Source organism: Primulina eburnea, chromosome 7 (genome assembly GCF_022965805.1).
Source record: "Primulina eburnea isolate SZY01 chromosome 7, ASM2296580v1, whole genome shotgun sequence".
NCBI classification, from domain to species: Eukaryota; Viridiplantae; Streptophyta; class Magnoliopsida; order Lamiales; family Gesneriaceae; genus Primulina; species Primulina eburnea.
Window position 1 is genome coordinate 20,273,010 of NC_133107.1, and position 72,089 is coordinate 20,345,098.

The 72,089-nt window shown below is 39.0% G+C and overlaps 1 protein-coding gene and 1 non-coding gene across 6 annotated transcripts; both read left to right on the forward strand.

Annotated features, from left to right (window-relative positions):
* Positions 1–5,910: 5,910 nt before the first annotated feature.
* Positions 5,911–37,044, forward strand: LOC140837296 (protein DA1-like). 5 transcript variants are annotated; one of them, XM_073203421.1, is made up of 13 exons: positions 5,911–6,671; positions 7,310–7,353; positions 7,459–7,577; positions 7,797–7,878; positions 9,423–9,594; positions 10,094–10,214; positions 22,016–22,099; positions 32,417–32,536; positions 32,647–32,859; positions 32,980–33,042; positions 33,130–33,248; positions 33,333–33,391; positions 34,177–37,044. In XM_073203421.1, exons 3-13 carry the CDS (start codon positions 7,467–7,469, stop codon positions 34,494–34,496), a joined length of 1,464 nt encoding a protein of 487 aa, XP_073059522.1. In that variant the 5' UTR covers positions 5,911–6,671; positions 7,310–7,353; positions 7,459–7,466; the 3' UTR covers positions 34,497–37,044. The 5 variants fall into 5 exon arrangements, 2 of the variants coding, with proteins under 2 accessions (XP_073059522.1, XP_073059523.1); XM_073203422.1 differs by having other exon boundaries at positions 7,313–7,353; XR_012119282.1 differs by having other exon boundaries at positions 5,912–6,671; positions 7,310–7,577; positions 34,177–36,819; positions 36,894–37,044.
* A 28,659-nt stretch (positions 37,045–65,703) lies between these two features.
* On the forward strand, positions 65,704–65,809 carry LOC140837511 (small nucleolar RNA R71). Its single transcript, XR_012119343.1, has one exon. It is a non-coding gene; the product is annotated as a small nucleolar RNA R71 (small nucleolar RNA).
* Positions 65,810–72,089: the final 6,280 nt, after the last annotated feature.

The window sequence follows — 72,089 nt, forward strand, 5'->3', positions numbered from 1 at the left end:
TGAGTTTGTTCTGTATACCGATGCTTCGAAGCTCGGTTTAGGCGCAGTTTTGATGCAGCATGGGAAAGTGATAGCATATGCTTCTCGACAGTTGAAAATCCACGAGAGGAATTACCCCACCCATGATCTAGAGTTGGCCGAAGTAGTCTTTGCCTTGAAGATTTGGAGGCATTATTTGTATAGAGAGAAATGCCAGATCTTTACCGACCACAAGAGCCTCAAGTATTTCTTTGCGTAGAAGGAGCTGAACATGCGTCAGAGGCGTTGGTTGGAGCTTGTGAAGGATTATTACTGTGACATTAGCTACCACTCGGGTAAAGCTAATGTAGTGGCGGATGCGTTGAGCAGAAAAGTCGCAGTGATGGCTCATTTGACAGTTTCGAGACCTCTTCAGCTTGAGATGCAGAGGTTTGATCTTGAGACTTATCCTGGAGGTAGAGTTCCCCGTCTATCTACCTTGACCATTCAGTCTTCCCTTCTTGACCGTATTCGCAGTGGTCCATCAGCAGATGAGCAATTGGCACAGTGGAAGAAGAGAGATGAATCCAAGAGCAGTGTCTTGTATACAGTCAGCGACGGTATTGTGAGGTACCGAGACAGGATATGGGTTCCTAGCAGCGATTCTATCCGAGCAGACATCTTATCAGAGGCCCACATGTCCTCGTACGCTATTCACCCTGAGAGTACAAAGATGTACAAAGATCTGCAGTTGTTGTATTGGTGGCCTGGTATGAAGAAAGACATCAGGCGATTCGTATCCGAGTGTCTGACTTGCCAGTTAGTGAAGGCCGAGCATCAGAGACCAGCAGGTTTGCTCAAGCCTCTTCCCATTCCCGAGTGGAAGTGGGAGAATGTTACCATGGATTTTGTGACCGGATTGCCGAGGTCGGCCAGAGGATCGAATGCCATCTGGGTGATTGTAGATCGTCTTACCAAATCAGCGCACTTCTTGCCTATTAAGACGACTTTCACCATGGCTCAGTATGCAGAGTTGTATAACCGGGAGATAGTCCTACTTCATGGTATTCCAGTTTCGATCGTATCTGACAGAGACCCTAGATTCACCTCCTCCTTTTGGAAGAGTTTGCATTCGACTATGGGTACGAAGTTGCTGTTTAGCACAGCTTTCCATCCGCAGACAGATGGACAGTCAGAGCGAGTCATTCAGATTTTTGAGGATCTTCTTCGTGCTTGCGTCATTGATTTCTCTGGGAGTTGGGAGTCGAACTTGCCATTGGTAGAGTTCACCTATAACAACAGCTTCCAGTTTTCTATTGGTATGGCACCGTATGAAGCTTTGTATGGCCGTAAGTGTAGATCTCATGTTCATTGGGATGAAGTAGGAGAGAGAGCAGAGTTGGGTCCAGAAATTGTTCAACAGGCTGCAGATGTAGTAGTCAAGATCCGTGATCGGATGAGGACTGCTCAGAGTCGACAGAAAAGCTATGCAGATCAGAGAAGGAGAGACCTAGAGTTTGCCGTTGGCGACCATGTTTTTGTGAAAGTGGCACCTATGAAGGGTGTCATGAGATTTGGGAAGAAAGGGAAGCTCAGTCCGAGATTCATTGGACACTTTGAGATCCTTGACAGAGTTGGGACGTTAGCTTATCGTGTTGGTCTTCCTCCGAATCTGGCCGGAGTACACAATGTGTTCCACGTCTCCATGCTGAGAAAGTACATGGCGAACCCTTCGCATGTGCTGAACTTTGAGCCGTTGCAACTTACTCCGAACCTGTCTTATGAGGAGAGACCAGTGCAGATCCTAGACCGACAGGAGAAGAAACTTCGGAACAAGTTGGTTAAGCGAGTTAAAGTCAAATGGCTTAACCATTCAGATGAGGAAGCTACGTGGGAGTCTGAGCCAGAGATGAGGAGTCGGTACCCCGAGTTATTCGGTGAGTTCTAATTTCGAGGACGAAATTTCTTTTAAGGGGGGAAGAGTTGTAGAACCCGTAATTAGACTACGTATAAGCCATGCATAATTCTAGTATTTTAAATTTAATTGACTTCATTGCATGAATATTTAAATGCTTTTCTTTGAAGTTAATTATTTTAGCCAGCAGTTTAATTTTATTCTTTTCAGTTAATTCAGTGAGGCCGGACCAGAGTTGGAGTATCGAGATAAAAATTTAATAATAAGAAAATGTTCCTAGACTTAATTTAAGATAAAGAATAAATTATTTTAAGGTAAAAAGATGTTTAGAGATTTATTTAAGTAATTGAAGTTAAATAGTAAATAAATTCTTTTATGTCCAATAATTAATTTAAAAGCTTAAATTAAACAATTTAGATAAGTTAATCTAGGCCTATTTTATTTAAGAAATGTACAACCTAGCATGTTAGTAAATTATTAGTCATGCCATGCAAAATGATTATCTAAATTAAACTAATAATTCACTAATATATATATATATATATATATATATATATATATATATATATATATATATATATATATATATATATAATTGTTAGTGTTAAAGCCTTAAGAATTTAAAAACACAAATCAACCATAATACCTTGCATTCTAGAAGCAACCTTCGGCCATCACCTAACCCATCAACTCCATGATTCACATTCAGCTTGAAGGAAAAGAAATAAATTGATTTGCAATCAAACTCCTTGCTTGCACCTCCCAACTATATACACTCCTTGATTTCCTTTTATTTTCCATTGTGATCATCCACCTCCCTTCCTTAGTATCTCTTTCCGTCTCTACATTTGAGAATCCTATAGGAGCCAGCAGCAAATCGTGAATTCCTAGAGAAAGAAATAATTCTTTTCTTTGACAATCAATCTCCTCACATGCAACTTCCATCTAAATACATTCTTGATACATTTAACTAGCAAACCTCCCCCTTCATCTCCTTAGCATCCTCTCCACCAAACCTTCGAAATTCCAGAAGAAACCAGCAGAAAATCGTGAGGCAGTAGCAACAAAATAATCAAGTAAACTAGAAAGAAACAAAACTCCGTCTCCGCCGTGCCGCGTCGTGTTACTTGTGTTTTCTTCAAAACAAAATAACTAGGCATGGCTAGATTTCTTTCAAACCTCAATCAAGTCATACTATCATACTTTTATGTTTCATGATCCCCCTTTCATGTAAAAACCGAAATACATAACAAAACATTTCAAAACCATGAAGCAGATTTTCGGTTTTCCCCTTGTGCTCTCACGTTTGCTGCTGTTTCAGTTGCTACAGGTTATAGTTCAACTCCAGGCTCTCAAGGCGACCCTTAGACATGTACTAGAATGGTTTAGGACCGTGTCGATCCATTAGTTCAGCCCCACGCCTGTTGGAAGTCGAAATGACAGCAAGCTCCCCATAAATGCAGAAATGGTGTTCGAAAATTCAGTTTCTGTCATGAAGGAAATGATTCTAATCTTGGCTGCCCTAAGGGCCTATAGCCATGGTTAGATCACTTCCTTAGCATGTCTAAGAAGTGACGAAGTCGCCCTTTTGGTGGCTTGGTCCACGGTGAATCGGTTTTCAATTAAAATGCAAGAACAGCCCTGCACCCCCCTTCGACTCCTTCATTTGACAGCATGTGTTGTTTAAAGTTTTGTGGAATTGTATGGATCTTGGTTGGCCTATGGCCCTTAGCCACGGTTCATACCCTACCACTGGATGTCTAGATCGTCCCATGGTAAACCAAATGGCCACTGGAATGATCCGCGACAGCAAAACAAGAACTATGCCCGACGTGCAGACTTTTGTGCTCTCGGGTGAACCTTTCGAGTTGTGCTGGAATGGTGCGAATTGTGGCTGGCCTAGGGCCCTTAGCCATGGTTCAAACCATTCCTTGGAATGTTGGTAAGAGTCTCTGGCCGGTGGTGCAAGCCCCAATGGCCGGTAGTCTTGAAAACGACACAAGATACACGATTGCACAGCTGCTGTAATTTGACAGCAAGTGGTGCCGTTGTTCGGAGGCTCGTTTGAGTTCTTGGTTGGCTTTTAGCCTATGGCCTTGGACTGGACAGTGCCTCATCGATCTAGGAAGGTCGTGCTTTTGACCGTTCGTGATTCGGATCATTTTTGAGGTCGTACGAGAATTTACGGTGCGATGTGCCAAATTGACTCTCGAAAGAGCGTTTCATGTTTTGGCCTCCATTTCATCTAGATTTCGACCCTCATCATTTTAGGAGCATTAGTTCATAATTTTAAGCGTATTTTAATCATGACTATATGTCGGTTCAGTGTTGGTTCGGGTTGGTTCGGAGTCATGATTCAATACGAAGTCGTTAGACGTAATTGTCGCATTTTCGAAATTTAATTGCATAGTTTACCCATGAAAAATCTATTGCATATTTTTCATAACATATTTAGGTCGCAGCGAGCCTGGGGACGATCCAATCCAGTTGGTAAAATAATACAGGATTTTTCATTATGTCATTTAATTATATTTTGTGCACAGAAATAGAAAATACTTACTTTTGAGATTTATGCGATATTGCGTGCGGTCGATTCACTATCATGGGAGTATTATTTTACACGGTCGCCAGTGACCGATCAGTTCAGTTTGGTACCCCGGTCGCCAATGACCGATCAATTCAGTTTGGTACCCTGGTCGCCAGTGATCGGACAGTTCAGTTCAGTGCAGAGACCACATGCGTAGACCATAATCTCAACAGAAAATTATTACATTTTTAATTCAGTGCAGGGCTCCAAGGAGCAAACATTTTTACTGTGATTTTCAGTTCAGTTATGCACGTATTATAATTGCTGAGTACAAGTTATTTTCAGTATGCCTCATGACATGATATTTTATCCCATGCAATTTTTATTATTTACTCGTTACCTACGATATATGCATGCTGAGTCTTTAGGCTCACTAGACTTGATTGTTGTAGGTACTGATGAGGCTAGGGCCGAGGGCGGGGACCAGTGAGCCAGCTTGGGTCAGCAGTAGTGGCACCCGAGGACCTCAGTTGCAGCATTTACCATTTTTAGCAAACAATTTTATCAGTTGTTGAATATTCTTAAACTGTTATTTTTGCAAACAAATATTTTCTTCCGCTGCCATTTTGAATATCAAACTTTGTTTACCGGTTTATTTATGAATGAGGCATTTTAATTATTTAAAAAGAAAATTTTGAATTTTCCGCAAATTTCAAGCGAGGATTTTCGGGCCTTTACATTTATAGGGCAAAAACTAGCCGTTTTGTTACCGTTTATGACCGTTGGTGTATAAAAAATAAAGGTATGTAATTGTATAATTTTATGGTAATAATATGGTGTATATAATATTAGACATATTTAAATAATTATGTATATCATATCATATTATTATAATGATGTGTCATAAGATATTTTATTTAAAAATCTTATAGGCTTTTATACTTGTCGTATCCCTTACCGGGAGTGTGGGATGTCGTCTTAACATCCTCCCAGGATTTATAACAAGTTTTCGAAAAATTTATTTTTATTATTTCTAATAATAATATTATATTATATATTAAATATATACACAATAAATAAATAACAGTAAAATAAATATTATTACTTTTGTTACATTTTTCTTCTGTTTGGAGCTTGGAAAAGGATGGAGGACTTTTAGAGCTCGTGCTGATAACGTGTTGTAAAAAAAGTAAAAACTTATGGTAAAAAGTAAAAATCTCAAACTCTCAAAATTTACCAAACTACACACTTTATAATATTTTTCTCTCTACTCAATTGTGATTTTCTTCACAAATGATAGATCTATTTATAGGAAATCTTTACAAATAATTACCTACATCATCACACACTAATTTTCAATATTTACAACTCTTATTTTCAACATTCAAATATTCAACATTCAAATATTCAATACACACATTTTAAATATATTTTTCAACACAATGCAATTATTTGAATATATTTTTAAATGATTTTCTCATTTGTGTTTGTTATTTTATTTCGAGGGTTCAAGTGGGAGAACTTTACCTATTGCCATTAGACCACCCATGGAACCAAATTGTCTGAGTCAAAATCTAGTGGGTTTTAATATAATTTTGTTTTAGCGCCAGAATCTTGGTCTCTGACAGAAAATCTGTTCATATCCGTACTAAATGAAAATTTTTCAGGATATTTGTTTTTAATTATTTTAAATTCTTGGTGTGTTTTTTGAGCACATGGGATTAGTGGCATTCGGTAATCTTATTCTTTTTTAATTTTCAAATTCAATTTGAATTTTCTTAGTTTCTTGTTGGGTTTGTTGAACAGTCATTCGTGATCTACTCAACTCAACCTTTTCGGTGTTAAAATTTGAGATTTTTAAAGGAAATTCTTGGTGGGTTTATCAAACATTGGTGATCTGTGGCAGCCATCATTTTATTCGAACTTTTTATTTTTCTTCTACTTTTTTTTGTTTTTTATTGTTGGGTTAATTCTGCATTAGTGATTCTTATCATTCATCATCACAATCAACATTTCCTCTTTTCTTATCTAAGATTTATTTATTTATTTATTTTTTTTGTGATGGAGGAGTTGAGAGCATAAAGACTTTGGGTCATTAAGCTAGTTAAATATTGAAAAGATTTTGCTTTTTCTTTAACGATTCGTTTTTGGATTGAAACGTTTTGGAGACTCGTTTTGGGTTATTTCCCTTTTGGTGATTTGAGTTCATTTCTTTGATCTCGAGCCTTTGGGTGCCACCACCACTCGGATTCTGGAGTATATGTTAAGAAGGTAAGACAAATGCATGGACATCTTTCAAAGTTTTTTGTATACTTTGTATTGTTTTGGACAACATCGAGCTGTAGCAATCATTCATTTGCCGGTTTTCTTATTCACTTTGGCTTGCAGTTCTCTTCTGTTTGATTATTTGAATAATTTGGGTTTTCTAAGAATTATATTTGTTGGTAGTTACAGGCCGCTTCTATTGTTGTTTATTATTGTTATTTTTTAGCTTTAACTTTCAGAAATGAAATGTTGGTTTCTGGAATTGATCATGCAGTTGGCCTTTTGTTTATGGTGTGCAGTATAATTGCATATTCTTTGGAGATAATATGGTGCATTACCAAATCCTATCTTCCCTTGGGTTTAAATTGGAATTTTGATCTTTTTAAAATGATGACAAAGAAAAGAGGACATGAGCTCATGTTGGCAAGAGAAAATGGCACATGAGAGCTCCATTTCACCTGCTCTTATGTTATTTATTTTTTTACATAAGAAATAAATTTGATTTGTTTTTCTTCTATTTTCTAGTTAACTTGTCTTATTCTGATTTTGATTCTTCTACCTTTTAGGAGTCTTCTAGGAGTAGTCAAATACTCATTCACCGGGGAAACCTCTAAATATAATCATTTTTATCCATTTAAATGCAGAAGAGTCTATGACTGGGTGATCCTGCATCAACAATAACTGAAGGGTGTGTGATCTGGACAGTTTTCATAGTCCAATGATAATTTTGCTTAAACAGAGAACATTCTCTACTCTACACTGAAAAGGTTCATTGACCATGCGACCACTGCAGCTCTTCTAATGGGTTGGCTTAGTAAAATTTTCAAGGGTTCAAACCATAAAGTTTCCGAGGGGCGGTATGATTGGAGATATGGAACAGATACACTGGAGAATCACCCCTCTAACTCTTTTGTAAGATAAATTGTGTTCTTTAGTGTTTCTGCCTCTATGTCATATTATGGTCGGATATTGAAGTAGAGTTACAACTTTCAAAATAAAATATGTTAATTGTGCTCTCGGCCGCTTGTAGGTACTGTTGATGCTAATGGATTTTTATTTATTTTGTTCAATTTCTTTATTTTTGGCAGTTTATTTAGTGGGAAAACTTTTTCATTGTGAATCTTGATACAGGATTCATGGTCGGAAATTGAAGACATTGACCATGCTATTGCTCTCTCTCTTTCAGAAGAAGAAAAAGAGAAAACTTGTATTGGTGAGTTCTACAGAAGCTTAATTGTGTGATAAATTGGTAATTTTTGAATTATAGCTTTATGAAGAGCCTTTTGATATGCGATGATCCTGCCAAGAAACTTAGATGGAGCAATTCTTTTTTCAGCTTTTATTGGATTGTTATGTATGTTTTCAAATGTAAATTTCGTACTTGTATGATGCGACATATTATTACTCCAGTGGGATCAGCTTACCCTTTTGTACAATCACATTTTCTTCAACCACCTGAGTATGATGTTTTCTCCCTTTCTCAAGTATCGTGGTTTACATAAGTTAATGTTTCATTTGCGGAAATATTTCACTTACAAAAACCAAATACTAATTATTTCTAGCCATTAGAGTATGTAGCACCTAGTCATTTCTAATTATTAAAAATGGTTGTATGTAGAGGAAATAATCCTGCCATATCGTTTATTAGAATATTTTTATCATTTGTTATACATATATATATATATATATTCTGTTATCTTCTTTTATATGTAAACAATTTATATCATTTCCATTTTTTGCGGAAAACTTTTGTGTTTATTAGAAATGTTGAATATGCGATATTACAATATGATTTAATTTATGAACTACAAGAGGTAATTTTTTTTCTAAAGTTTGGTTACATCTCTGTTGTGCTGATAATATATTTACATGAATTTTGATATGAATGGGATATATCATGATAAATTGCACTGCAACAAGGATCTTCATGCAGTGATATACTTTAGCTGAAATTAAAAAATATCATTTCAAAACGATATATGTAAAAATGAAGAGAGTGATTACAAGGCTTTGATCTTCGTTAAATATTGGGATTTTGTAGTTTAGATATTTGAATGTTATAATTTATATAACTTTGTTATTTGGGTATAACCTTATAATATTAGTTTGATTTTTTATTATGGAATGTTGCAATTGAAACATATACTTATTGAATTAATTTATTATATTTGTGTTGTAATATATTTGAAAGTGTCAAGAAATAAAATAATATCAAACTATTTTAGGGAACAACTCATCAAATTATGGAAAAATTATTATGGCTCAAATCTCAAACACATCAGGTTCGATTCTTTATTGTGTAAAATGTCCATTTAATATTGAATAAATTGATTTGAAAACCAACAAACTGATATATTAATTTTAATTGCATACGGGTGGTATCAGGTAGGATTTTTCTTACCTGATCGCTGACCCGGCATATTCAATGTGAGCTCGCATATTACCTAAGCATGGATTCTTTTAAAATGGGCCTACCCGATTGGGTGGGGTATTGAGTACCCGTACCCAGACGCCACCCATAGCGTCACTGTAGAATTTGGTTTTATGGGATCTCTTGCTTACTTGGCAAAGACAATGATTAACGGGATATCGAAACTCCAGTTTTTTCTGACTTCGAACCCAATGCATGTGGTCAGAAAGTACCTTTCTTTACTTTTCTATGTGCTATCTAAGTACTTTTTTCTCTACTATGTATTTTGTTAGGTTGTATATATATATGAACTTAAAGTTATATTTTTTATATCTAATGTGGCGTAGATAGTGAATCACAATTGGAAGAAGGTGAACAACTTGCCAGGGCTCTTCAAGAGAGCTTGAATGTTGAGTCTCCACAGCAGCAACAGACTAGAAGTGACAGTGATGCGAGAAATGGATATGGAAATGAAAATATTTATCAACCTTTATCTTTCCCGTATTCCAATAGCTTCAGGTACATAGGTTGTCGACATTGCAGTTCAGACTTCAGAGCTTGTATTCGTTGAATTTCTTCGAGTTGGCCATTTTTTGATATGCTGTCCTATTCATTTACTAATTTATATCTAGACCGAAGTCTGAAACCCAGTATAGGAATAAATCCAATTTGAGGGCCATGGTTTATTTGATATGCAATCCTATTTTATTATCAAATGTTGTTTTCTTAAGCCTCGTAAATAACTCGCCAAACTTCTTGCCACATATCATCTCTGTATGTACATGGTTGGCATTCAAGAATTTTTTCTCTACTTAGGCTTATGCTGATGAATAGTACATAAATGTTGTTAAAAATGGCTTCAATCAGGTATATGCACAACACTTTCTTATGACTGGTAGCGAGAATTACTTATTTGAGGGACCCTAGAGGATGTTAACCTTTATTTGTTGGATATTCATGATAATTTCACTTGTTCAAAATCCAATGCATAATTTTTTTTGTTTGTTTTCTATTGTAGGAATTGTGCTGGTTGTAACACAGAGATTGGCTATGGAAGTTTTTTGAGTCGTTTGAGTGCGATGTGGCACCCGGAATGTTTCAGATGCCATGGTTGCAACCAACCAATATTTGATTATGAGGTACCGTAAAACCTTGGCGATCAAAGTACTTGTAACTTGTTCTGGTAGCTTATCCTTTATTTTTTTACATGGTATCAGTATTCAAGAGATTGTCATATAAACTATGTGCTTTTGCAACCTGAACTTCATGCATAAATAATTTCACATGATGATTTTGAACTTCTGGTACTGACTCACGTTGGATGTTTGCTGGCACCTTGTTGTCAATAAATGATTTTGGTACGAATTTACCAATTTCAACTCTCCAGCAGATGATGAATTGTTTCTGTATATTTAAAATGTTGTGTAAGCCACGGGTTAAATTAAAAGGGGAGAGAGGACTCAGACAAGGGGATCCATTATCCCCTTTCCTTTTTAATCTAGTCGTGGATGGGTTGAGACATATGGTAGATAACGGCAAAGGAAGAGAAGAAAGTAAGAGGGCTCGAGGTAGGTAGACAAAAAGTAAAATTTCGCATATCCAATTTGCGGACGACACATTATTCTTTGCACAACCACAGATGCATCTGTTGGAACTAGTGGAGATACTCAAATGGTTCAGGCTTCATTCAGGTTTAGAGATTAATTTGGATAAAAGTGTTGTGGTGGGAATGAATATGTATGAAGAGGAAATCGATGGATTGGCACTAGCAATTGGGTGCAAAAAAGGAAAACTGCCGATTAAATATTTGGGGGTTCTTTTGGGAAGAAACCCAACGACTACGGAGTTTTGGGAACCGGTGCTATGCAAATGGCAAATAAATTAGCAAGTTGGAAAAAATCATTTCTCTCAAGGGGGGGTCGGCTCACTTTGATCAAGGCAGTTTTAAGTGCCATGCCATATTACTTTATGTCTATTTTCTGAGTGCCAAATCGGGTGGCAAAAAAATGGAAAAAATGATGAGGAAATTATTTTGGGATGGAGCCGACGGGGAAAATCATTGTCATGTAGTAGGATGGGAGCAAGTGTGCAAACCAAAGGACAGAGGCGGTCTGGGACTGGGAAATATCTGCTTAAGAAACAAAGCTCTTATTGGGAAATGGTGGTGGAGAGGTTCGATAGAAAGGGGGGCTCTGTGGAAGAAAGTGATTATCAACATTTATGGGCTCCAAGATAATGGATGGGACATGGGGTTGGCGGGGAATACGACCTTTAGAAGTCCTTGGAAATCTATTTCTCGATCTTACCCGGCGTTTCATCAGTTGGTTAGGGGGGGTGCTCAAAGAGGGTAATATCATTCGGTTTTGGGAGGATGGGTGGGTAGGGGGGATCTCGTTTAAAGACCGTTTTCCATCTTCATTTCAGATTTCCACTTTAACTAACAAACCAATCAATAGTTTTGTAGATGTAGTCACTAGCAGCGTCAATTCTCAAATCCAATGGGATGTCCGATTTAGGAGAAATTTTAATGAGATAGAAGAGCGAGAGTTAAATGTTCTATTAGGGGCCTTACAGGCCGCTTAGTTGGAGTGGGGTGTTGAGGACTTTAGATGTTGGTTGGGGGACTCCTCAGAGTTGTTTACTGTTGGATCTTTTTATAATTTTTTTTTCCCGTTTTCAACTTTTCACTCTTTCTCATTCTGTCACAATATTTGGAAAGTAATTTTCCCACCGAATTTTAAGTTTTCTCGTAGATTGTGGTTTTGGGGAAATTAAAACTTGCGATTCTGTGCAAAGAAAGTGGCCGGCATGTGTCTTATGCCCGCAATGGTGTTGTTTGTGCCGAAAAGAAGAGGAGAATCAGGATCATTTATTACTGCATTGTTCATTCTCAACTAACATTTGGGTAAAAGTGTTAAAAGAGATGGGTTTTCTATGGGCGTTCCCGAATGAGGCAAAAGACATGTTTATTATGGAACCAAGTTTGCTAACAAGGAGACAACATAATTCTTGAATTTTTTGAAAATGCTCTCTCCCTCTTCATTTCTTAGCACCGCTTCGCATCAACCCTTCCTTCCCTCATCCTATTGAGCTTTCATCTTCGTCGTTCTTCTCTTGTTTCCGGCCGGTTTAGATCGGGCGCATCGCGATGCAGGTCAGGCCCAATGGGTTTCCGTCAAAAATGCTAAAGCCTTCGTTAAAAGAGGATGAGGTTAAGATCGAGTTCAAGATTTTCTCGGTTAAGTTGGTTAACGGAGGAGGCACGTTTCGATGGACTGAAAAAACTAGGAATGCGACTTACTTCTTGAACCTGGATAGAAGCGAGGCTAGTTGGCTAAATCTCAAAATTAGAAACTTCATTCTTAAACCTCTCTCTGGCCCGGACTTCTACCGGTTCAGGGGTTTCAGCGCAACGATTGTAGCTCAAAGATTTGTCAACAGAAGAGGACGGTTCTTAGAGGTTTCCAGATTCAGTAATAACGAGAAGAGACAGAACATCATAATACCTAGCGGGTTTCAGCAACAAGGATGGACTAGGATCTCCGGTATACTCGATAACTTACTAGCAGGGAGATCGTTGCCATTGGGACGCAAGTTTGGTCAGCAAGGTATTGATCCTATCCCAGTTACTCGGAAGCAGAAGGTAGCAGCAAAGGTAGATCATCGGGTCCTTCATCAAGATTATTTGAAAGGCGAGAATGCCAGTTGCTGTAATTCATCAGAGAAGAATTGGAATGATGCAATAATAATCACTAGAGGCAGGGTAAGTGTGACTTGGGACCAGGTTGCTAGGGTTTTAGGTCAAGATGTGAAGAGGAGAATCGAATTGTATCCTTTTCAAGCTAACAAAGCGGTTTGGTGGCCTGCGCAACAGAAGGAATGGGAGCTCTACACTCAACTAAAAAGAGGATTCTTCGATGGTGGAGTGGCTTTAGAATTCGAGAAATGGAAACCAGATATCAATTCAGAGGACACGATTCTCAGTTGTTGCAACAGCTGGATCAGGATAGCAGGACTACCTTGGCACTTGTGGACATTCGACATCTTCAAGCTTATTGGGGAGCAATGCGGGGGCCTAGTGGAGATCAGTAACGATACTAGATTCCACCGCAATCTAGGGGCTGCGAAGATCAAGGTCAAAGGAAAAAAAGATGGTTTTATTTCCAGCAAAGTGAGGGTGCCAATTGATGGGGTCTTCACTGAGTTCTCTATCATCGTTGACACTTTTGATTCTAAGGCTTACGAGCTTTACGGAAAACAGACATACGCTCAAGCGTTGATCAATGGTGAGAGGCTGATGAAGGGCGGGGTAATCAAATATAATAGCAGAGACATGAAGGATAACGTGGACCCATCTTGCAGCCACTCGGACAGAAGCGAAGACCAGCGGGACCCAGGGAAGATTACCAGTGCAGAAGCCGAGGTCAAAGATACAAGAGATCCGCCAGCAAATCACAAGGACAGAAAGGTGGTTAAAATCATGCAACGGATCTCACCGAAAAAAATAGAAGATTTCACAAGATCACCTATTCACTCTCTATCCGATGGACATGGTGAAAGGGATCATAATGGGTCAGTAGACGGACATCTTCCCTCGCAAGCCCATGGATCAATGCCTTCGAAACCTGCGGAAGAGGTGGTCGAGCCACCAGTTTATGTTCGAGTAATGGAGGAGTTGAGAGACCCTGGCAATTGTGAGCAGGATGACACAGACGACATTGATCCACAACACCCTGAAGACGATTTTATGGAAGATGATTTTGATTCCATAGAGTCCGGCAGCGTCTTCTCTTCTCAATCCGAGATGCAGGCAAATATCGATGCAGCAGAAGCGGATATCCAGGGGCTGTTTCATCAAGACGACAATATGCAATCTCACAATCAACAATCGATCCACGGTAACACTAAACCTTTAGTGGGTAAGGTACTTTCTTGCTTCCATTCGTCGTCCACTCAGCACCCTTTTTCACTTCACTCTTTTTTCCCCGCTTCTTTCATTGCTTTGGGTCAGTCTAGTGGGTTCTTAGGAGGGGGCCAATCAATTGTTTACGATAAACCGGGGTCCGAGACAGATACTAAAACGGGTTTTGAAGGCGAAGAGGAAAACAATGCATCAACGAATCCAGAGATAGACAACAACCACTCGGCAGTTGACAAGATAGTGATCAAAGCTTCGGGTAAGCTAAGCAGGGAGCTCGGTAGGTTGCAGAGCGGAGTAAACTATGAGAAAGGAATGAATTCGAAGGGTAACTCTCGTTTGTTATGAAGATTTGTTCATGGAATATTAGAGGGGGAGGATCATCTCGAAGAAGGGCATTAGTGCGTACGGTTATCCGCAAAGAAAATCCGGACATCGCAGTGATATTAGAAACCAAAAGTACGAAGCCTGATAGGCGGTTCGTATCAAGTCTATGGAAGTCCAGATTCGTTGATTGGGTGTGTTTACCAGCGGTAGGAAGATCAGGGGGTATCCTAGTGTTGTGGGATCCTCGTTCGGTAAGGGTGTGTGACAACTTAATTGGGAACTACTCGGTTTCAATTCAGATTCAGCATCAAGATGATACGTATTGGTGGTTTTCTGCGGTGTATGGACCGTGTAGTCCTCGTCAGAGAGAGATATTTTGGGATGAATTAGCAGGGTTGCACACAATTTGCGGGGACAGATGGTGTGTGGGTGGTGATTTCAACGTCGTTCGAAATTTGGAAGAAAAGTTAAATAGCAATTCTTTCACAGCAAGTATGCAATGTTTTGATATGCTTATTGAGGAGTTGTGTCTTCATGATCCACCTTTAATGAATGCAAAGTTCACTTGGTCCAATTTCAGAGAAAACCCGATTTGTTGCAGACTAGATAGGTTCCTTTTAACATAGGGATGGAAAGACATCTACACAACGTTTAGACAAACAGTGCTGCCGAGGATAACGTCTGACCACCACCCAATCGTTTTGGACACTTCGAGGCTAAAATGGGGACCAACACCGTTCCGATTTGAGAATGTATGGCTGTCACACAAAAATTTTCAAGAGTCATTGGTGGGGTGGTGGAACAGTGGGTGTAACCAGGGTTGGGCGGGTTATAGGTTCATGAAGAAATTGCAAGAAACGAAAAAAAAGGTCTCAATGTGGAACAAAGTGGTCTTCGGTGATGTGAATATCAAGATTATTGAAATGCAATCCAAGGTCTCTCACTTAGACGCGATAGAGGAATCCGGGACTTGGTCAGCTGAATTACAGGAGCAGCGAAGGGAAGCAAGAAGCGAGTTAGAAACTTTATCAATCCGGAAATTGCAGATGGAAAGCCAAAAAGCTAAAGTCATATGGCTGAAAGAAGGAGATCAGAATTCAAAGTTTTTCCACTCGTTGTTGAAAAACCGAAGAAACAAAGCTATGATTGATAAGATCGAGATGGACGATGGATCACTACTTTCAGATAACTCAGAGATTGAGAAGGCAATCATCGATTACTATAAGAATTTGTACAGAAGATCAGAAGGAGATGGTTCGGGTTTAGAAGGGTTGGAATGGATGCCGATAAATGCATTGGATGCCGCAAAGCTGGAAGAGCCATTCTCCGAGGGGGAGATTCGTTGTGCAGTGCGTCAGTGTGATGGTAATAAGGCACCGGGACCGGATGGTTTCACTATAGAGTTTTTTCAGAAAAGTTGGGACACTGTCAAGAATGATCTCCTCAATGTCTTCGCTGATTTTTACGGGGACGGCATCGTTAACGGAATTACCAACGAAACATACATCTGCCTAATTCCAAAAAAAAAAGACGCCATGAAGATAAAAGACTTTAGACCGATCAGTCTCATCACCAGCTTGTACAAAATATTAGCGAAAGTATTGACTAACAGACTGAAGGAGGTAATGAGCAAAACTGTGGCGGAAAACCAATGTGCTTTCATTCAAGGAAGACAGATTTCAGACTGTTGCCTAATAGCCAACGAAGTTGTCGAGGAGTGTAGAAGGAAAAAAAAAGAGTGGTTGGATTTTGAAGGTAGATTTTGAAAAGGCTTATGATAATGTGGATTGGAGATTCATGGATTTTGTGCTTCAAATGAAGGGCTTCGGATCTAAATGGAGGAAATGGATTAAGGGTTGCGTCTCGAATGTTTCCTACTCAATCTTCATTAATGGGAGGCCTCGGGGGAAGTTCAAAGGGGAGAGGGGTCTTAGACAAGGGGATCCTATATCCCCCTTCCTCTTCAATCTAGTGATTGATGGGCTGGGGAGATTGGTTGATCGGGCAAAGTCTACAAACGTTGTTAGAGGCATCGAGGTTGGGAGAAACAAGGTTCAGGTTTCACACATTCAGTTCGCGGATGATACTCTCTTCCTCGTTAAGTCCGAGCAGCATTTGATGGCCATTGTGGAATTACTGAAACTGTTTTGTTCAAAATCAGGGCTGAAAATAAATTTTGAAAAGAGTTCCTTGCTTGGCTTGAATCAATCAGACACTGTAGTTGAGAACGTGGCAAGGGCAGTTGGATGCAAGACAAAAATCTGGCCTATTAAATACCTCGGGGCACCTTTGGGAGGAAACCCATCCAAATTGGAATTCTGGGCACCTGTGGTTTCCAAGATGTCATTGAAGTTGGCAAGCTGGAAAAAGGCGTACCTATCTAGAGGTGGTAGATTAACAATGATACAATCGGTGTTAAGTGCTTTACCTACTTACTTCATGTCTTTATTCATGGTTCCACTCCGGGTGGCGAAGCAAATGGAAACATTGATGAGGAATTTCTTGTGGGATGGACCTGATGGAGAGTCACATTGTCATGTTATTAATTGGACTCAGGTACGCAAACCGAAAGACAAGGGAGGTTTAGGTTTAGGTAACATTTGGCTAAGGAATAAGGCTTTACTCGGGAAATGGTGGTGGAGAAGTGCAGTCGAAGATAGCCCTTTGTGGAAAAGAGTGGTGGGAAGCATTTACGGATTTCATGAAAATGGTTATGATTTAAGGGTCACATCTAACTCTACGTTTAGAAGCCCGTGGAAGTATATCTCTCGGACCCAACCACTTTGTCAGCACTTGATTGGCTCGGTCCTTAAGGGTGGGAATCTTTTTCGGTTTTGGGAGGATAGATGGGTGGGTTTGAGTGCCTTTAAAGATTGTTTTCCGCGTCTTTTTCTTTTAACTGAGTCTACTAATAAACCAATCGATCATTTTTACACGGTTTCTAATAGTCAAGGTCTTAACGATATTCAGTGGGACGTGCGTTTCAGAAGAGGGTTGAACAATATCGAGTTGGGAGAATTCACATCTCTTTCTGGGATTCTTCATTCAGTCTCTTTGAATGTTGGGGTCAGGGACGTCAGGGTTTGGTTAGGTGACTCTTCCGGTTTTTTCTCAGTTAATTCTCTCTATTCTTCCTTCTTTCACCATGTTCCTACTCAATCTTTCCCCTTCATCGCAAGAATTTGGAAAGTACCGATCCCTCAAAAGGTGAAAGTGTTCTCATGGATTGTTGCGTTGGATAAACTACAAACGAGTGACAAAGTGCAGAAAAGGAATCCGACTAATGCTTTATGTCCTCAGTGGTGCGTCTTGTGTAAAAATGACGAAGAAAATCAAAATCACCTGTTGATACACTGTACATTCACAAGAAGTATTTGGATCAAGGTCATGGAACATTTGGGGTTTCAATGGACTTTCCCGCTACATTCAAGAGACATGTTCGTTATGGATAATGGTTACCTAAAAGGAAAGGGACTCGGACGTTTTTGGAACATTATTGTGCATTGCTTATTCTGGTCAGTTTGGTTGGAGCGAAACAACAGAATTTTCAACCTATTAGAAGAGTCGTCGGATAATTTGTGGGAGACAATTAGACTCCGAGTGGCGAGATGGACACTAAACATACCCGCATTTCAGCATTTATTATTATCGGATCTTGTTAGGGATTGGTGTTTTATTTGTGCTTGACTAGACCCGAGTTACATTTCGCGTTTTTTATCGTGGATAGCTTATCCACTAAGCTATGTAAACGTTCCAATATTTCATATTAATGAATAGTTTCTTATCAAAAAAAAAAACAAGGAGACAACATAAGAGGTTCTGGTATATGATAGTTCATTGTATATTTTGGTTCATATGGTGGGAAAGAAATACAAAATTTTTTGAAGAGAAGTCGGAGTCAATGGACGAAGTCTGGGAGAAAATAAAATTCAGAGTCGCGAGTTGGTCGACAATATTGCCTGAGTATAAACATCTTTGTATCTCTGATTTAGTTAGGGATTAGAAATATGTATGGTCGTGATTATGACGTTGTAGTTTTGGTTTTATTTCCTTTCTATCGTGCGGATTGCTTATCCGCTTATTGTACACTTTAATTACATTATAATAAATTCTGTTTCCTATAAAAAAAAAATGATAATACTAGAAGGCAATATTCAAGGTGTGGTTATTGTTCAGGTAAGAGCAGGTTTTGATGAATAAATTGATGATTTTACTTTGGCGAAGACCTGCCTGAATCAAAATTTGATATCCAGCCTAATCAGTTTAATGATATGTTCTAGTAGTAAATTAATCTGATAGTCAAGAATATTTTAATGGCAGCGACTCCTTTCCAGATTGAAAACAAATAATTTCCACTGCTACTATTTATCATTTCAGGGAAAAAAAGTTATGTAATATGTCAATGCTTTTTTTATGCTTTTATTTGATTAAAGGAACAATATATTTAGTTTAGCTGAACTCAACAAAGTATAATCCCAGCGGATAGCTATCTATTTTAGCAAATATTGTGGACAGAATATTAAAAATTTTGTAAGAAGTTTCATGGTATGTACTAGAAATTTAGAAACCGAACAAAATTTAATTGTAACAATACTTTAGCCAAACGACTGTAGTTTGTAATAAAAGGCACTATTTATGATTTACACTGACTAAGAAAGTGATTTTGCGATCGTAGTGAACGAGATTCCAAATATTACACACGCTTGAACTTGCTACAAATTTATAAACCATATAAATTTTATTTGTATGTTGTAGTTTTATTTTCTGTTTTAGAAATTCTAGGTTTGAAGTGATTAACAAGCCAAAGAACTGAAGCTAATTTTGAGACTGCTCTAAATATGCAATTACATGCACCTGGAGGTCGATAAAAATTCCATGAGGAAATTCCAAAACTGAGGTATAACTTCTGATTTCTACAGTGGCTGGGGATGTATAGTTTTTGCATCCACTTGATAAAACAGATTGAAGCTTAAGTTTTAAAAGAACATGATTGGATCTCTTATGGATTAATTATGGCCACCACATTCATCAATATCTAAGATTTAATAAGATATTCCTTTTAATCCTTTGTTAGATTTGGTTTTTATGTCATAGTAGCTCCAAATTTGATGCATTTTTTCTCTATATGATAGTATAATTGTTGGTAAATTAGAATAATAAACTTGTAAGAATCCTGTGATATAAGGGATTGATTGCGTGAATCCCACCATATATGAGATTATATGTGCTTTTCTTAGTTCCATCTCTTCTCTTTTAAATTACGTTGAATTGTATGCGGTAAAGTAGAGAATACTAAAATTATTCCAGTTTCTCTCCTTTCTTGTCAACTTACATGGTATCAGTAGGGTTCGAGAATGAATTATAAAGCCGCTATGGTGGGTTTTTTCATCTACCAGTGGTAGTTCTTCCTCTACCACCAGCAGCGACTCTTCTGCAAAAGGGAACTCTACTCCTAGTGTTCCCTTCACATATCAAAACCTTCAAATTACAATTGACTGCTGAAGATTACCTGTAGTCCGTGTGAAATTGAAAATTTTGCTCTTTTAAGAGGGGCAAAAAATGGTGTAGCTCACATTATAAATAATGAAGTTAACTGAATAAATGCAATTCAGAATTAAAAAGTTACTCTTTAGACTACGTATTATCGAGGAAGGGGTTTGGGAAAAAATGGAGATCGTGGATGAAGGGTTGCGTAACGAATGTTTCATTTTCAGTCATGATCAATGGGAGGCCGAGAGGAAAATTTAAGGCTTTCAAAGGACTACGTCAAGGAGATCCATTATCTCCTTTTCTATTCAACTTGGTCGTAGATGTGTTGGGAAGATTAATTGAAAAAGCTAAGGTAGCGAATCTACTTAAAGGAATTGAGGTCGGTAGAGAAATGATAGAGATATCTCACATCCAATTTGCGGATGATACGCTTTTCTTCGCACAAACAGAAGAACACATCACATTCTTGGTCAAAGTGGTAAGCTCTTTCTGTCAAATGTCAGGCTTGAAAATAAACTGGGAAAAAAGTGCGTTGTTGGGAATAAATCGTGAAGATGGTGAAGTTCAAAGGCTGGCAACACAGTTGGGTTGTGGCAAAGAATCATGGCCTATCACATACTTGGGTGTACCTTTGGGAGGGAATCCGTTGAAAGCATCATTTTGGCAGCCGGTGGTTAATAAACTGTCCTGTAAATTGGCTGCTTGGAAGAAAGGATTTCTGTCGAAAGGTGGTAGATTGACATTGATACTTTCGGTCTTGAATTCCATTCCGATATATTACATGTCATTATTTAAGGTCCCAGTAAGTGTTGAGGAAGCGATGGATAAGATATCAAGGAATTTTCTGTGGGATGGAGCGGATGGAGATACACACATACATTTGGCATCATGGGATCAAGTCTGTAAACCAAAGGAAAGAGGTGGACTGGGAGTTGCTAAAATTAGATTCAAAAACTCGGCCTTGCTTGGGAAATGGTGGTGGCGTTTTTTCAAAGAAGATGGGTCTTTATGGAAAAAAATCATTATTAGCAAATATGGATTGCAAGAAAATGGGTGGGATGCGGGTTTGGCGAGAAGTGTTACTTTCAGATGCCCTTGAAAGTATATTTCCCGGATACATCCAACTTTTAAATTGAATATTTTAGTCAAGGTGAGAGGAGGGAATAAGGTGAGATTTTGGGAAGACTATTGGGTGGGTGAAGGTTCTTTTAAAGTTTGCTTTCCTTGTTTATTTCAGCTGTCGTCTGCTCACAATTTGCCAATCTCATTTTTTGCAACATTTGATAACATTAACTCCATCCATTCTTGGGATTTTCATTTCAGACGGGGGATTAGAGAGGAGGAGATTGATGAGTTAAAAGGTATTTTAGAGGTCTTAGAACCGGTAAGATTAGTTCAGGGGGTGGATGACGTTATTAAGTGGAGTGGGGATTCTTCGGGTATCTTCTCTGTCAGCTCTTTCTACGAGTCCTTCTTTTCAAATAATCTAAACCCAAAATTCCAACTTTTTGATGCTATTTGGAAGACACCTGTGCCTACCAAGATTCAGTTCTTCTCTTGGTCGGCCTCTTTGGGTAAGCTGCCAAGCTCGGAGACAATTCAAAAAAGGTACCCCGGGATTGCTTTGTGCCCAAATTGGTGCGTTCTATGCAGAAAAGATCCAGAGACTCAGCAACACTTACTCATTCACTGTCCTTTCACGTATTCTTTGTGGATTAGAGCGCTGCAAGAAATGAGGTTGGTCTGGGTGACACCTAGATCAACAACAGATTTGTTCAGCATGGATTTGGGACAACCAACCGGGAAAAAAGGAAGAATTTTTTGGAAAATCGTGGTTCAATGCCTGTGCTGGACGATTTGGTTGGAAAGAAACAAGAGAATCTTTGAAGGAAGAGACACAAATATTGATAATTGCTGGGAGAAGATAAAGATTAACGTCGCCTTGTGGATTGGAAATAACAGAGAATTCGATAATGTTTCTGTTTTTGATTTGATGAGACATTGGGATTATGTGTATCATTGATGGTTTCATCGCTTTATTATGTTGACTTAGGACAGTGAACTTCTAGTCCACTGATGTAATCCTTACTACTGATTAATTAATAAAATAATGTTTCCTATAAAAAAAAAAAAGTTACTCTTTGTTTTCCTTTATCCTTTTTGCACGTAAAATTAATTAATCTCATTTGTAAATCTCCAATGCAGTTTTCCATGTCTGGAAGCAACCCATATCATAAAGCTTGTTACAAGGAGTCTTATCTGCCTAAATGTGATGTGTGCAAACACTTTGTAAGTATTTTATCCTATTGACTAATTAAGATCTATTTTTAGTCTCATTGTTTGTGTCCGTGCATTTTTCAGTTTCTTAAATTTCTAGTCTTAGATTTAACTGGGTCAGGGGTATGAAGTGTCTGGTGGAAGTTTATAGATATTCAAAATGGAGGATGACACGGGGGGTGATTATTTAAATATGTGTGATTCTTGAAAGGTGGTGAAGTCTGAAGTTTGGGAGTGAGATAGTGTTCATGGTGGTTAGGTTTAAAGCTGGGGCTTTTTAACCATTTACAGCATATTTGTAAAAGGTTAATAAAATAAGGTAAAAAAAAAAAAGATTTAGCAAACTAATGTGTCACGCCTCTTGATCAATACATATAATCCAGGGGGTGGATTTTTCAATATAATGTGTCACGCCTCTTGATAAAAATGACGTTATTAAAAATATATACATATAAATGATTTTACTATTTTTTTTGGGGAAGTTGGTGAAAAATCCCCAATCAAAACATTTATTTGGGTTCACTCCCTACCTACAAAATTGTGGTGCTATGTCAAATGTGGTACACTTCATGTGGAAATGTGGTACTAAAAAAGTACCCAGGGACTGAACACAAAAAAAAACGGCGGCTGGGGACTGAAGGCCAATTTCCCGTTTTTGTTTTGCCTATTTAGAATGAAAATTTATTATCATAATTATTTTTATTATTACTTACTAAATAAAAAATATTATTATTATTGATAGTAGTAGTATAGTAAAACAAATTTAGCATTATCATCATTATTATTATAATTAATCTTAATTAATATTATGTTAGTATACATACCTTTAATATAAGTTGAAACTAAAATGAACCTACAAAAACAAAAAAAAAATCAAATTAATAAAAATTTGCAAGAAGTGAAAAAATAAATTCAAACATTTACGAGAAATTACCGATGAAAAATATGAAATGGGTGAATGAAGTGAGACAATCAAGTCTTCAAATTATAGAGAAAAATTTATAATATTATAATGAATTCCTGCCCATTGGGAAAGAAACTCACTGATTTCTGGTTTCTGATAATTCATTGAATTTACTGGTCAATTTGGTTGGAAATAAATAAGAGAATATTTGAGGACTCATAAAAATCCATCGACAAAGTGTGGGAAAAGATCAAATTCAGAGTGGCATCTTGGACGATCACCTTGCATCGCTTTAATCATTTGTGTATTGCCGACATAATTAGGGATTGGAAATTTGTAGGAGTCTGAGTGAATGGTTTTAATGCATTACTTATGAGCTTTTAGTTTGAATTGTAATCTTACTGCGGAATTCTCTTCTGCGTGAACTTTGTATTGGTATATTTTAGTAATAAATCTAGTTTTCTATAAAAAAAAAAACTTTTAACACTTGTGCGGAGGCGTGCAACTCTGAAATAATTTAAGCATATCACTTGTACGATTATTTTTTTTTAAAAAGGTACAAGCAAGTCACACCTACTAAATTGGCGTGACTTATTTTAAAAAAAATTATATAGCAAGTCACGCCATATGAGATGGCGTGACTTGCTTTTTTTTTAAAAAAATAATAATAATGTAGGGATCGGGAAAGAGTTAAGAGGGAGGGTGAATGAACTCTTTAAAATTTTCTTATTTAAAATTATATTTTCAACCGTTTTCAGGCGGTTCGAAAAATTCTTTCTCAAACGGTCGAAAGAGGTGAACTACTGAAGTGTGCGGAAAACAGTTCAAATTTTTCGACAGATATTTCTAGAGGTATGATGAACTAAACAACAAGAATATGAATAACACATGACAGTTTGCACGAAGTAAGAGACACAGAATTTTTATGGATGTTCGGAGATTGAATACTCCTACGTCACCCCTTCTTCCTTTGTTAGGAAGGATTCCACTAAAAGACTTTGACTTTACAAATTGTTTGTAACAGCCCAATCCAACCAGGACTTATTTCACTGCCTGTTTTGGAACTCCTAGTGATCACTTTACACTTCTGGAATTTGAGAACCCTTAGTTCACCAGACTTCCAAACTTTAATCAAATAACCACAGGTTATTGATAGAACAGTAGATTGTTTTGGTAGCACGAAAAGATCCTTGAATAATCAAATTTGAGTCTGTGGAGCTGCGTGCAAATGAGCGATGATAGAAATGTAGACTATGAAAGCGCTCTAAGATCTCTGTGAAGGCAAGCTGAGAAACTTTTTCAATAGATGTATGAGTTGTGTGGCTTGCTTGTAATTAATTTGCATTCCTCCCAGATGATATAGCCGAATGATTTAACGGTCAGAAAGTACAGTTAACGTAAACCTGAGCTTCTGAATCAGATAAGTCACTTTCTCATTTATGAGCAATAAATGTTCGCATTTAATCTTCCTTTTGCTTATCATAAATTTGAAGCTCTTTACTTGAGGTTTACTCCTTTAGGCGACTGTGCATATAGCATCAAGTCATGAAAACTGTCTCTGAACGTCCTTTCTGGGAAGGAGAGATAAATGCACATCTTCCTTGGAATTGATGTGAGATCGTTGACTTCGAGAATTTGAATGCATTCAACCGGTCAGAGAATGTCGTTTAGCCATAAGTGAGTCTCTTAAATGAACCGGTTCACTCTCGCTGTAATCTAAAGAATAAGCGGTTAAATATCAGCGGTTGAGAATTTCCAGCCGCGGTTGATTACAACTTTGTCATACACCAAAATTTCATTTCTTAACAATTTCCCCCTTTTTGGTGATGATAAAACTGTGCTGAAATTCTGTTAATCAGAACAAAGATAAGATTACTTTTTCTTAAGTTCTGATCCTTTGGCTTCCTTTTTCTTTAGAGCGGCCAATTCCTTTTGAATTTGCTTTTCTTGCTCTCTTTCCCCCTTTTTGACATCACCATGAACCAGGAAGTCCATAATTTCTGTTAATTGGGCACCTTGGGCATCCATTCGTTGTTCAATGCGAGTGATTTGTGACGAAAGACCAAGGCACGGATTGACATTAATCGACTGATTGTTGGAAACTTTTGTAGTGATGGCAGCAAAGTCCTTAGATATAGTACTCTTGATAGTCTGTAGATCCTCTTTTAGATCAAATTGTTTGCGGTTAAGAGCGAGGATAGACTGATCCATATTGGCAAGTCGGCTCAGAAGATCCTGATGGAAGTTTGCTTCGACAATTTCTTCTTCTTCAGGTGCTTCGGGATCAGCAAGTAGTTTGGCCTTGAAAGCAGTTAATGCAGAGGAGGTTGCTTTGGCAGATGATGGCGAAGGATTAATGTCAAGAGGTTCTTCCGTGATGCTCTCAATAAATTTATCAATGTCATCAGTTGAGACAAAGGTTGCTGAGCCAATGAGCTTGGATTCCTCTGGTTTGTCGATTAGATCATTGGGAGAGGAGGGCTTTGAGGAGATGGGTATCTCTGCTTGTGGTAACTCTGTCGGAGAAGATGAGGGCTGCGTTTGAGATTCCATCAGAGTAGCACCCTGAAGAGGATCTTGTGAAGATATAAGCGACTCCTGATATGGTTGAGCAGCATCAAAGTCAGAAAGAAACTGTTCTGCTTCATTGACTGAAAGAACTGAAGCTTTGTTTGACTCAACAGGAGGCTGTGAAACAAGGATGCCAATATCAGAATGCGGTGAAGAAACACTTGGGACAACCGAAATATCTAGACCGCATTGTTGTTCGGCATAGGAAGAGTCTTCTTTCAGAAGTTTTTCAGAGGGTGTGGAAGCGGTTTCTTCATGAGTTGGTTGATGGGTTTCAACAAGAGCTTTGGGTGATGCAGATTTATCATGTGTACCAGATAAAGTATCTTGACCAGTGGGAGAGGCTAGCTGTTGTTCTGACCGCTGAGTGTCCTGAAGAAGATTTAGCTCTAGCTGAGCTGTTGTCGTAACATTTGGTGAGGTGGGTTTAGCGCTAGTGCAGGGATTAGACGAAGACGCCTTCTGAGAGGCAATGGGTGGCACTGGTTCTTTGCCAAAGTCATCATGAACATCCATCAAAGAGTCAAACTTACTCGGTTCTGCAATAGCTGGAAGATGGAGCGTATTTCGCATGTGAGCGACTGACGTAGCAAGAGACAGAGCGTCCATTTCAAGTTGAGATATGACAGCAGAGTCATCTTGAGCTGTAGGACAAGAGGGATCAAAATTTTGCCTTTTTAACTGAATGATGATTCGAAGAGTGCTTTCTTTCATTTGAATTTCTATAAAATCGCGTCTTTGAAGAGCGATTTGAATGTCTGATGTTTCTGCCCATTCCAAAATGGACCGTTCAAGCTTTGCAGCAGCTTTTATTTTCCCCGTCTCGAGGAGTGAATCAAAAGATACAGCAGTGCGATATTTGACCCATTTATCAAACATCTTGATTTTTGATTCAACCGCTTCATTAACACGCTGACTTGTGAGGATGATTGCCGTATGAACTGCATGGTTTTTAGGTGGATTGGTACTCATAACCTGTTTGCCTTTGTCTGAGGAGAGAATAATCGGAACTCCTGAATAAGATGATTGGATATCTGTATCTGTAATTTGAATACCTATTAACTTGGTAACCGATACTGATGGGATAGGTGCAGGAATAAGTGGTGCAGAAATATGCTTGATTAGCTTAATCTTAGTTGCTTTAGAAGGAACGGTTCGTTTCTTTTTGAACACTTGTGAAACCGGAATGTCATGTCATCCTTAGATTCTTCGTCAGAACTGGATTTCAGAACCAGCTTCCTTTTTGTTTCCTTGGGAGTGGAGACAATCGCTTTCTTCAGTTTCACAAATTCAGCCCCAGTTTCTGTTTTGACCTGGACGAATTCTTCATCCGTAGGTTTGTTTTTCTTAATGAATTTGTCAACCGATACCCATGAGAACAGCTTGGTCTTACCAACTTCAATCATATCAACTGGTTGAGCACCGGCAGAAATTAGCATGTGGCAAATTGGAACTGCAAAGCCTTGAGATTGGTTGTCTTTCTTCACCATGGCTACCAGAATGTTGAAAAGGATATCAGACCAGTTGATTCCTAGTTTAGATGAGATGGTTGCCATAACAAGGAATTTTTCCAGAGTGATTTTATCATAAGCACCAGCTTTAGCAAGAATTCCTTTAGCCACAATATCAGCCAACAATCGATATTCGATCTTTAGATCTCGCTTCTGGCATGTTGGGTGAGAGATAGGAGAGGCAGTGAGTGAGAAGGTTTGACGCCAGATATCAGTATTACCATCTGGTAGTGTAGAGAAGTCAGTTACACCAGCCGTAGGTAACTTGAACAATTCAGCAAACACCTTCTGGGTGAAAGTAAAGTGTTGATTCTGAACATAACAAAGAATTTCTCCATTTTGCATGTGAGCAGTTTCAAAGAACTCTTTCAGTAATATGTCGGAGTATGAGTATCGACAGCCCAGAAAAGTTCGAAGCCCAGATTCTTCAATTGTACGGAACATGGCCTTCATTGGTTTGTTGGGCATAGAGAAGACAGATGGAAAGTTGATAGCCACTGTATTCTGTGTAATGGAGGCAGCCATTTGATGATTCAAAAAGAAATTCTGTGAGCTGGTTCCTGTGTAGTGAGCTGCGATAAAGTAGCAAGGAGAACAATGAGGTGAGTGAGGGTATGTATGTCCGGTTCAAGAACGTACTAACAAGTCCACGTGGAGGACTGTTAGTGGAGAATTTTTTTTAAAAAATATTTGAAAATTTTGGACGGCGGCAAATTGAGTGTTTTTTTTTTATTTCAAGGAGATAACCGTCACTTCATATAGGGGCAGTCGAAAAAGTTTTGGGTGTGTTTTTCGAAAATGACGTGGATGAATTACGTCCACAAAATATGAACCGGATCATTGATGTTATTAGGTGGAACCGGTTAAAGAAAATGATAATCATTCTGAACCATGTTCCCCCTAAACACGTGCATGAATGACATTGAACCGTCGGTAGCGTATGATAAAACTCTTCACATTTCCCACCGCAGTCATGATGACATAAGCCCTTGACGCTTGACTTTCATCTATAAATACCAGCCAAGAGTTATCAATACACTCTAGTTTAGAAATATGGATAAAGATGGTAGTCCAGACTTGGCTGAGGAGTTCCTGAAAGATGCGGTGGCTTCGAGGAAGAAGGCTATCATGGATAGAGTGATGAAGAAGCCGCGGGCCATTTGGCCAAAAGTTCTAAAACTCCAGTCCGTTCTTGAGAGCGGAGAGGCTCCTTCTTCCAGAGATATGGCGGCTTTAGAAAGATAGAGGCGACATCTTCGCGTGGCTGATAATGCTGGAATCTTTTCTGATGACGGCGTTTATCTTCTTATGCTGCTAAGGGAGAGGAGAGCTCTGAGAAGGGTAGCCATCTCAGAGGAGTTTGCACGTATTTCCGTCGGAGGGATGACCAGCTGGTTAGCCCTTTGGAGGTTGTACGTAGATAGGGAGATTAGGAGTGTCCGCCTCCGCCTTTGTTGATGTACTACTCTCCCCTTGCTTATGATGTACTATTCTCCCCTGCTTATAAAGATATTTATTTTATTTTACTTACTGGTGTTTGTCTTCTTCTTTTGTTTTCTGCAAAATTAACCTGAACAAGCACAAGAAATAAACACATCATGATAAGTCAATCAAACCAAGCATATTGCGAAAATGGGAGAACTTAGCCTCGGGTAGTGGTTTTGTAAAAATATCGGCTGTTTGTTGATCAGTGTGAACATATTCAAGCCGTATTTCTTTCTTCATCACATGCTCTCGAATGAAATGGTGTCGGATATCGATATGCTTTGTCCGAGAGTGCATGACAGGGTTGTATGTTATAGCTATTGCACTTGTGTTGTCGCAAAATATGGGAGATTCAGCCGCTTGGATTCTATAGTCTTTTAACTGTTGCTGAATCCATAACATTTGAGCACAACAGCTTCCAGCTGCTAAATATTCTGCTTCAGCGGTTGATGTGGCGATAGACGTTTGCTTCTTGCTGGCCCATGAAATAAGTCTTTCCCCTAAAAATTGGCATGAACCGCTTGTGCTTTTTCGATCGATTTTGCATCCTGCATAATCTGCATCTGAGTAACCTACAAGGTTAAAACTTGAATCGTTTTAAAACTTGGACCGGAGTCCCGATTTTAACCCGAATCAGCCGGAAACTTAACCAAACTTTCCCTAACTCGAATAATACCTTAGTACTGCCCAACCAGCCCTAAAACCGCACGTCCCAGCCCACTAAGACCCATGAACACAAGGAAACATGTTGCTGGAATTTTCTGCGTAAGACATTTCAAAGCCCTAGCACACTAAGCTTGCAGCTTATTGACCCTAGGCTCTAACGGCTCAGACCAGCCTCGAACAACTCAATCCTAGACCACCCTAAGACCTTCCTGGACCGAAACATCACAAGGACTCAGCCCCATGCACGTCCCAAAAACACGCACACCCGAGGCTCGCCCAAACGCACCCCACGACCCAACACGCTTCCTCACGCTCGATCGTTTTCGAGGCTCGTTCCAGCGGTGGTCGAACCTTCCTAGGCCGTGTCTCAGACCCACCAAGGTTTGGTCCATGGCTTGGATCGGCCCTTGCACCGCTGGTTCATATCCATCCATCGATCTCCTCACAAACAAACCGAAACCTCAAGGAACTCGCTCGTCTCTCTCCCAACTCGACAAGGCTTCGACTCCAGCCTAGAAACCCCTTCATCCTCGACGTTAACAGCCCCCTTGCAACAGAACTCAGCAGCCCCCTTGCAACAAATCATAAAAACGTGAGCAAGTCAAGAAAAGGATGCAATATTCATGTCAACTTGTATAAAAACGCAACCACAAGGTGACTCATGAAGTCTCCCGAATCGTTAAAATTTGCGTACCGGTTAAAAATATAACCTGACGGGTAAAATTACACAGCCAAGGCCCATTTTAAAAATCATAGTTAAAAAAACATCATATTAAATAATTAAAAATAATTAATCAATAAAAATATTTTTTCTTCTGAATATTCCCGGTCTCCGTTTCTCGTTCGAGTGCGAAATGCAACTTAAATCCTAATGTATTAAACTTTAAATACCCGTGAATTAAATCCTAAGCATGCAATAATTATGCACTAAATGCATAAAATAATTAAACACATATTTTAATTAAAACCCTAGATTATATGCATTCAGGTTATGTAAATTTAAATTTCCCAGATCTTACATTAATCCTATACCAAGCTATTCCAATATGGCCTGAACTTGGTTTTATAGACTTCGATCGAGGTATATTAGGCTATTATTGTGTGTACAGTGATACGTGAAACTGCATGGAACATTTCCTGTGCTCCGTTTTAGATTTCAGTTTGATCGAGTTTTATTAGGCTACTATTGTTTGTGCGGTGATTCGTGAAACTGCATGGAACATTTCCTGTGCTCCATTTTTTACGTTAATGGTTGGATTGTTGGAGATACTTACAATTTTTTCCTAATTGGATACTCGTCATCTACTCATCTGACAAATGATAGAATTAGCCGTGAGACAACCATCGAAGACAAGTGAGCTATTTTTGATATCATTCTTGGCTAATCTGTCTCGATACTTTTTATATCATCTTAGCATTATGATTGCAACAAAAGCTGGTGTTACAAGTCCCACAATGCATAGTTGTCAAAGGCGAGGCGAGAGACGCCACCAGGCGTGGGCGTTGCGCCTGGGGCCGGCCCAGGCGCAACGATTCACAAAGGCTCGCCCAGGCGCGCGCCTAGGCTCGCCTTGGAAAGGCTCTCGGGCGCGCCTTAGGCGCGCCTGAGTTGCTTTTTTAAAAAAACAAATTCAGTAACAGAGAAGTTGCATTTTGAAAATGCAACTTCTCTGTTTTTTTGTAATAGTAACTTAAAATGTAAAAGCCCAAATCAACCCCAAACGTAACTGCTCAGGATGATTGAAAAATTTTAATTGTGTTACTTATTGTTATGAACTTATTAATTATTTGTTGTTTTGTGTGACATTGTGACTTAATTAGTTCATATTTTAATATATTATTCTAAGATAAATATATTTTAAAAAAAATTAAAAATGTGCGCCTTGCTTCGGTAAGGCGCGCGCCTCGCCTTGCGCCTCAGGCTCCAGAGCCCTTGTCCGCCTCGGTGCGCCTTGCGCCCTTGACAACTATGCCACAATGCCTTTTCCCGCAATGCCTCTAAAAGTCATTGTTGAGTGGTAATTAGGTTTGAGAGGTTATCAGTATTTACAAAGATTATCTCTTTTTTCTGACTTTGGTTTAAAAAAATGTTTTCCATGACGAGGGAAAAAGAATTTTTTTTTGTGTGGCACTGTATAGTTATCCTGCCCATAATCATGTCTGCATCCTTTTTGCTGCCATTAAAAAAAATATTTAATGTTTTAACATGTGTCAGTAGCAAGTAGATGTTCCCATACCGTATCAAATTCTTCATTAAGCTCGGAAAGGAAATCATATATGTTGTCTTTTTCAACCAATTTTTAAAGTATCTAATTTCCCGCAACAGCTTTGTGTGTGAGCATGAAATAATTGTCGACATCCATTCTAGCTCGGTCAAGTTTCGGGCCTTATTTCACAATTCTAACGGCTGAGATGCATTCCCTAAGTCTCATATTTTCTTCCCTGAAGCAATTCGCATTTGCTTGGGGGTAGTGCTGCGCATAAAATTTGCACTAAATTTTTCCTCCATTGAATTGGCTAACTGAACCAACACCATTGATTTGTAAAATAAAAAATTTGGTTATTCTTCAACAGTAATCTTTCCATGCAAGTGAAAAGCCATAGTATTCCTTCTCTCGATTCACCATTTCAACTGATTGGGACCAGTGGAGATAATTTTTTTAATTTATGAGACGGTATTTGTAGAGTATAATAATTTGAAAGGCAACAGATCTGGAAGGTGGGTATCCAGCCATGACTAAAAATGAACAAATATAGCATAGCCTGGCACTTGACGCCAGATATAGAAAAATAAATTAGATAAAATTATATTTTGAGATATCATTATAGCTAATAACAGGGATAGTTAAAGATTAAAACGAAGATAATCTATTTTCTAGATACATCAATGAACATTCTATTCAAAATAAACAGTCGACTAAATAAATAAATTTGTTACATTTACACATCAAGCTGGATTATCCACCTGTTCTATCAAGGCAAGATCTATTCACTACAGTCGCTCCAAAATGGAGGCAGCTTTTGAAAACATTAAGTTTCCAGATATATGAACTTCATGCCTACTTGAACATGTCTATGTTCCGCTTCACACACGCGCACACACACACATATGTACATGTAAAAAACACACAACATGAACCACATTACTTTTTGACTTCTTTTGAGAGTTTATTTATTGTTTGTTTTTTCCAGATACCAACAAATGCCATTGGCCTTATTGAATATAGGGCACATCCTTTTTGGTCCCAGAAATACTGTCCTAGTCATGAGCATGATGGAACTCAGAGATGCTGCAGTTGTGAGCGGATGGAGGTAAATTCGAGCCAGATTAAAATATTCTCATTGTTGTCAAGAAAACCTTAATGGTTGTTTGTTAGGGTGCTAAGTGCTAATTTATTCGATATATTGCTTGATGCTCACAGTCTAGGGATGCAAGATGTGTATCCCTTAATGATGGTCGAAGTCTATGCATGGAGTGCTTAGATTCGGCAATCATGGATACTGATCAGTGCCAGCCTCTTTTTATTGATGTACAAGACTTTTATGAAGGATTGAATATGAAAGTGACACAGCCAATTCCTTTACTGTTGGTTGACAGGCAGGCTCTGAATGAGGCATTGGATGGAGAGAGACATGTAAGATTTGTGTCTTACATTCCAAGATATTTGTTTGTTTGTTTTGACTTTCCTTTCTTGTGAAGAAAAAGTGAGATAAATGGGAAAATGTACTTTTAATTTCCTTACCTTTCTTTCTAGGGGCATCATCATATGCCCGAGACACGAGGTCTTTGTCTCTCGGAGGAACAAACAATCAGCACTGTAAGGGCACTGTACTATCTGTCATTTGGTTTCTCCTGGAAAAAATCATTCATATGAAGTTTATCACGGTTTGCCAATGATCACCAGGTATTGCGTCCACCAAGAATAGGTTCTGGGAACCAAGCGACAGGAATGAGAATCGAGCCTTATAAATTAACCCTCCATTGTGAAGTGACAGCAATACTTATTTTACATGGTTTTCCAAGGTATTTTCTACATCACCATATTATTTGGGCATATTGAATTTCATATTAGAATAAATTTGGTCACTCAATTGTTAAAAGCTGCAGGTTGCTAACAGGATCGATATTAGCTCATGAAATGATGCATGCGTGGTTGCGACTTAATGGTATTTTCTCACGCTTGCTACTTTTTATCTTATTGTCTCCTTTTATATCCCCGTGAATGGGAATACAAATGAATCAAGTCAAGCTGAATATTCCTTATATTTTATATATTTAAGCTTGAATCATCTTGTTGAAATTTAAATATTGAGTTGTACTATGCTAAGCTTGAATTGTCGTTTTAGGTTCTGAGCTCATTGTTTTTTTATATATTTATTTAATACTGATAAATAAAATAAAGTTCACGAGGCTCACGGGCCATCTACCCAAATAGTTAGGTATCAAACTCAACTCAAAATATGTCAAATATCAAATAATTTTGTGCTTCCGTGAGATGCTTACAGACAAATTGATTCATTTGTGCCCGCACTTGTGAGTGTGATCATAATTTATTTCATACAACAATCAATTAATTTTAATGAAAAAAAATTAGTGAAGTATGAATAATCCGATTGATTTGTAAGCATTGTTCTTAACATGCAATATCAAATCGCTGAAATGACGTTGATTTAGGGATTTTAATATTAATTATTTATGTATGTATGGTCTCTCTCTGTGTTGATTAGAGATCTTGTTTTCTCGTAGCAACCTTTTCAATAAAAACGTGAACATCGCTCGCATATTCTTTTCACTTTTAGGTTCAATATTGAAGTATCTCTTTAGGTGACATTAATCCGTTTGTTCGATTTCATAATTAATCCATGAGTCGTAAGTAAAATGAACAGTTCTTCCTTCTATGCATCTTTCTCTGTCCCATTCTGTTCCTGATATATCACCATTTTAATGCTAGGTTTTCAAAATCTCAGACAAGATGTTGAAGAAGGTATTTGTCAAGTTCTTGCGAGCATGTGGTTAGAATCCCAAATTTTATCTATGTCTGACACCAATGGTGCATCAACTTCGTCCTCAATCCCAATCTCAACACCATCAAGGCAAGCGGGACATTCACCATTTGAGATAAAACTTGGTGTGTTTTTCAAACACCAAATTGCATCCGATATATCTATGGTATATGGAAATGGTTTTAGAACTGGTCATGATGCAGTTCTGAAGTTTGGGTTGCAGATGACTTTGGTTCACATACGGGAAACGGGAAATTTTCCTTACTAAGTTATGGTTTGGGTTATACATTCGATTTTTTGGTAATGTGGCACTGCTCATGTTCGGGTTGCCGATTTCTCTAGGTAAAATATGCGGGATGGGGCAATTTCCTTGCTGAACTCAGTGCCAAACTTGGACTATATTTTCTATGAAGGGTGGGCTGATAAATTATTTCTTGGCATATATGATAGTTTTTCAGAAAATATTTTGTTAGTCATCCTGATGCCTTCTACAATTCAGGTTCTTCCCGTGTACTAGAAAATTAACCAAATTCTTGGTACATTTTCTTATTCTTGTCAATTTATGGATGCTCATTCAATGTTGCATAAATCTTGTCACATTTTTTTGTTGCCTACCATATTACAAATGCTGTTCAAATGACAGTGTTTGGCATGGGATTCTGGTTTAGAGGGTCCTAAAGTGAAATCTGACCCATTTAGTAATGGTTTGGGTCAGCGAACTGGTCATGTAGCAAGATCGAGTTAAGCTTGTCGTGTTGGTATGTATGAGCTCTAAAAGACTCATTTATAAAAAAGTAAGGAATTTTTATGATGATGTTTATTTTGATGTAATTTTATGGTTGATTTAAACAATTCTTTCCCTTTTAAAGAAAATAGAAGGTTCAGGTTAGATGGTTTGGTGAGTTCGGACTGTGGGTTTCAGGTTTTGGGCGATTAAAGTGAGTCAGGTTTGAGTCCTGGTTTCACAAAATCTGCCCGAACTGCTTAACATGTTCGATATTTTTTCCGCACATGTGATATGACACAATTTACAGGTTGACACTTGACTAGGGGAGACAGAGTGATAAAGACTTTTACCGTTTTTGTCAATAATGAAACAATATTAAATAAGCGTGTGGGAAAGCAGGTATCTCTCATGAAACTGTTGTAATTTAACTTTAAAGTGGGTTAATGTCTTGTTAAATCTAGAATATATTTGTAGGATGCATCATGTTAAGTGGAAATTGAAAATACCAACGAATTTGAAAGTCAGAGAAATATTTTTTTGTTATTCAGAAATTGGCTCACGAACCATCTTGGGTAGTAACAGTTTCTGGTATATGAGTTGCTTATTTTAGGTTTTCTATTGTCCCTGTATCATATGAGAACTGAGAAGTCAAAACCAAGCGACTGTGATGCAACGATGGACGCTCATGCTGATAACCGGGATTTGGAGGAAAAAAGAATGGAAAATATTCATGCTTTCTTCCTCATCCATGAGTAACACGTGCATCAAGATGCATAGACTTGGATTCCTTGTTTGAGGACTAGGCAATTTGTTTCTTTATATTCTGGTATTGATCTTCCTTAATTCTATTTGGTTTTATGATTTTGGTCTGCCAGTGCAAGTGAGATGAATTACTTGCGAGCTGTATTGGTCAAAACTCCAACTGAGTAGTTCGAGTACTAGATCTTGTCTTGCTCAAGTAACGCTTAATCAGGTTCTAGAAGTCATATCAAGCTACTTGGGGGCGTTAGAATTTATCGAGTTTTCGAAATATTTATTGAAGTTTTCCCCCTGAAAGTCTTTAGTAAATGATGAATAATTTAGTCATTTACAGCCGAGTCACGTTAGAGAAAGTCCAAAATAACACAAGATTTTTGAAAAAGTTGATGGGCTCTCATGACCCCCTAATAATATATCAGCTCTGTCTATGTCATGCAAGATTTAATTAGCTCTTGTTAATTAGCTTTTCTGGGTTAAGAAACACTCTTGTGGTTCTATATACATTTAATGTATGTCAGTCATATATTTGATTCTAAAAGTAATTAACATATGTCAGTGCAAATTTGGATACAAGAACACTTAATTTTAAGTTTTAACTGTGTTTTTTCTGTTTTTCCCCTTCAGAAAGGTAGAAAGAGAGAGTAGTGAAAAATGAACTTTCTTTCGTTTTTTATTTTTAATAAGAAACTGATGCTAAATCTGTAAAGGCCATTCTTTTCTTACTTCTCTACCCACACACTCTTAATAGCAAATGATGTTTTGTGAATTGTTTGGTGTCGATTTTACGAATTGAATTAATTTCAGGTCATGATTGAATTTTGTCAATGTTTATCTTCAATTGCATTTTACTGTGGTTATGTGAAGGTAATGGAATTAAATATGAGAGTTATTTTTAGATATAAAAAATCTTCAGATCGAGGGCTTTGGACTTGCAACTGTTTTTGCAGTCGGAATTGAATGTGCAATATAGACGACGGTTGGATTTACTCGATAATTATAATTGTGAGATTTAACATCATTTGGAAAAGACAATCTCTAAGCCGCAAAACTTGTTGGCCATGGTTTTGAGTGGCATTTTGGCATCGCTTGAAAGTTTTCTATCCAAGTTTTATTTTCTGCTAGCCTTTTATTATTATAATATTGTTTTATATAAAATAAAATAAAAATTTCCTATCGAAGTGAGTTCATCCAAGTGGAGCCAGAGTTGATTTCTCAGATTCGGGATGCTCTGAATTGGCAATAGAACTATGAAGTTTAAGAGATTGGCAGCTGAGGGGCATAAATCGGGATTTCAAATTTCAGCAGATGAATCCTTACGCTTAATTAACAGGTTTTTTCTCTCCCCACATGTTTTGCTTGAGAAATAATTTGAGAAACAATTTCTTGTTTATGAAGTAATTTTGAGTTGCAATATGTTGTTTAAATATTTGAAGCATCTACATATTTAGCACTATGATTGTTTAGTAAGTTTGTACTATAATTGCAAACCTTTTTATTATTTTTCGAAGAATAGTTGCAAAGCCTTTTCGGGCTCATTTTGTTGTGTATAATTGTTTGTTCTTTCGCTTCCAATTCGCAAAATGAATTTTTTGTATTTTGACATTTTGGCAGAAAATATGATTGGACCAACCTCAGCGAATTCCCTGCTTCTACTATGTCTCCGCGGTGTTTCAATAACCGGTCTTATTGATAAAAACGGCAGATATGTCGTTGGTGCTGGGAACGAGGTTGGTGTGACCTAATAACCGCAGCGGCGTAATTAGTATTGAATCCGCACAGTTATTACTCAAATCAATCTATTATTGGTTTATTGTTGCTCTTTATCTATTTGTGAAATTCCCTTCTCAACATACTTCCATATCACTTGTGTGCAGCTAACTGGTTTGGTGCTTTGTTTTCATATGATGCTAATATTTATCCTATACTTGGCGTTGGAAATTCCATGTTTTTAGTCCAGAGGGGTTGGATATTTTTTTGTTAATGCTTGATTTTTACATTTCATTCATTCTGTCCTCATAAAGTTTAGACTACTAATTGTATAGAGCCTTCGCCTCCCCAATTTGGAAAACACTTGATTTTGTTTTCCCTGTGAATAACCCGAGCGACGACTCCCAATTACTATGTTTGGTACGATTGTTGAAGCTTTCAAATGGCCGTTAGTTGTTTCATTACTATTTGAAAGCTGTGAACAGTTTCAAGTTGGACAAGCAATGATTGGTGTGATGTTTGCGATGCAAGAGGTTATGTAACAACTTAAACGGTCTTGAGTTTGTTATTTTGCTAACTCATTTACTACTGTCCGTGTCGGATATAGAAGTTGGAAGCTTAACTTTATTGCACCAGAGGAGAAACTCGGTTATGGATTCAAGTTATTGCTTTTTTGGGTTTATATTTCTGTATTTCAATCCTTTGTTTATTGCTAGATGATGTGGATTCACTTTTGCCTCTCAAGGTTGAGATTATGATGGCTTGGCATTCCTCCTCGTTTTCAGTAAGCAAGGAGTGGCATGCGACTGTTAAATTTTTCTCAGCTAGTTTTCTCAAGGAATGATATCACGGACAGTCAAGCTTACCTTGTCCGTATACTATTTAGCACAACCATGATTCGTATCTCTCTTGGTTTGGCAAGGTCGCTGATCGAAGTCGTTGATCAGACAACTTTGCATCACCCCTTAAACTGGTTCCACCTCGTAACAATTTTTTTGAATTAAATTACTATCTTAAAAAACAATATAAAAACTAAACAATGTACAATAGTTGATATATATTATAATTGAGTATTAAGATTAAACATGTACAAATGATTACTAGAAAACAACTCATCTTAGAGTTTAGTTCTAAAAATATTAACTAAAATGGTCAGTAATTTATTTTTCAATTGATATCATGATCAATTCATTCAGATTTTGTTTTTTGTGATATGATCGTTTGGAGTAAAAAGTTGTGATGAATTTTAACTTTGAAAAATTTGTTATCACTTCTAATGTAATTAGAAAAGCAAAGATAACCAACAAGAACTTATAAACGATGTGAGCAGTAGGAAAATATTCATATATTTTCTTTAACTAATTCACTACGAAACCTCTGAGTGAGAGAATAGGTTTTATAATGGTTCAATTAAAATACTACGTAATAAATTTGTGTATAAATTTTTTTTATATTGGTTCTGGGAAAAAAATGTCAAGCGACTTAGAAATAATAAATTTTATAAATAAATTTATCGAGAGATTTGGAATTATGCTGGGCACATAAAAATAATTTTTTTATAGAAAGGAAAAAATACAGGAATAATAAATTTTATTAAGTCAATTTACATTATTATATAATAAGTTTTTTTTAGAAAAATTACAGGCCCCGAAAAAAATATGCCCTAGTCGAATGACTCTTTTGCGTCCAAATAGGAACAACCATGGTCCCACCTCGTCGACATCTTGTTCATTCCTTATAATACAAAATCTTCAACTTGGTTCCTGACAACCATGTGTTGGAGTATTGTTTTCTTGCACTTAAGGCGCAATAGAAGTTTAAAATTTTTGTTTTGACGTTAAAAATGTTCCTCGGGTGTCGAATGAAATAAAAATATTCACATGACGTTTAGAATATTTACCTTGTGTTCTAAACACTGTACAATAACGTATTCCAGATTTTAAATAGATATAATCCTTCTGTTATTCCCTACGAATGAATCTTTATCCTTCTTCAATCGTCAAATAAATTCAACGACAAGAAACTTTGTATCTCGTATAGATCACACTAGAGATCTAGACGAAATTTATATCGATATTAGATCACCATAATTTTACAAATTCGTGTTATTCAAAATGTATACAAACGTATACGCACAAACAGAAAGGTACACGTAAAGGAGAACTAGAATTGCAATTAACAAAACAGTAGGACAGTGCAAAGATAAAGCAAACCGAGGCCTGTATGAAATACAGTGTCCTTAAAACAGATTCGTCCCCTCCGGTGTGTGCTGCGAGGATGAACGTGGACGTCTGTTTCCCAGGATACAACGGAAAACCAGTAGTACAGTAGCACAAGGCACCACCACGGCGAACTGAGGAATTACCTGAACTTTACCACGGGGCAGAGCAACGACAGAGAGACAGCAGCCGGTAGGAGCAGCAGCAGCCGAGACAGTAGAACAAGCAAAGCTTCGAGAATTTGGGAATGTTGGAGAGTGTGTTGGATGATGCTGAAAGACTTGAGGCTGCTTCTACTTATAGGCGATCATATGGACAGTTACGGCTGTAACCGTTGGTCATCCGAAAGGCCAAAGGCCAGCAGCCGGAGCACCAAAAGTCAGCAGCTGAAGCACCAAAGGCCATTTCAGTTACAACACCAAGGGTCAGCTGAAATACCAAAGGTCTTGGTCCATAATTCCAATTTTCGAAAATAAAAATAGCAAAAGCCAGGTGAACCTCGGTGGGAAATTTTGCCTTGATCGGTCCGACATTCGACGCGCCCAGATCGCGCACGTACGCCTGCACACAAGTCAAGCCTTTTTCCACTGCAAATCGGGCCCATGATTTGCACCCCCCCCTGCGCCTGTGCGCGCGAGAGAGAGCCTCTTGACCAATCATTGTTACACCTCTACAAAGTGCAACTCAATATAAGCTCACCAATGCTATGTCTATTTTCCTATGTGGGACATTTCCCACTTGCCATGAACTAGGCCTTGCTTGCTTATCCAATTTCCCATTCAAAGATAAGCCCAATAAGCCTCAAAGTCCAACAATCCCCCACATGAATGGAAATTGAAAAGATATTCAACGATTTTCCGTGATAAAGTTCAACAGTTGAATCTTGCATAGGATAGGTAGGTATTACCCTTTGAACATTTCCTTGTGAAAGCATAATAATTCACTGGTTGACAGTAGATATGATGTCTTTGAACTGTACAGCCGTTTTTGTGAGTTAAGATATACTCCACACAAGATTCTTCCTAATACTATTCAGTTCTCATGATTGTGTTCGTTTTGGCCATGAACACACTCCTGGTTCTGCAAGAGGGTCTAGAATTGAGCCCTGCAATTCCTTCGAAGCGGCCCCACTTCTCTCTCACATAGGTGATTCTATATTGCTTCTCATCAGAATCATTAAAAGCCGTAAGCTTATCTTCAACATTCACTGTTTCATGATAGGAATGAATTAGGGATAACCCCTACAGTGATTCTCCATGTTACGCCTTAAACGCATACAAATCTCGAGGATGAGATTAATGTTTTTAATGCTGTAACATATCCCAAAGTTTTTGTTTTGATGATACCAAAACTTGGCTTAAAAATGTACTAATGTTTTATATTGAGGCATGCAGGAAATTAAGAACAGGTTACGTTCGGAAGATCCGAAATGTTGTTCGGACGTTCCGAAATATTGCAAATCAGAAGCAAAATAGAAGCTGTTCGGAAGCTGCGATGAGCCAGTTCGGACGTTCCGAAGACGTGATCGGACGTTCCGAACACAAGCAATCAAATCACTTCAATGCGGAGACAAATTGATATGACTGATTGATCGAGTAAGATTTCGGACGCTACGAAGGACATTTCGGACGCTACGAAGTGTTGAAGATTTCAAATCTCTGGAAACGCGGGAATGTTCGGACGGTACGAACTGGAGTTCGGACCTTCCGAAGCTGTGCATAGACGGTCTGAAAGAACTGTTCGGAAGCAACGAAGTTTGATCGGTTCCTCCGAAGCATATGTTCGGACCCTACGAAGTCAAGAACGGACGATCCGAAGTCATCCCAAAATTACGGAAATTGATTTCAATCACATCGGACGTTCCGAAGCATAAACAGAAGATCCGAACCTTGGCGTCCAAGACTAGTATAAATAGGCCTTTGAGGATGCATTTTCAATCAATCCACTCCACTCTCTTGTCTCTTACAAAGCTTTCTACTATCTCTTGTTTGCGTTGATTAAAAGAGTTGTAATATCAAAAGAGTTGTAGAAAAAGAGTGAAAGTAATACTCTCGAGTGGGTTGTAAAGTTCGTGGCTATCCTTGGAGCCCTCAAGGCCAAGTAGACGCATCGAGGCGTGGTTGTAAAAGCTAGCTTGGAGCTCCTAAAGCCAAGTCGATATAGTGATACCTCGATCCTCATCGAGAAGGGGAGACGTAGACGATTCTTCGTCGAACTTCCATAAACATCTCTATCCCTCTTTACTTTACGCATTTACTTTACTACGCATTTATTTTACGCACTTACTTTACGCATTCATTTTATTTGTGATTGTCCCTCAAGTCTTCCGCTTGCAATTTTTGCAAACTCGTTTTAAAAACGCTAAAGGGCCTAAAAGAACCTATTCACCCCCCCTTTAGGTTCTTCAAGTGGTATCAGAGCAAGGTTTTTCAAAATCTTTTAAAATGGCCAATCTAGCAAGCGAGTATGCCCAAGGACAATCCACAAATCGTCCCCCTCTTTTCAATGGTACTAATTACGGATATTGGAAAAATAGAATATCTCTATACATCCAATCCGTCGATTACGACCTTTGGAAAATAACGGTGAAAGGTCCCTATATCCCCATGAAAACGGTGGATAATAAGGAAATTCCTAAGGGAATGGATGACTTCACCAAGGACGATATGAAACTTATCTCTCAAAATGCTAAAGCTATGAATATTCTTCATTGTTCTCTAGATATGAATGAATACAACCGAATCTCGGCTTGTACCTCCGCCAAAGAGATTTGGGACAAATTGGAGATTTGCCACGAGGGAACCAATCAAGTCAAAGAAACGAAGATAGACCTTCTCCAACTCAAGTACGAGACCTTTGAGATGGAACCCAAGGAGGATATCGACACCATGTTCCGGCGGCTCACCCAAATCATCAATGAGCTTGCCCAACTTGGTGAGAACTACCCAACTAAACAAGTGTGGAGGAGAGCCCTTCGAGCATTACCGGCGGAATGGGATGCAAAGCGCACGGCTATCATTGAATCCAACAAGGGAGATGCGGCATCCTACGACCTTGATCAACTTCATGGGACCCTAAAGACCCATGAACTTGAAGTATCTACCCGGAAGGAGACAAAGAAAGATGACGATAAAGTAAAGGCGAAAGGGATCGCCTTGACCAGTCAACTTGAAGATAGCGACGATGAAGAAATGGCACTCCTCACTAGAAAGTTCAAAAGATTCATGCGGAGTTCCAACTTCAACAAGAAAGACAAAAAGTTTGAGAAGGAAGTGACCTGCTACAACTGTCAACAAAAGGGTCACTATGCAAACGAGTGTCCCTCCAAGAAGAAGGCCAGCAAAGACAAGAAAAAGGCCCTTCTAGCCACGTGGAGCGACAGCGACAACGAAGAGGAGTCTACCCTATGCTTCATGGCGAAGGAAGATCATCTGACCGACTCGGATGACGACGAGGTACCCTCTTACGATGAATTACTCTCCGCTTACACTAGTATGTACAATAAGGCTAAGTCACTTAGAAATGAGAATAAGCAACTTAAAACTGAACTAGAAGCTAGGATGCATGACAACACTAAGCTCAAGACAAACCTAAGAGACTTAGAGAAAGCCTTCAACAAGTTCAATGTGAGTAGCGGTAAACTAGAAAACCTCTTGAGCATGCAAAGGTGTAACTTCGACAAAGGAGGTCTAGGATATGAAAAGAAATCAGTCAACTTCGCTAGTCTTATCGCAAAGGCAAAACCAAGAACACCACCAACATGCACTTACTGTTGTAAGATAGGCCACATAAGACCTAAATGCAAGAAACTTAGACACCAACACAACAAGAATAGTTATTGGAAATGGATCCCCAAATCCCCAACTACTACTAACCCCAAAGGACCCAAAGAAACGGGTACCAACTATCAAACTGTATCTCAACCTTGTAGGGACAAAGGGGAGACAAGTCATCGAGCACTTGGTATCTTGACAGTGGATGCTCTCGACACATGACGGGAGAAAAGAAGCTGCTACAATCCATTCGACCAAAAGAAAAGGGATCGGTGACCTTCGGAGACAACAGCAAAGGGATCATAGAAGGCATCGGCTCAATCGGTATATCTAACTCTACTATTATTGATGATTTTTCACGTTTTACTTGGACATTGTTTTTAGCCCACAAAAATGATGCCTTTGATCATTTCAAAATTTTTGTCAAAAAGGTTGAAAATGAGAAAAATCTTTTGATCAAACAAATCCGTAGTGACCACGGAACGGAATTTCAAAATGAAAATTTTTCAATTTTTTGTCAAAGCAAAGGCATTGGTCACAACTTTTCTTGTCCTAGAACTCCTCAACAAAACGGTGTCGTTGAGAGGAAGAATAGGACCCTAGTAGAGATTGCAAGGACCATGCTATGTGAGCATTCTCTACCAAAATATTTTTGGGCTGAAGCAATGAGTTCTGCTTGTTACATCATCAATCGCGTATCAATAAGGCCAATTCTCAAGAAAACTCCATACGAACTATGGAGAGGGAGAAAGCCTAACATTTCTTACTTCCGCGCTTTTGGATCAAAATGCTTCATCCACAACAATGGTAAGGACAACCTGGGTAAGTTCGATGCTAAATCGGACAAAGGTATCTTTCTTGGTTACTCTACTTCTAGCAAAGCATATAGAGTCTTTAATAAACGTACTTTACTAGTTGAAGAATCTATTCATGTCATATTTGATGAAACTAACCCTTGCTTGCCTAGAACTGTTGTTTCTGAAGATGATGATATAGATATCCTTGGCGAAAAGTTGGAGTCCACAAGCCTAGATGATGTTCCTAAAGATCAAGAGGACGCACCTCTTCCGAAGGAGTGGACTACACACAAGGATCATCCCATGGACCTCATCATTGGTAGCCCATCGAAGGGAGTATCTACTCGCTCTTCTAATATGTGCAATTATCTTGCTTTTCTTTCTCACATAGAGCCTAAGAACATAGAAGAAGCTTTACTTGATGATTCTTGGATTATTGCTATGCAAGATGAACTAAATGAATTTAGAAGGAATAAAGTTTGGAATCTTGTACCTAGACCCACTGATAGACCTGTCATAGGAACTAAATGGGTATTTAGGAACAAGTTAGATGAGCATGGTACAATCACTAGAAATAAAGCTAGGCTAGTAGCTAAAGGATATAGTCAAGAAGAGGGAATTGATTATGATGAGACTTATGCCCCTGTTGCTAGACTAGAATCCATTCGCATGCTACTTGCTTTTGCTTGCTCTAGAGACTTTAAATTGTTTCAAATGGATGTTAAAAGTGCTTTTCTTAATGGTGATTTGAAAGAAGAAGTGTATGTTGAGCAATCTATTGGTTTTGAAGATGTGCACTTATCTGATTATGTGTATAAACTTGATAAGGCTTTGTATGGTTTGAAACAAGCTCCTAGAGCTTGGTATGAGAAATTATCTACCTTTTTGCTGTCTAATGGTTTTTGTAGGGGTAAAGTTGATATTACCTTATTTACCTTGACTAAAAATAATGATTTGCTGATAGTACAAATATATGTAGATGATATTATTTTTGGTGCTACTAATGAACACTTGTGTAGAGATTTTTCTAAGCTTATGCAGGATCACTTTGAGATGAGCATGATGGGCGAACTCAACTACTTCCTTGGTCTCCAAATCAAGCAATGCAAGGATGGTTTCTTTGTCAACCAAGGAAAGTACATCAAGGAGATGCTAAAAAAGTTTGGGATGGAGTCTTCCAAAGCCTCATCCACACCTATGAGCACGACAGTCAGACTCGACAAAGATGAGGGAGGTAAACCTGTTGACCAAAAGTTATTTCGTAGCATGATTGGCTCCCTACTCTATGCGACTGCTAGTAGACCTGACATTATGTTTAGTGTTTGCTTGTGTGCACGATTTCAATCATGTCCAAAGGAATCACACTTATTCGCCTTAAAACGCATTTTCAAATATCTTTCAAATACTCCAAATCTCGGATTATGGTATTCTAAGAACTCATTTTTCGATTTAAAAGCTTACTGTGATGCCGACTTTGGAGGATATAAGGTGGATAGAAAGAGCACTAGTGGAACTTGTTTCTTTTTGGGAAATTGCTTGGTGTCATGGTTTTCTAAAAAGCAAAACTGTGTTGCACTTTCAACGACCGAGGCCGAGTATATGGCTGCCGGTAGTTGTTGTGCACAAATTCTTTGGATGAAGTATCAATTACTCGACTATGGTGTTACTTTTTCAAAAATTCCAATCTTTTGTGATAATACAAGCACCATATGTCTAACAAAGAATCCAGTTCAACATTCTCGTACTAAACATATTGACATTCGACATCATTTCATTCGTGATCACATTGAGCAAAATGATGTTGAACTTCACTATGTTGACACCAAGAATCAAATTGCTGATATTTTTACAAAACCACTAGATGAATCTACTTTTACTCGTTTGCGTGGTGAACTTGGCATGATTGAGTTGTAAACACTAGTCGAATACTCTCGTACATATTTGTTAAATTGAGGGGGAGTATTATTAATGTGAGCATTATAATGTCGGATAATACAAATTAATTGTATTTATCCATAATTATGGCTCAACATTCATTTATGTGCTAAATATTTTAAATTTTAGGTGTTCCTCATCTTGGCTACTTCGGAATCCACCGAACGTGTTCGGATCGTCCGAACCGAGACATAGAGAGTCGCGGGATGCGGATTCTTAGCTTATGTTTTTGTTATTTTTTATTTTATCTTTATGCATCATTGTATAAAAGACTTGCATTTATTAGTGGATATTTTACCTGTTTATTTGTCTCTCTTTATGCTTATGTCTTTTTGCTTATCACAAAAAGGGGGAGAATTTATTTGGTTAAAATTGCTGTTAATTGGTTATTAAATAAATTCGCCTTAATTCAACCTCTTAGACTTGTTATTTGATTAAGGGGGAGTTATTTAATAATAATTTAGATTATGTTGATTATTGTTTCTCAATTTTTAACCAAGTTTTGTGATCATCAAAAAGGGGGAGATTGTTACGCCTTAAACGCATACAAATCTCGAGGATGAGATTAATGTTTTTAATGCTGTAACATATCCCAAAGTTTTTGTTTTGATGATACCAAAACTTGGCTTAAAAATGTACTAATGTTTTATATTGAGGCATGCAGGAAATTAAGAACAGGTTACGTTCGGAAGATCCGAAATGTTGTTCGGACGTTCCGAAATATTGCAAATCAGAAGCAAAATAGAAGCTGTTCGGAAGCTGCGATGAGCCAGTTCGGACGTTCCGAAGACGTGATCGGACGTTCCGAACACAAGCAATCAAATCACTTCAATGCGGAGACAAATTGATATGACTGATTGATCGAGTAAGATTTCGGACGCTACGAAGGACATTTCGGACGCTACGAAGTGTTGAAGATTTCAAATCTCTGGAAACGCGGGAATGTTCGGACGGTACGAACTGGAGTTCGGACCTTCCGAAGCTGTGCATAGACGGTCTGAAAGAACTGTTCGGAAGCAACGAAGTTTGATCGGTTCCTCCGAAGCATATGTTCGGACCCTACGAAGTCAAGAACGGACGATCCGAAGTCATCCCAAAATTACGGAAATTGATTTCAATCACATCGGACGTTCCGAAGCATAAACAGAAGATCCGAACCTTGGCGTCCAAGACTAGTATAAATAGGCCTTTGAGGATGCATTTTCAATCAATCCACTCCACTCTCTTGTCTCTTACAAAGCTTTCTACTATCTCTTGTTTGCGTTGATTAAAAGAGTTGTAATATCAAAAGAGTTGTAGAAAAAGAGTGAAAGTAATACTCTCGAGTGGGTTGTAAAGTTCGTGGCTATCCTTGGAGCCCTCAAGGCCAAGTAGACGCATCGAGGCGTGGTTGTAAAAGCTAGCTTGGAGCTCCTAAAGCCAAGTCGATATAGTGATACCTCGATCCTCATCGAGAAGGGGAGACGTAGACGATTCTTCGTCGAACTTCCATAAACATCTCTATCCCTCTTTACTTTACGCATTTACTTTACTACGCATTTATTTTACGCACTTACTTTACGCATTCATTTTATTTGTGATTGTCCCTCAAGTCTTCCGCTTGCAATTTTTGCAAACTCGTTTTAAAAACGCTAAAGGGCCTAAAAGAACCTATTCACCCCCCCTTTAGGTTCTTCACTCCAAATTAGTGCGATTAGGTTGTCCCATTGAACCTAGTTCTTGGGATCTCCAGTCAGCGTAGGTTGGGTTTTCCTTCACACCAATTTATTCTATAGGCTTGAGCCCCATTCCCCTTGACATTTTCGCAACTAACTCTCTGTTTAACCCTTTGGTTAGCGGATCCGCTATATTATCCTTTGACTTTATGTAGTCAATAGAGATAACTCCAGTTGAGAGTAGTTGTCTAATGGTATTGTGTCTACGACGTATATGCCTAGACTTACCATTATACATTGTATTTTGTGCCCTTCCTATTGCAGATTGGCTATCACAATGTATGCATATAGCCGGCACTGGTTTTTCCCATCCTGGAACATCTTCTGAAAAATGACGCAGCCATTCAGCCTCTTCACCACACTTGTCAAGAGCTATAAACTCAGATTCCATCGTGGATCTGGCTATTACAGTTTGTTTAGAAGATTTCCACGCAATTGCTGCACCTCCTAATACAAATCCACTTGTAGATTTTGAGTCTTTCATATCAGATATCCAATTTGCATCACTGTATCCTTCGATAACAGCAGGATATCTGGTATAGTGCAGCCCATGATCACGAGTGTACCTTAAGTATCTTAGCAACCTGATAATTGCTTTCCAGTGTTCAACTCCTGGATTACTCGTGAATCTACTCAATTTGCTCACTGCATAGGCTATGTCTGGTCTTGTACAACTCATCAAGTACATCAGAATTCCAATGACTCGAGAGTATTCTAATTGAGACATACACTCACCTCGATTCTTTGATAGATGCTGACTGGTGTCAATCGGTGTTCTAGCCAATGCAGAGTCATCATTATTGAATTTCTCAAGTATTTTGTCAACATAATGCGATTGACTTAGGACTATCCCTTCTGATGTTCTATGGATTTTAATTCCAAAGATCACATCGGCTAAGCCCAAATCTTTCATGTCAAATCTTGAGTTCAATAATTTCTTGTGGATTTAATCATCTTATCATTACTACCAATGATAAGTATGTCATCTACGTAAAGACATAAAATGACATATCCATTTTCAGTGTTTTTTATGTATACACATTTGTCACATTCACTGAATTTAAATCCACTTTCCATCATGGCTTTATCAAATTTTTCGTGCCATTGCTTTGGTGCTTGTTTTAAGCCATATAGTGACTTCACCAGTTTACAAACCTTATTTTGTTGCCCAATCGCAGAAAATCCCTCAGGTTGTTCCATGTAAATTTCCTCTTCTAAATCTTCATTTAGAAAAGCAGTCTTTACGTCCATTTGGTGTACTTCAAGATTCCGCAATGCGGCAATCGCAAGTATCACACGAATAGAGGTTATTCTCGATATTGGAGAATATGTGTCAAAGTAATCAAGCCCTTCACGTTGATGGTAACCTTTAATTACCAATCTGGCTTTATACTTATCTATTGTTCCATCTGATTTCATTTTCCTTTTGAAAACCCATTTACAGCCTAATGGTTTGCTTCCCGAAGGAAGATTTACTAATTCCCACGTATGGTTTTGTAAAATGGATTCCATTTCGGAATTGATAGCCTCTTTCCATAGAGGTCCCTCAGATGAACTAATTGCTTCCTTGAAGCTTTGAGGTTCACTTTCCATCATGAAAGTGATGAAATCCGGACCAAAGGATTTCTCAGTCCTAGCTCTCTTGCTACGTCTAGGTTCAATGTCTTGATCAAGCTCTTGTTCTTCATCAATTGTTTCATATAATCTTTTGGATGAACTTGGTTCTTCCTTAGATTTGCATGGAAACATGTGTTCAAAGAACGAAGCATTTCTTGATTCCATTATCGTATTCTTGTGAATATCAGGTATTTGGGATTCATATACAAGAAAACGATACGCACTACTGTTTTGAGCATATCCAATGAAAATGCAATCCACAGTTTTTGGTCCTATCTTTACTTTCTTTGGAGTGGGTACTGCTACCTTGGCAAGGTACCCCCACACTCGCAAATATTGGTAGGAAGGACTTCTACCTTTCCATAACTCATATGGACTTTTATCTTGCTTCTTTCGGGGCACCTTATTTAAAAGGTAATTTGCTGTTAGAACAGCTTCCCCCCACATGTTCTGTGGTAAACCAGAACTTAATAACAACGCATTCATCATTTCTTTCAAAGTGCGATTCTTTCTCTCTGCAATGCCATTTTGCTGAGGAGAATAAGATGCAGTTCTTTTGTGTTTGATACCATGTTGAGCACAAAACTCAGCAAACGGTGATTCATATTCACCTCCACGATCACTTCTTAGCACCTTAATTTTCTTGCTAAGTTGATTTTCAACTTCACTCTTATATTGGATAAATTTGTCAATAGCTTCATCCTTACTTTTGAGGAGATACACATAACAAAATTTTGTGCTATCGTCAACAAAAGTAATGAAGTATTTATTTCCACCACGAGTTTGTACACCTTTTAAATCACATACATCACTGTGAATTATATCAAGTGGTTCACTATTTCTTTCAATAGTTCGAAAAGATGATCTCGTTAGTTTTGCCTCAACACAAGTTTCACATTTGTGTTGTTTATCAATTTGGAATGCAGGAATGCTTTTCATGTTTATTAATCTACGAATTGTATCGTAATTAACGTGTCCAAGTCTACCATGCCATAAACAAGAAGACTCAAGCAAGTAAGCAAAAGTGTTAACTTTATTGATCATGGGCTTAATAGCCATTACATTTAGTTTGAACAAACCATTACAAACATAACCTTTGCCAACAAACATTCCACTCTTAGACAAAACAACCTTATCTGACTCGAAGACAATGCGGAAACCATGCTTGTTAAGAAGCGACCCAAACACCAAGTTCTTGTGGATGTCAGGCACATACAGCACATTGTTCAACGTCAGTTCCTTTCCCGATGTCATCTTTAAGACAACTTTTCCTTTACCCTTGATTTCAGAAGTGGCGGAATTTCCCATGAACAGCTTTTCCCCATTCTCAGATTCCTCAAGAGTTGCAAACATCCCCTTATCCGAGCAAACATGGCGAGTGGCACCCGTGTCGATCCACCACTCCCTTGGATTCGAACCCACCAGATTAACCTCTGATATTACAGCACAGAGATTCATGTTTGAAACCTCCTGAGAAATGTTCTCTACCACATTTGCCTCTCGGTTTCTCCTTGGCTTCTTACATTCCGATGCCTTGTGACCCATGCCATCACAGTTGTAGCATTTTCCCGAGAACTTCTTCTTTGAAACGCCTCCTTTGGGTCCCATGTTCAACTTTCTGTTGAAGGAGGAGAAGGTTCTCTTTTTCGAGCTTTGACCATGCTCGACAACATTTGCCTTAGCAGCAACAGGAGAGAACAATCTTCTTTCCGAACTCTTGTTGTCTTTCTCAATACGAAGTCGAACAATAAGCTCTTCAACATTCATCTCCTTTCGTTTGTGCTTCAAGTAATTCTTGAAATCCTTCCAAGCTGGTGGTAGTTTCTCAACAATAGCAGCCACTTGGAATGATTCGCTCAAAGTCATCCCCTCACCGTGAATCTCGTGAAGAATCACTTGTAGTTCTTGAACTTGACTGATAACCGGCTTTGAATCCACCATTTTAAAGTCCAGAAAGCGACCAACAAGAAACTTCTTGGCCCCGGCATCTTCGGTTTTGTACTTTCTGTCAAGGGATTCCCACAGCTCTTTAGCCGTTTTCTTTTCGCAAAACACATTGTAGAGCGAATCTGCCAATCCGTTTAGTACATAGTTTCGGCACAAGAAATCAGAATGATTTCATGCCTCAACTGCACTAACAGATTCAACATCTCCCTCACCCTCGTTGAGTTAGGAGCATCCTCGGTGAGGAATCTAGCCAGGTTCAACATCGTCAAGTAAAACAGCATCTTCTGCTGCCACCTTTTGAAGTCCACACCAGTAAACTTCTCGGGTTTTTCACCGTGACTTGCTGGAACAGCAACCGCAGCAGCACGTGGGGTACCGTGAGGGACAACTTGAGGAGGGACAACATGAACAGTTTCCCTTTGCACACTGGATTCAGTAGCCATATCTGAAACAACACGTAATGAGTATTCTGTTTTAAGATTGTTATTCAAAATGTATACAAACGTATACGCACAAACAGAAAGGTACACGTAAAGGAGAACTAGAATTGCAATTAACAAAACAGTAGGACAGTGCAAAAATAAAGCAAACCGAGGCCTGTATGAAATACAGTGTCCTTAAAACAGATTCGTCCCCTCCGGTTTGTGCTGCGAGGATGAACGTGGACGTCTGTTTCCCAGGATACAACGGAAAACCAGTAGTACCGTAGCACAAGGCACCACCACGATGAACTGAGGAAGTACCTAAACTTTACCACGGGGAAGAGCAACGACAGAGAGACAGCAGCCGGTAGGAGCAGCAGCAGCCGAGACAGTAGAACAAGCAAAGCTTCGAGAATTTGGGAATGTTGGAGAGTGTGTTGGATGATGCTGAAAGACTTGAGGCTGCTTCTATTTATAGGCGATCATATGGACAGTTATGGCTGTAACCGTTGGTCATCCGAAAGGCCAAAGGCCAGCAGCCGGAGCACCAAAAGTCAGCAGCTGAAGCACCAAAGGCCATTTCAGTTACAACACCAAGGGTCAGCTGAAATACCAAAGGTCTTGGTCCATAATTCCAATTTTCGAAAATAAAAATAGCAAAAGCCAGGTGAACCTCGGTGGGAAATTTTGCCTTGATCGGTCCGACATTTGACTCGCCCAGGTTGCGCACGTACGCCTGCACACAAGTCAAGCCTTTTTCCACTGCAAATCGGGCCCATGATTTGCACCCCCCTGCGCCTGTGCGCGCGAGAGAGAGCCTCTTGACCAATCATTGTTACACCTCTACAAAGTGCAACTCAATATAAGCTCACCAATGCTATGTCTATTTTCCTATGTGGGACATTTCCCACTTGCCATAAACTAGGCCTTGCTTGCTTATCCAATTTCCCATTCAAAGATAAGCCCAATAAGCCTCAAAGTCCAACAATAAGCCTCAAAGTCCAACAATTCGGTGGTGTTGCGACGACCTTGGGGCTGCACGATGGTGGTGGAAGAGGGGTGGCCGGAAAATCTTGCGAGGGAGGAGATAATATTTATGTATATTTTCCTTGTATGGTTATGGTATATATTATCAATATTTAATAGCATTTTAATAAAAATACATTAACCCAATTCCACTGGGACTCAAATCCAAATCTCATTAGGATTTTTTTTCATTAATAAAATTCTCATTTAGTGTATGTCATGTAAAGTTAACTCTTGATAATGCATTTTATATATATATATATATATATATATATATATATATATATATATATATATATATGTAAAGTTAACTCTTGATAATGCATTATATATATATATGTATATGTATATATATATATCGAGAGTTGCAAAAGAATTTGATAATGGTGTGATATATCTTTGAGTAACAACATTGACATGTTATGTGCAACTGAGGAATTACATTTCCAAATTGAGCATATCTTTCTCTAGCCAGAGGTTTCTTGAACTATTAACTAATCAGATCACATATGATATCTTCAACCATAGGTAAACGGTGAATCCCCACTACAATGCATTAGCTCCTTTGTATTTAGAAACTACACTGAATCTCGCCATTTGTTGACCCTCAATGGAGTCGGTAAACAGATCAAAGTGTATGGTAATACGTAGAGCCTCTACGTTGTACCGGGTCAAATGACTAATAATGTATAACCATAAGCGCATATTATTCCCTTGATAAAGTAAGCACCACTTGGACGATTCGAGGGAAGATTGTTCAGTGTATCATCAAATGATCATTCAACTGTATGAATGGACATCTACATTCCCTTTCCAATGAAACATGATGTTTATATCAAAGATGCTAGGCTAAAGCTCAAGAGAAATTTATCTTTATGTTAACGACTGATTTGAATAAGAATCTGTTTAGAATATACGTTATACATCCTAATGAGTATCATGATCTTACGTTGTGAGGAAGACCTCATTGTACCTATTCTATATTCAAGAGCTTTATCTATGCAGCTTGTATGAGCATACAAATAGAATAAATGCCACAATTGTATAAAATCATATAATATTATTAAAATAAAAATTGTTTTACATAAGAGTCAATAACATCATGATATTGAAGTTTGCTAAAAACACTGGTTAACATCATCTCTAGGACAATGCATTGGATCCTATATATATTTCGAAAATACACTCAACCTCGCCACTTGATGAGCCTCAATGGAATCGGTAAACGAGTTAAAGTGCATGCTAGTATTGTAACGCCCGAAAAACCAGTCTAACGTAAATCACATGCATGCAAATGATTTAAATTGCTTACTCGCTTTGCTTAATTGATTTAAAATGTTTACGTGATGCATAATATATGATTAATGATTAAATGGCAAGATATCACGAGAATTGAAGATTTTTTCCGAATATTCGATAATAGGCTGGAGAAAAGAGTTCGGGGATGACCAAGACAAAATGAATATTTTTCAATAAATGTTTTCAAGGCTTATTAATATGATTAAAAATGATTCATTTTTTTTCTAAAAATGATAAGAGTTCAAATTATTTTACGAGACGAGCATGATTTTATCCGAGAAGCCGGTTTTGGGCAAACGAATGACTTTTAAAATATCAAATGCATTATTTTTGAAAACTAATTTTTATAAACTTTTATTTTTCAATTAAATAGGTATTATTGGGCTTAATTTACCTTGGATGAGTAGGTCCAATTGATCCTAAACTTGAAAACCCGAAACTCAAGCCCATTATCATGCAAATTAAAATCTATAAAATAAAAACCTAGGCTTCTAAACCCATAATTTATCCAAAAATACACACACACATAAGCCACAATTTTCAAAAATTCCTATGGAAGAAAACTAGGAGTCTTCGCCGCCCGTTCGTTCTTCTTCACACCCCACGCCGATGATTGCATATTCGAGCGTTTATAGGCACATATCTAAATCCCTTTGCTGCATCATTCAAACAATATTATGCATGTTTGAATTATTTTGTGTGAAAAATATTTACGTTTGATGAGTTTAACGACATAACGATTATTTTCAAAGTTTTGATGATTTTACGCTTGTTTATTAAACGTTATGATTTCCAAGGGATAGACTGCCAACTTGGGACGTTTTATGGATAGAACAAGGATGATTTAAGGTGGAAACAAGGCTGGAATCGTGAGGGCTAGGGACGGGAAAGAGCCTATGGTTTTCCTAAGGCTACTTGATAGTTAAGGGCTCAGGCCAAGGGACCGACATCGTGCATGGCTCGGTCAAGGCTCAGGTAGTGACTGAGCTGGACGTGTTTAGGTGTTAGGAAGAGTCCTATCCATGCTACGACTCATGTGCGGTGGCTAGGGAAGAGTCGACGTGAGATATGACTCTTCCCATGCAACTTGAGATTGGCTGCTGCATGGAGGAAGACATGGCTTGGTCAGGGTGGTCCAAGCTAGGTCATAGGGTGGTCCGATGAGGGTCAGGAGGGCTTGGGCTCATGGTGGCTCGAGTGAAGAGTCCTAGTCGAGTAGGAGTCCTAGGCGCATAAGGATCGGTCGTGACTCTTGTCTTGTGCAGGAGGCTGTGGCTTGGGCTAGGGGCTGGTTAGATGGGCTAGGCATGGTCAGTAGGGTCCCTACGAGGTTTGGTCAAGGGATGGCTCGAGGTGGCTCGGCCATGGTTCCAAGAGAAATGAGGGTTGGCTCGAGAGGAACAAGCTAGGGTTCGAATAGTGAAGTTAATGGTAAAAGGTTTGAACCATGGTCCACGGGGATTCGATTCATGGTTCACGAGGGTTGTTTAAGTATAAAAATGCTATGTTTAAAATTTAGGAAGAAAATATTAAAGTTTAAATTAATTCGGGAATTAAACGCTTCACGAATTAGTAGATAAGAAACTAAATCGGAAGCCTCGAATTTAAGCTAAATAAAAATATTATAAATTAAATTTAAGTTTAAATAATTATTTGGGATGATCTAAATTCAATAAAGGTAAGAAAAATTTAAAATCGAGATATTTTACGTCTAGGGGTAAAACAGTCATTTTATACCTGGGTAGTACGTAAAGGGTTGGCAGCGTCCGAAGGGTTATAATGCATGTTAAATGATATGTTATGATGAAGACATGAGATTTTATGATTTATTATAATGTTGTGAAAATTTTACTGTTGAAATGCTGATTTTCAAATATGGAAAAGATACTATATTTTTTGATAAAAAAGAAAAATAAAAATAATTTGAAGGATGTGAATTGACTGTGATATAAAGGATATGATATATAATTTTTGGAATATCGTGAGGGAAAAGGCCCCAGAGGGAGCTCAACGATCATATTTCCATTTTACGTCGTTGACTAATGCTCGTCTCCATGCGCAATGGTGAGCTAAGACTGATCAGTCGACCAGAGGATAAAATGCTAGTCACTTTCAAGGATCAAACTCCACCCAAAATGATAAATGATTGAAAGCTTTATGGTTTTACGATTTGACTATTTACGATTTATTTATTCTTACAAATTATTTTGAATAAAAGTATGATTTTAAATACATGTGCTTGTATATATATTATTTACTACTCATGTTTAGAACATGCTGTGCAGCGCCCTTAGCGGCTACTAAACAGACTAATAAACATGTAACATTAAACTTAATAACAACAATTAAATAGCGGAAACCAAATACTTAATCATTGATCGAGCAAAACTTGCACAGTAAAATCCCCAATAAAAATATGATTTTGTATGCTCAAAATAAATCGCAAGTGCACGATGTCAAGTTATAATATAGTGTACGTGAGTACGAGTATCGTTCCACTGAAGACTGTGTTTTACAATTATTATTTTCAGTTATTGAACATTTAGCAACGAAAAGTGATTTGATTGGTCTATCCTACTAAAATCAAATAAAAAATTCAAATAAAAAGATTCAAAATCAAGTAATGAGATATAATGTCTAAAATGGTTGAGTAAAATTCAATGAGAAATGGATTTGTTGGGAATCTCGGTTCACCTACCCCTCGTTAATCAATTAATTCGTTCGTTCGTGATCTACGCTTCCGACAGGATTTCCTAATCTATTGAACACGCTCTCTCGAGCTATGCCAAACTAATTCTACTCAATGAAGTAATTAAATCTCTTTAATTATTTATCAAGAGTGAATCGCATTTCGACTTATGAAATCCCCTAGTTTTCGACCCTTAGGACTATGACTATCGGCACGTATCCAATTTAATATATCTATGTAAATTGTAGATCCGCGAATTATACTACTCGATCCTATCACTCGTTATTCTCTCGAACTCACTCGTGATATGAAAACGTCGTTAAAGTTAGCTATTATTAATGACACGATAAAACAGTAGTAAAATCAAGAGTAAAGCACAACCGAAATATAAATTAATTCAAACCAACATTCGGGGTAGGATCTCCTTTAATCCCAACAAATAATAAGTTTAGCTACTAGAATTCATAGTAAAAATAAATGCAACAATGTTTAAAACGAAAGAAACTAGATTAGAAATACTAGGCGAGACGAAATCTGCGAAGAACGGTGCCCGGAAAGCTTCAAATCTTCAATCCAAGCGCAAAGTTCTCTCCAAACGCTTGATGACGGCTGCAAAATTCAGTCTGAATCTCTCTGAATGTCCCCAAAAGTCGGCCAAAAACCCCTTCCATAATAGCCACCCTCCTAAACTAAGGTAAGAAATCGAGCATAAAATCTTGCCAAAAATAGGTGGCGCTCGGGCGGTAGAAAAATACCGCTCGAGCGCCACACCTTCTGTAAATCTCCCTGGGAAGAGCGGCCTTCGCGCTCGGGCGGTAGAAAACTACCGCTCGAGCGCCGACCTTTCTGTCTTTAATCCTTTGGGGCTTTCATCTCGCGCTCGGGCGGTACAATTTCACCGCCCGAGCGCCAAACCTTCTGTACAAACGCTTCGGCATTTCTCTGTTCGCGCTCGGGCGGTACAATTTCACCGCCCGAGCGCCAACTCCTCTGCCCTTTTTGTCTTTACTTGGCACTTGGCTCCGATTTTGGTTCTTCCGGCCCTTTTTCCTGCAAATTCATCACGCCCGAGTGAGATGTGATAAAATGCAAATATTTACTCTAAAATGAACATAATGTGACTGAAATAAACGATGCACAATGCAAAACACACACAGACTAATGCGATAAAATACGTAAAAACGACACATATCAACCCCCTCATACTAACCTTTTGCTCGCCCTCGAGTAAAATAGGTTAAAGCACGAGATACTAAACAAACTCAACAACCACAAAATTACTCAAACAAGAAATAACTAACACAAGTAAATATCAATGGTGAGTTAACAAATTTTATGCTCATGCCTCAGTGAACTTTCTCACGTACAAATCATAATCAAGTCAAATCACAAATGAATACTCATTCTCATCTACACATAAATCTTGACACTAATTTGAACGTGTGTGTGTGTCATGATAGGTCTAGTCATTCGTATTTCAAATAGATCAATTATCCAATCATGCGAGTCACTCAATTAACACTTCAATACGAGTCTCACTAGCATGAATCCCCGTGTCCATTTATCACTCGCCATTAATTGAACTTTATTCAACTTTTAAGTGCAGATAAGGGTGTCGAAAAGAAGGAAAATAAGCTCAAGTGGCTAAAAGTTGGGAGTACACCGATCATTTTCATTGTGCAATCGTCAAGACTTTTCGTCTGACTTTCCTCGTCTCCTTACATCTCCAACTACTAGCCTAGGAATAGAATTTCATTCCTTTTATTTCGGCTCCCCCTCACCTTACATCTCCTTCTTTCTTCTCTTTTTCTCTCTTTTTTTTTTTCATGCACAATTTTCACACATGTACTCCCTAGGCTAAGAATATAATCCTTCGGATTACAGCTGGTTAGGAGTATGACATTTTAATTCAGTGTATCGGAAAGGAGGTAAATGTAAAGTTCAAGGCAAAACAAATTTTCTCATTCGAGGTCCCAATTAGCGACTTATTTTCACGGGTTTACATGCTAAATCAACTCATAAATGGTGCCTTTCAAGTTAACCACACAAAACTTTCAAATTTCACCATTATTCCTACAAAATTCTAGTCCCCACACATATGTGCTTAAAAAGTTCAAACTTGAGCCAAAATTCATGCTTTCACAATCAAGAGTACCGTTCATGAAATGACCCAATCAATACTTTTGTATACTAACAATCTAACCTCATCATTGGCGCATAAACTATGTCTTCTCACCATAAACGACACTCTACAAAATAAATGCAACGAATAACTAAACCAATTAACTAAACCATCAAAACAATCTATCTACCCCCCTCATACTAGAGTGGTGCAATGCCCTCAGTGCACAAAACGAAACAAACACTAAAAACCAAAAAAAAACTCATGAATGCAAATGCAACGACAAAATAAGCAAAAGAATAAAAAGAAAGGGGAAACAGTAAACTCCCCTGATCAAGCGTCCTCGTCATCATACTCTAGCGGTGGCACTCCTGCGGCCTCCCCATGCTGAGAATAATCATACTGGAACTGGAATGGGGGAGGGGGTAGCGGAGTCGGTGGAATGGTCGACGGGTCAATGCCCCCGTGCACAAGCAAAGTGCGCATCATGGAGTCAATGTGCGATAAATGGTCCGTGACATAGGAGTTGAACTGACTCTGATGCGCTTGGAAGGCGAGATTTTCATCCATCTTATCATTCTGAGTTCGCCTGCGGGGTTGTGGTGGGAGGCGTTGTGGAACGGCAGTGCTTGATCAACCGACATCCGCCGCCCGAGGGGGAAAGTCCGCTCGTCGTTTTGCCCTTTTGCGCTGTTCATCCTCCCGACAAATTGGCTTCATCGGTTGAAGCCACTCCTCGTCGTCCCTGAAATGCACCCCGGCCCGTGCACACAATTCGGAAATGATGCTCGGGAAGAAGAGACCTATGTGGCTGTTGTGGGTGCTCAGTGTGATTTGCGAGTTGATAAGTTCGCCCACATCGATGGCGTAACCTCGGTGCAACGCAAAAAGTAACACCGCACGCTCCTTTTGCACCTCGCTTTTGTGCGAGACTGGCATCATCCGTCGGGCCACAAACAGATACCACAAGGCAATATCAGCTCTCAAGTACTTCTCATAAAAACAGCTCGGCGAGCCACCCAATGGCTTCCACATCGCGCCCGGGTGGCACAGAGTCTCGATGATCAGGTTGTAGTCAGGATTAACCATCAATGCATGGAAAATAGAGTTATCTACCTCGGCCGTTTCCAAAAGGGCGTTAATCGTGGCCGAATCGAACGGCACAAGTTTTCCCCTAACAAAGGCCCTATCATCAGTTCGTTCAACGGCGTTGGAGTAGAATTCCCTAACCGTCGACACCACAGCTGCCTTAGGTTGCTCGCCAAATTTATCCCATCCCCTTCTTCCCAAGTCCACAAGAGGTGGCATATATCGATCCTCAAAAGTACGACGAAATCCCCTCTCGGTAATGGGGTTTCGGTGAATTTTCGCATGGTCATATCTAGCACGAGCCTCCATACTAACAAAACGTGCCCGATCAAATGAGGATGAAGAGGAAAAACCGGGGTTACCTTTTTGCTTCTTGGGGGCCATTGTGTTGGAAGAATTGAAGGGGAAGACGATGGCCAGAGAAAAGACCCGATTGATGGACTAGGCGTGTGTTCCTACGAAGAAGATTCGCCTTGCCGAGGTTTGGGGAAGAAATCGACCACCTGCACACAAAAATTGAAGGAGAGAGTGAGGGAGAGTTAGGGATTTTGGGGCTAGGGGCGTGCAGAAATGAAAGGGGGAAGGGGATTCGCGACTTAAAAAGCAGTCGCGCTCGAGCGGTGGAAAATTACCGCTCGAGCGCCGAGTCCTCGGGGAAAAATTTTAGAGGCAGATGTTCGCGCTCGAGCGGTAAAAGATTACCGCCCGAGCGCCAAGCTCTCTGGACATTTTGCATTTGCTTCGCGCTCGAGCGGTAAAAAATTACCGCCCGAGCGCCGAGTTCTCGGGAAAATTCACACTTTACCGTTTTTTTTTCCACAACAATAAAACAAAATATGCTGACACGAAAGGAAAAAAAAAAGAAAATTGAATTAAATGAAAGAGAAAGAAAAGGAAAGTAGTTCTCAATTTATAGTCGAGAGCTTGACTGTCGGTCTGTCTCAGTTCGGCGTGTCTTGGAACCGGGTGATTCCAAGTTGCGGCTCATTCGTGCCACCCATGTAGTGCTTCAGTCGCTGGGCGTTGACCGTAAATGTCCCATCCTTCTCGTCTTTCAATTCTACAGCTCCCGATGGATATACTTTCGAAATCACAAATGGACCAGACCATCGTGATTTCAACTTTCCGGGAAAAAGTCGCAGCCGGGAGTTGTAGAGTAGGACACTTTCACCTTCTTTGAATTCTCTCTCAACGATCCGCTTGTCATGGGCCTTCTTCATCTTTTCTTTGTAGGTTATTGCGAGATCATATGCCAGATTTCGGAATTCCTCCAACTGATCTAGTTGAAGCAACCGTCGTTCACCTGCATCAGTAAAGTTAAAGTTTAGTGCTTTTGTTGCCCAATATGCGCGATGCTCTAACTCTACAGGTAAGTGACATGCTTTACCAAACAATAATCTGTACGGTGTCGTGCCTATTGGTGTTTTGAAAGCAGTCCTATATGCCCAAAGAGCATCATCTAATCTCACCGACCAATCCTTCCTATTGACACCTACCACTTTTTCCAAAATCCGCTTAATTTCTCGGTTAGACACTTCCACTTGACCACTCGTCTGGGGATGATAAGGGGTAGATATCTTATGTGTGACACCATATTTGCTCAAGGGTTTTTCAAAGAGTTTGTTGCAAAAATGAGTGCCACCATCACTAATGATTGCTCGTGGTGTTCCAAATCGGTTAAAAATATTTTTCTTTAAAAATTTTAGAACCACTTGAGCATCATTAGTGGCATATGTTTCCGCCTATACCCACTTAGACACATAATCAACCGCCACCAAGATGTATTTTTTCGTGAAAGAACTAGGAAATGGTCCCATAAAGTCTATCCCCCATACATCGAAAACCTCACACTCAATGATATTATTTAAAGGCATTTCATGACGGTTAGAGATGTTACATGACCACTGGCATTTATCACAATGTAGCACATAAGAACGAGCATCTTTAAAGAGGGTTGGCCAATAAAAGTCACATTCAAGTACCTTGGATGCCGTCCTTGTTGGTCCGAAATGACCACCTACCTCACGGTCATGGCAATGGTTGAGGATTTGCCCAAACTCTTCCTCTGCAACACATCTCCGAATCATGGCATCTGCACAAACTCTGAACAAGAAAGGTTCCTCCCAAAAATAATACTTCACGTCCGAAAAGAATTTCTTTCTTTGGTGAAATGTTAAATTTTGGGGGGGTGAGCCCGTAACAAGAAAATTTGCAAAATTTGCATACCATGGACAATTTTTCACCTCAAACAACTGCTCATCTGGAAACCAATCATTAATCGCATCATTCACACAATCATCACTGATAAATTCCAATCTAGACAAATGATCCGCAACCACATTCTCAACACCCTTCTTATCTTTTATTTCTACATCAAATTCTTGCAATAATAAAATCCACCGAAGTAAGCGTGGCTTTGCATCTTTCTTGGCAAGTAAATATTTAAGGGCAGAGTGATCAGTAAACACAGCTTACTTTCGACAAAACAAGGTATGAGTGGAACTTGTCAAGTGCAAACACTACTGCAAGTAACTCTTTTTCAGTGGTGGCATAATTTAATTGTGCTTCATCTAGAGTCCTACTTGCATAGTATATAGTGTGAAATACCTTGTTTAGTCTTTGGCCGAGGACAGCACCAACCGCAGTATCACTGGCATCGCACATGACCTCGAAAGGTAGATCCCAATCTGGTGCCACCAAGACAGGGGCCGTCACCAAGCGCTCCTTCAACTTCTCGTATGCCTGCAAACAATCCGAATTAAAATCAAAGGGTGCATCTTTCATGAGTAAAGAAGATAGAGGTTTTGCAATTTTAGAAAAATCTTTGATAAAACGCCGGTAGAAGCCGGCGTGGCCTAGAAAACTTCTAACTCCCTTTATGGACGCCGAAGGTGGTAAGTTCTTGATAACTTCAACTTTCGCCTTGTCCACCTCTATTCCGTGCCTCGAAATCTTGTGCACTAGGACAATTCCCTCTTGTACCATGAAGTGGCATTTTTCCCAATTAAGTACCAAATTCGTCTCCTCGCATCTCTTCAACACTACCTTCAAATTCTGCAAACAATCATCAAAAGAAGAGCCAAATATCGAGAAGTCATCCATAAAAATTTCAAGAAACGTTTCTATCATGTCGTGAAATATAGCAGTCATGCATCGCTGAAAAGTGGCCGGCGCATTACACAAACCAAAGGGCATTCGTCTAAAAGCAAAAGTGCCGTAAGGACAAGTGAAAGTGGTCTTCTCTTGGTCCTCCGGCGCAATCATAATTTGGTTGTACCCTGAATACCCATCCAAAAAGCAATAAAATTCATGACCCGCTAACCTTTCAAGCATTTGATCGATAAAGGGAAGGGGAAAGTGATCTTTACGGATGACATCATTTAATTTCCTATAATCAATGCACACACGCCATCCCGTAACAGTCCTAGTGGGTATTAATTCATTATTCTCATTTGTAATCATAGTAATCCCACCCTTTTTTGGCACACACTGAACAGGACTTACCCATGCACTATCAGATATATGATAGATAATACCTGCATCGAGAAGCTTAATTGTTTCCGCCTTTACTACCTCTTGCATCTTTGGATTCAGTCTTCGTTGAGGTTGCACATGAGGTGAGTACTTCTCTTCCATCAAGATCTTGTGCATGCAGACTGATGGATTAATCCCTTTGATATCCGCCACCTTCCACGCAAATTCACCCTTGTGTGCTTTCAATACCTCCAGCAGTTTGTCCTCCATCACATCTGTCAAAGCAGCAGAAATAATGACAGGTAAAGTGTTATTCTCACCTAAGTATACGTACTTGAGGTGTGGAGGCAACAGCTTCAGCTCAAGTGTTGGTGGATCCTCGATGCTTGACCTTTGAGGGGTCAAATCTCTCCGTTCTCCTAGATCCTCCAGTCGCATCCTCATTGACTTTCTCCATGGATGGTTGGTATTAAAGTGTGCCACTATTTCAGCTCTTTCTTCATCCAACTCCTCCTCTACCAATTCAGTATTTATAGTGGCCTCCAAAGGGTCCATAAGAGCATCCTGCACATAGTGAGACGCAAGAGAGTCAAAAGTATCAATTCTAAAACAACTATCAGAATGCAGTGTGTGCTTAAGTGCATGAAAAACATCAAAAGTAATCTCATCCTCGCCCACTCTTAGTTTCAACTTCCCCTCTTGCACATCAATCAGTGTCTTGCCAGTTGCAAGGAACGGTCTACCCAAAATCAGAGGCATCTCCGCATCTTCCTCCATGTCAAGCACCACGAAGTCCGCAGGGAAAATGAATTTGTCCACTTTCACTAGCACATCCTATATCACTCCGCGGGGGTACTTGACAGATCTGTCAACTAGTTGTAGAGACATCCTCGTCGGCTTTGGTTCTCCCAACCCAAGCTTCCTAAACACAGACAATGGCATAAGATTAATACTGGCACCGAGATCACACAATGCTTTATGAAAAACAACATCACCAATCATGCAAGGAATAGAGAAACTCCCTGGGTCTTTCAGTTTCGGTGGAATTTTGTTTTGCACCAAAGCGGAGCAATTCTCGGTTAAGTTGACTGTCATATGATCCTCCAACTTCCTCTTATTAGCTAAGATATTCTTCAAAAATTTTGCATAACTAGGCATTTGCATTAGAGCATCGGCAAAGGGAATATTGATATGCAGCTTTTTAAACACCTCGAGAAACTTACCGAATTGTGCATCTAGTTTTGCTTTTTTAAGTGCTGCAGGGAAAGGAGGAGGTATAACGATTTTTGGTTGTGCAGTTGGTGCTAGTGTGGAGTTAGAAGACTTACCTTTAGATGTCGCGGTTTGCTCATCCACTGTTTGAGTTTTCTTTTTTTCCCTTGATTCCAAAACTTTCCCACTTTTCAACTCAATAGCCTTCACTTGCTCTTTTGGATTCGTCTCTGTGTTACTTGGCAAGGTGCCTTGCTCTCTACTTGCTATCATCTTGGCCAACTGTCCAATTTGATTCTCGAGCCCCTTTATTGATGCATCTTGGTTTTGGAGTCGAGTTTCAGTGGATGAAATAAACTTAGACATCATTTGTTCCAAGTTGGACTTTTCTTCTCTAGGAGGATCGGATCTATACATCGGTTGTTTTCCATATTGTTGTCCTCCTTGCGGCCTATTCTGACTGTTTTGACCGCCCCACGAGAAGTTGGGATGTTGCCTCCACCCAGGATTGTATGTGTTCGAATAAGGGTCATTCCTTGGGCGGTTTTGGACTCCCACTTGATTCACCGGTGCCTCATTTTGCACATAGAAGGGATTTCCATCTTGACAGTCTTTCACATAGTGCTCTCCTCCACACTTTTCACAGAATATCTCTTGAAGACGCATAGCCGTGCCACCCACATTCAAGCCGTCTATTTTCCTGTTTAAAGCGTCAAGTTGTGCAGTAATAGCAGAAAAATCAGTTACCTGGTGAACTCCTGCACTTCTCCGCTGGTTGTTCCTGTCACATTGAGGATGATAGCTGCTAGCAGCCATTTCCTCTAACAATGCATATCCTTCCTCCGCGGTCTTTCTCAACAGGTTTCCACAAGCAGCCGGATCTATCATAGTACGGTTAGGAGTAAGCAAACCATAATAAAATGTTTGAACGACTAACCCAAGTGGTAACTCGTGATGTGGGCATCTTCGTAGTAGATCCTTGAAACGCTCCCATGCCTCATATAGAGATTCCTGATCGAATTGAGCAAATGTTGTAATGTCTGCCCGCAGCTTCATGGTTTTGATGGGGGAAAGTATTTGATAAGAAACGCTTTCGCCATGTCCTCCCAAGTGGTGATTGAACCTACAGGCAAACAATTCAACCATGCCTTAGCTTTATCACATAAAGAGAAAGGAAATAAACGTAACCTAACAGCATCATCAGAAACTCCATTCGAATTTAAAAGTATCGCAAATCTCAAGAAAATCCGCGATGTGCGTGTTTGGGTCATCTACTGCAGTTCCTCCGAATTGGACTGTGTTCTGAATCATCTGGATTATAGCTGGCTTGATTTCAAAGTGATTTGCCCACACAATAGGCCTCACAATGCTAGGGCGTGCACCATCCAAAGAAGGCTGGGCATACTCTAACATTGGTATGCGGCGTGGCATCTCAATATGTCTCTCTTCACGTTGTTCCTCCTCACGTTCTGGCTCGTGTCTCTCCATAAGTTCTTTAAGCCTCTGTTGTTGTCTTCTCCTGCGGAAGGTTCTTTCAATTTCAGGATCAAACTCAAGCTCCACGTCAAGTGATTTTGGCATGCACTGGAAGAGATATCTGTAATAAAATATGAAGTGTTATCTCACGAGAAATAAAATAATGCTAAAGAAAATAACTAAAAATAAAATCGTAGATTAACAATCCCCGGCAACGGCACCAAAAACTTGATCGAGCAAAACTTGCACAGTAAAATCCCCAATAAAAATATGATTTTGTATGCTCAAAATAAATCGCAAGTGCACGATGTCAAGTTATAATATAGTGTACGTGAGTACGAGTATCGTTCCACTGAAGACTGTGTTTTACAATTATTATTTTCAGTTATTGAACATTTAGCAACGAAAAGTGATTTGATTGGTTTATTCCTACTAAAATCAAATAAAAATGCAAATAAAAAGATTCAAAATCAAGTAATGAGATATAATGTCTAAAATGGTTGAGTAAAATTCAATGAGAAATGGATTTGTTGGGAATCTCGGTTCACCTACCCCTCGTTAATCAATTAATTCGTTCGTTCGTGATCTACGCTTCCGACAGGATTTCCTAATCTATCGAACACACTCTCTCGAGCTATGCCAAACTAATTCTACTCAATGAAGTAATTAAATCTCTTTAATTATTTATCAAGAATGAATCGCATTTCGACTTATGAAATCCCCTAGTTTCGACCCTTAGGACTATGACTATCGGCACACATCCAATTTCATATATCTATGTAAATTGTAGATCCGCGAATTATACTACTCGATCCTATCACTCGTTATTCTCTCGAACTCACTCGTGATATGAAAACGTCGTTAAAGTTAGCTATTCTTTAATGACACGATAAAACAGTAGTAAAATCAAGAATAAAGCACAACCGAAATATAAATTAATTCAAACCAACATTCGGGGTAGGATCCCCTTTAATCCCAACAAATAATAAGTTTAGCTACTAGAATTCATAGTAAAAATAAATGCAACAATGTTTAAAACGAAAGAAACTAGATTAGAAATACTAGGCGAGACGAAATCTGCGAAGAACGGTGCCCGGAAAGCTTCAAATCTTCAATTCAAGCGCAAAGTTCTCTCCAAACGCTTGGTGACGGCTGCCAAATTCAGTCTGAATCTCTCTGAATGTCCCCAAAAGTCGGCCAAAAACCCCTTCCATAATAGCCACCCTCCTAAACTAAGGTAAGAAATCGAGCATGAAATCTTGCCAAAAATAGGTGGCGCTCGGGCGGTAGAAAAATACCACTCGAGCGCCATACCGCTCGAGCGCCACACCTTCTGTAAATCTCCCTGGGAAGAGCGGCCTTTGCGCTCGGGCAGTAGAAAACTACCGCTCGAGCGCCGACCTTTCTGTCTTTAATCCTTTGGGGCTTCATCTCGCGCTCGGGCGGTACAATTTCACCGCCCGAGCGCCAAACCTTCTGTACAAACGCTTCGGCATTTCTCTGTTCGCGCTCGGGCGGTACAATTTCACCGCCCGAGCGCCAACTCCTCTGCCCTTTTTGTCTTGACTTGGCACTTGGCTCCGATTTTGGTTCTTCCGGCCCTTTTTCCTGCAAATTCATCACCCCCGAGTGAGATGTGATAAAATGCAAATATTTACTCTAAAATGAACAGAATGTGACTGAAATAAATGATGCACAATGCAAAACACACACAGACTAATGCGATAAAATACGTAAAAACGACACATATCAATCATCTTACAACCCAAATGAAAACAAAACAATAACAGCAGTCTTAAACATTAACACAACCATAACAAATACATGATTTTGAACGAGAAAACGATAAACCACAGAAACCTCCACTGGATCACCACCGAAAACCCAACTGCTCTAGCCACTGCCCTGGTCGTCCGAACCATCCAACCTAAGACCTGCCCCGTGGGATGGGTGCCCAAGATGAAAACAAGGACGTGAGCGACAATCGCCCAATACGAGAATGTACGAGTATACAAACTGATATGATGCATGCAAAATGCAATATGCTCGGATATCAACGATCAAGTCAAGAATCTCATGCTCAGACTAGAGGCGCCTGAGTGTGTAGTCTCTGATATGTCATAGGCATGTTTTGGCTTCCACACTCATCATCAAGACGTGGACCTGCAATGTCCAGGTCATCAGAGCCTGCGGGTCCCGTCGGACACTGCAGCTCTCCATGCCAAATCATCCACAATACAGAATAGGGCTGAGAAGTCCCAACAAACTGAGGTATATCTCAAAAGATATCAGGCTCAACATGATATGTCATGCAGAATATGCCAAAGCAGTAAAACATGTATCATGCAACAGATAAATATTCAGCTTAAAAGTGTGTATACTACGCTTGGATATCTCAGTTAGTACATAACGTACCTCACTAAAACAATCTGACAGAAAGCTCTGAACCTAGACAATACCAACATAATGAAATCACTAACAAACCAGATCAAACATGCTACAAAGATCTCACTAATGATCCTTAAATCACTATCTAAGGATTTAGGATTATACCTGCGTCCGTCGTCAGCCCGCTGATGATGTCTCGATCTCAGTTCACCGACCCGTCCTCGAGTCGATACTAGCTCCGAAACTTCCCGACACCAAAGTGTCCTAGAAACTGGCTAGAAAACCTAAGGTACAACTAGAACTCTCTCCGAAGAATGCGGTGAAGGAAACAAAAGAATCGGCTTCCATTTATAGGCTGCATCCGCACTATTTCAGAAAATCGGAACCAATCTTATCTGCCACGTGTCAGAATCTCATTGTCTAGTTGGATTTCTCGAGATAATGTAATCCGAAGTAGATCGGTTTATCCATTTTTAAATTCGATTGATACCAACAACTTAATCCCGAATTATCAATTCCTTAATAATACTTAATTAACAACTCATTAATTATCTCTTAATTAATACTTCATTCAAAACAAGGATTCGGGTCATTACATCCTCCCCTCCTTACAAAGATTTTGTCCTCGAAATCAAAACTGAAGTACAATACAACTGAATAAATACAACTCAAAACAAATGTGGATACTCTGAGCGCATACGACTCTCTAACTCCCAAGTCTCTTCTGCAGTACCTTGGCATTGCCATTGCACTAGAACAAGTGGAATGGTCTTGTTTATGAGCTTTTTCTCTTTCCTACCCAAGATTAAAAGCGGCTGCTCGACATAAGTCAAGTTTTCTTCAAGTTGAACATCTGTCGGACTAAGAACGTGCGATTCATCTGCTACATACCGTTGTAGCAACGATACATGAAAGACATTATGAATGATGGACAAATACGGCGGTAAAGCCAAGCGATACGCCAAATTTCCAACATATTCCAAGATCTCAAAAGGTCCGATGAATCTTGGGGCTAATTTTCCCTTGAGTCAAAATCTCATCACCCTGCGAAACGGTAAAACTTTAAAGAGAAATTTTTCCCCTGACTCAAACTGTAGAGGTTTACGCTTGGTATTCGCGTAACTCGATTGAAGATCTTGTGCAGTTTTAATTCTCTTCTTAATCAATTCTACTACGTCAATCGCTTGTTGCACTAATTCAGGTCCTTGCACTTGTCGTTCTCCTACTTCGTCCCAAAACTAAGGAGTAGGACAACGTCTACCATACAATGCTTCGAACTGGAGCCATACCAATGCTACTGTGGTAGCTATTGTTATTTGCAAACTCTACAAGCGGCAGATGATCATGCCATGCTGGTCCAAAATCCAAAGCACAAGCACGCAACATGTCCTCGAGTGTCTGAATAGTCCTCTCAGACTGACCATCAGTCTCTAGATGATAGGCAGTACTCAGACTCAATGTCGTTCCCAAAGCTTTTTGAAAACTTCCCCAGAACCTTGAGGTAAAGCGTGTATCTCTATCACTGACTATACTTGTTGGCACACCATGATATTTAAGAATCTCTTGGATGTATAGTCTTGCCATGCAATCAAAACTATATTACCGACTATACGGAATGAAATGTGCTAACTTAGTCAGTCGGTCCACAACAACCTAAATTGCATCACAATTCTTAGAAGACAGCGGCAAGTGGGTAACAAAATCCATCGTTACATGGTCCCACTTCCACTCAGGGATAGGAAGATTCTGAAGTGATCCTCCTGGTCGTCGATGTTCAGCTTTCACTTGCTGACAAACCAAACACTTGGCTACAAACTGGTAAACTGTAGTGCTCAAAATCAGTACACGTATGACCCATGTATTTATTTAATTATTAAATCATTTAATTAATTTAAATGAGTTTTAGCCATGCATAAATTATGAAAATGCATTATTTTAAATAATTCATGTTTATTGCGATGCACGTTAAAATATTTTTCGAGTTTCATGTTTCAGGCGATTATTCGAGGCGGGATCGAGGAAAAGACCGGTGACGATGTTGGCAATTTAGAATGTGGTATTTTATTTTTAAGATTTAGGGTGGGGCATTTTAAATAAATTATAGAGTTTTAGTATTTTAACGGCTTATTTAGGTATGGAGGGATTTAAGAGTTTAAAACTTTTAAAATTGGTGTGTAATTATTTTAATTGTAGAGTTTGATTAAATTAGTGTGTGTTAACTTTTTTATTAGTATTTTAAATAGTTAATTTAGCTAGAGTTCCTCCTAATTAAAAAACACACACACGTTTTCTACACTCACACACACTTACACGTTTTTACACACACTAAAACACACAACACACTCTACACATTCATTTTTCTCATATTTTTATTATTTTGAAAGATAGAAACCTAGGGTTCCTCCTACTCTAGTGCAGCCGCCCTCCCTCTCCATATTCTCCAACAAATTTTAGTGATTTTATTGCGAGAAAATCGAGCCACCGTCGTCCCGGATCAAGCCTCGCGCCGTCTCCGCTTCGATATCCCCGTTTCGGTAAAATTTATCATCAAACAACACGTATATTCTGTTCTTGATGCATCGACCATGTCATATTATGCGTGCGTCGTTATTTATGTGTAACATCATGTGTGCGATGTGTAGAAGTTTGAGCAATCATGTTTAAATCGCTTTTGAAGCCCTTTTTAGATCTGAAATTTACGTTTTTAATGTTCTGGTTGAAACTGCAAATTTTCAGTCGAGATTTTGAGAAAACTTTCAACTAGAAAATTGTAGAACATTTTGATGCCTTCGATTTGATATAAAATTTGAGATTTTTGGACAAAAATCGAGTGAGTTATGACCTTTTTCGTGGGACTGCTCAAGCTGCAACTTTTATGTAAATTGTGTTCTTGAAGTTATTTGTTGCAGGCTTCGTTGGACATCGCCGGGCTTGTGCTACTGCATTTATATATGTTACGAGATGTATTTAGGTGTTATTTGGTGGTTCGTTTGGGTAGGGTTTGGCTTGGGATGTAATAGAAGTCGTAGGAAGCGAAACGATGCCTAATTACGAGTTATTGTTGTGTTGGAATTATTTGTTGATGCTTAGGGACGTTTGGGGCGTTTTTACTGGTTTGAATTAATGTAATAACATCCTAGGATGAGTCTAGAGGTGTTGGTTCATGGTCCTTAGGCTTGGATTGAATGGGTGAAAGATTAAGTTAGCGAATTTTCGTGGATTTGCAAAGACAGAGGGTATCCGGACCCCTTCCCGGACCCCGGCACGGTGTCCTTTTTTCTTCAAAAATATGAATTTCCAGAGTCTACCCGGACCCGTACACGGACCCCTACAAGGGGTCCGTGTACACCATTTTCTAAAAAAAAAATTTTAATTGTTTTTTTAGGATTTGCTTCGGGGTTCTATATCATTGTTTAGAACCATGGTTAAAATTTATTTATGTAAAAATATAGGATTTTTTTTTGTGGT

Excerpts from the sequence above, each read along its gene's own strand:
- LOC140837296 (XM_073203421.1), top strand. The coding sequence starts at position 7,467 with ATGGGTTGGCTTAGTAAAATTTTCAAGGGTTCAAACCATAAAGTTTCC. Across the intron at positions 32,860-32,979 it reads CATTGGATGGAGAGAGACAT|GGGCATCATCATATGCCCGA; the intron begins GTAAGATTTGTG and ends CTTTCTTTCTAG. Across the intron at positions 33,392-34,176 it reads TGCGTGGTTGCGACTTAATG|GTTTTCAAAATCTCAGACAA; the intron begins GTATTTTCTCAC and ends TTTTAATGCTAG.